This window comes from Alligator mississippiensis, chromosome 16, assembly GCF_030867095.1.
Source record: "Alligator mississippiensis isolate rAllMis1 chromosome 16, rAllMis1, whole genome shotgun sequence".
Taxonomy (NCBI): domain Eukaryota; kingdom Metazoa; phylum Chordata; order Crocodylia; family Alligatoridae; genus Alligator; species Alligator mississippiensis.
Window position 1 is genome coordinate 25,757,016 of NC_081839.1, and position 71,195 is coordinate 25,828,210.

Consider the following 71,195-nt stretch of genomic DNA (forward strand, 5'->3'; position numbering starts at 1 on the left):
CCAGGGGGTAGGGCTATGATCCAGAATGAACTGGATGGACTGGAAACATGACCTGCAATCAACCAAAAGCAATTCAAGAAGGACAAGTGCAAAGTCTGGCACTTGGGATGGAATAATTGCATGCACAAATAGACCGAGGAATGACAGGCTAGGCTGCAGTACTGCTGAGAAGGACCTTGGGGGTACAGTAGACCATAAACTGAATGCAACCCAACAGTGTGTTCTTATTGCAAAAATGTCCAACAGTATATTGAACTGTATTAACAGAAGTGTCACTTGCAGATCAAAGGGAGTGAATCTTCCACTCCATTCAGCACTGGTGAGGCCTCACCCTGAGTCCCATGTCCAGTTTTGGGCCCCGCACTTCAAGAAGAATGTGGACGGATTAGACAGAGTCCAGTGGAGATCAGTGGAAATGATCAGATGCTTGGAAAGCATGAAAGGCTGGAAAGAACTATGGTTATTTACTCTGGATAAGAGAAAACTGAGAGGGGATGTAATAGCAGTCTTCAAATACCTGAAAGGGTAGAGGGTGGAGATGGGCTTTTTTCTCTGTAGCCGTAGGGGATGGAACTCGGAGCAATGGCCTCAAGGTGCAGAAAAGTAAATTTAAATTGGAGATTAGGAAAAACTTTCTAACTATGAGGGTGGCCAAGCATTGGAACAAGCCATCTAGAGAAGCTGTGGAAGCTCCATCCCTGGAAATTTTCAAGAGCAGCTTGGATAGACAATTGGTTGGAATGATTTAGTCAGGGATGATCCTGCCTTGAGAAGGGGGATGGACTAGATGACCTTGTGAGATCTCTTCCAGCCCTACTTTTCTATGATCTATGAACTCTTTAACACACAAGTTCACATGTAGGTATATGTGCAAATACATGCAGGTACATATTTGCACACATAAGCAAGAGTCACAGAGACTCTCACAAGTACACACTATAAACATGTACTATTTCAGGTTGGCTCCAAGTAAGCAAAAACAAGTTCTCTTTTCTGTGCCCACAGACAGTCTCTAGCAGAAATCCACATGCTGTCACATACATACTTGCACACCTACCTGCTTGTGAGAACATGTACACACAAGCAGGTGTGCACACTTGCACAGAAACGATTGTGCTCGCCTATTGCCACCGCCCCAGTTCAACACGGTACATAAGCACATACATCACTTTAAATACATAAGTAATGTTATTAAACTCAACGAGATTACCATGTGATGTTGCTGAATTAAAACCAGCATGCTCATTATTACAGCTCCTTATTTATTCGTATTGCTCCCAAAAGCCCCAGTCACAATCAAGGCCCCTTTGTGCGAGGTGCTGTACAAACATGTAGTGAGAGACGGCTCCTCTCCCCCAAAAGTGTACCACTGAACACAAGTCAGGAAGCAACAAGTCTGTGCGGCTGATGATAAGGAGGAGGTGGGGAGCGATGTTCCAGTCATGCTGAGCCTTGCTGGAATTACAAGACTACAGAAGCCCAAGGACTCTATTCTCTTTGCTTTGGAACGGGCCCAGCAAGTGCATGTGCTCAAGGATTTCATCTGGGGAGGTCACCGAAGGCAGGCACGTCCGCTGCAATTGCAAAGCAAGAAATCCCCTTCCTTACACTGCTCTGCAGATCTGGGGTATATCCATCTCCACCCAAGCCCAAAAGTGTGACTTGGGCAGCTTGCCCCTGCCGCACAGTAAGAGGGGGTGAGAGGCCTTCCTTACGCAGGCTATGGGGGCAACCTGGACCTCGAGTCCGAGCGTCTGAGAACAGACAGCGCCAGGTGTCCCTGAGAGACGCGCTTTTGGAGAGCTTGGCACCCCTGCTGCACCCGAAGCACTGAAAACCCGGCCGCTTGTGAGGCTGAACCCGGCGAGATCTCAGTCCGGTGGGCGTCGGGGGTGTCTTGGGCACATCTTGCCTCCTCTGCTCGCTGCTCGGGGCAGGGCTCGGGGCAGCCCACCCGCGGGCGATGCAGGCGGCTCCCAGGAAACATCCACCCGGGGTGCTCCGGGCATGCGTGCAAACCACCCCGGAGCTGCCAAAAGCCGGGCGAGGCGCAATGAAGCCCGGCGAGCGGCGGGGGGTCGGCGCAGCTCCCCCGGCCCCGCGGCCCCGGGATGCGGAGCGCTGCGAGTGGCTGGAGGCGGCTCCAATCGGCGCCCGCAGCGCCTCCCCCGCCAGCCCGCGGGTATAAAGCGGCGGCGGGGCCGGTGCGCGGGACGCGGCAGGTAGCGGCGGGCGGCGGCGGCGTCTGGTGGGTGCGGAGCCCCGCTGCCGCCCGGCCCCCGCACCCGGCACCATGCTCCTGCTGCTGCTGCTCCTGCCCCTGAGCGCCGCGGGGCCCGGGCCGGCGCCGGAGAGCGCGGTGGTGCGGCCGCGCCGGCTGCTGCCGCCGGGCCCGGGCGCCGTCGTCTTCCAGCTGGGCGCCTTCGGCGAGGACCTGCGCCTGCACCTGCGGCCCGACGCGCGCTTCTTGGCGCCCGGCCTGGCGCTGCCCGGCGCCGCCGACCTGCGCCGCTGCTTCTACTCGGGGCTGGTGAACGCGGAGCCCGCGTCCTTCGCGGCGCTCAGCCTGTGCGGGGGCCTGCGCGGCGCCTTCGGGCTGCGCGGCGCCCACTACACGGTGCGCCCGCTGCGCGCAGCCCCCGCCTCGCCCGCGCCCGCCGGCGCCCCGCACCTGCTGCAGCGCCGCCGCCCGCCCGCGCCGTCCCAGCGCTGCGCCGTGCCCGAGCCCGCGCCCGCGCCCGCGGAGGAGGAGGAGGAGGAGGCGGCGGGAGCGCTGCGGGCGCTCCGCGGGCGCGGCCGGGCGCGGCGCTTCGTGTCGCTGCCGCGCTTCGTGGAGACGCTGGTGGTGGCGGACGAGTCCATGGCCGACTTCCACGGCGCGGACCTGCAGCACTACGTGCTGACCCTCATGGCGGTGGCGGCGCGGCTCTACCGCCACCCCAGCCTGCGCAACCCGGTCAGCCTGGCCGTCGTCAAGTTCCTGAGCCTGGGCCGCGACGACAAGGGCCCCAAGGTGACGGGCAACGCGGCGCTCACGCTGCGCAACTTCTGCGCCTGGCAGAAGCGCTGGAACAAGGGCAGCGACAAGCACCCCGAGTACTGGGACACCGCCATCCTCTTCACCAAGCAGGTGGGCCGGGCCGGGCCGGGCGCGGGCGGGGGGGGCGCGGCCGGCAGGGGGCGCCCGGAGGCCGCGGTGCGCTGCGGGGGCACCCGGGCCTCGAGGGGGGACGCGGGGCGGCCGCAGCAGAGCCAGGCGCCTGCCCCGCTGCAGCTGAGTGGAGAGGCTGCTTTGCTTCCCTCGGCTCCTGGGCGCTGCTGCCCAGCGGGGACCCTCTGCCCGTTCCTGCTTCCCCACGCTCGCTGGCACAAGGATGCCCGCCGTTGGCAGGGTGAAGCAATGCTGCTGACGGGCATTGAGGCCTCTCTCTGTCCGCAGAAGAGCGCAGCAGCCGGGCTGGTTCCCTTGGCAGCCCTGCTGATAGCCCCCTGGGCTGGACGGAGCTGGTAGTCAGCACCACTAGGCTGGATCCGGTCCAAGCTTGTTCCTCCCCGGATGGTGCCAGTTGTGTTGATAGCTCCTTAGCATGACTAAGATTTGAGACCAGCAGCTCATTGCTGATGGGCCCCTAAACCACCAGCAGGTGGGAATTAGGCAAATGGACAGCAGCCCTGAAACTTCTTTGAGTCTCGAACCTCTCACTCGGCCAGTTGTGGGTTGCAGTCTGACTCTGCTCCCCAGCAGCGGTCGCATCTGTCCCAGGGAAGGGATTGCATGCATCGGGGGCCCATCCTTGGCTTTTAAGAAGCACAGAACGCCTCGCCCAGCTCCAGTAAAGCAGCCTGTGCTTTGCCATCATTGCTGACTGCTGATACAGATGATGGATCTCTCTCCGCTGTACAGCAGTGATGAATGCAGTTGACAGTCCCAAGGCCAACTTGCCTCCTATTATTGGCTGCCTGAGTGGTGCCAGAAGGAAGCAGCCAGGCTGTGCTCTTGGCTCCCCACCTGCCATGGTTTGGGATTGCACAGGGCATAAATCCCGGCAGAATGCAGTCCAGTGAGCCAAACCGCATTGAAATCAAGGGGAGTTTTGTCACTGGAACGGGCTGTAGCTCAAACTGACACAGTGCACCCATGGACTTGCAGTGGTTTGCTGATGTGTGGCTGGCTGGATTAGTAAAATCACTAATGCAAGTCGGCAGGCTAGAGGAGGCTGAAGTCTTCTGCCTGTGCATCGTGCCGCAGGTAGAAGTCCCACAATGCTTTACCAGTGACAGTGACACTTCTTTAACTCCTTTCCATCCCACTTCCCCATCAGTTCTCTGAGGATTATACCCTGGAAGGGACCAACGGCTGCCTTCTGGAAGTGGTGGGGGGCATATTGGTAACTTGTTCCCTTGTTAAGTGTTCTAGGAGGGAAAAGACGTGGATCAAAGCAAGACTTAACAATCAACAGAAGTGTTGCGGCCCAGGCCTGTGATAACTGGTGACGCCTCTTGTGTAATGTTATAGGGACTGCCCAATGCATGATCACTTCAACTGTGGAAACTCAAATTCATTTTTCTCACCAGCCATTCCAGACTCGGCGTGTGTCCTGTAGCTAGCCATAAATCCCATTCAATGGGAACAGAGACAGTTTGATCCGAAGCCCACTGGAGTCCATGGTAATCTTTCCATTGGACCTGTCTGTTTTAAGACTGTCGCAAATAAGTATGTTGATGCTGCCACTTCAGGAGCCAGCTTCATCCCTGATGTAAACATCACCAATGTCACTGGAGTTGCACCAGGCATGAATTTGGCTCTGACAGTTTGAGCCCCGAGCTGTCTTAAAACACAAATGATGGCTGGCTACATTCTCATGCATTACTAAACCATCCGTTCCTGACTTCCCAGTGGAAGCCCAGTGTGAGGGCATGTGATCAGCACAGACATCTGCCTTGAACTCCTCCATCTCCGGTCTCCTGATACCCTGAAGTTCATCTCCCTGCCAGTATGTGGTTACATAACCTCTTAGCTTTTATTTCATCTACAGTCCCATTGATAGACAGTTTCCAGTTGTAGTCAACAAGCTGCTGATGAATGGGGTTGTCCTTTCTCAGTCTGGCATCAGGAGCTCCCACAGTCTTGCTCCCCATGATGTAAATTGAACTGGATTATGGATGTCCTTGGCAAGCTCATTCCATGCATCTAACCAGCTGGGGTCTGCCAGCGAGAGCAGATGAGACATCTTCGCTGGTGCTGCGTGAGGGGTGCTTGGACTATGCATCATGTCACCTCTACCTCCTAGGACAGGTGTTGAACATGGAGTGGTTCTAATATGTTGGTTGCAGTTCCCACCATCTTGGGCCCGATGCTCTGCAAGTTTGTCCAGATTATTGTCTGCCCAGGACAATTGTGGAAGTCATTGATCTTTGAAAACCGGGTATTGTTCCCTCTGTTCAGTAAACCGGGTGTCAGGAGAGCATATGGAGTTCCATAACTTGTGGATTCAGGTGTGGAGAACTTAGACGTCATGGTTGCTTCCAGTGCTTAGATGTGCAGTCATTAATGGAAAACTCAACTGGCTTTGAAGAAGGCTGACCCCGTTCAGTTCTGAGTGCTTGTGGAGAGGGGACATGGTGTCCTTCGGAGCTTGAAACAACACAACAATGAACCTGCAGCATGGCTCAAGAAAACAAGCTGGGAAGACAGAGTGGGCATCTTGGGAATCTGTTGGGGAGGTGGCCAAGCTTGGCGTAAGTGGGGAAATGGCACAGTGGTTGCCCAATCCTGTTGGGCTGGTGAGGGAAGGTTGGAGTGTCATATGCGAGCATGGAGCCTGCAGGAGACGGGACCACAGTCCCAGTGCTTGGCTTGTACAGCTCAAGCCTTTGCTACTCAGAAGTAGATGGTGGCATTGTGTTACAATCCTGGCTGCAAGCAGTGCTCTGAGTCTGCCAGGATCAGCCATGACAGCTGTTGTTGCAGGTGTTGGAGAACAGCCTACATGTGGAAGGGGGCGGGGGGCATGAAGGACTTGTCAGGGGAGAAGCAATTCCCTTTTACAGAGGATGATGACCCTCCAGTATAGAGCCTTCTACTTCAGAGAGGAGCAAAGGGAGGAGAGGGGGCCCTATGCTGATCTCCACTTGCTCAGGAGCTGCAGGATTCAAACAGAGGAGCATGTCTGCAGAGCAGGGCACCACCTGGGGGCACTGTGCAGATCAGTGGCCTCCTTTGCAACCTTTAGAGATGTTTGAGAAGGGGCCATGGGCAACTTTCTGGTTTTGGTAGTAGTTGCTCCTGCTTTGTGTTTGCCTTGCAAAACTTAGAAAGGCCAGAAGATGTTTTAGATGTGGGAGGAGGCCTGGGCTGTCTTTCTTGGCTTTACCTTTGACCAAGTTACTGTGGACCATTTTGCTTCTCTGTGTGCTTCATTTTCCTTATCTCTAAAATTCTAAAATGCTGAGGGTTGCAAAGGTGACATCCCAAGTTCCTTGGAGGACAGAAGCTGCAGTTGGTCCAAGTACTATTTCCTAGTAAAGGGCCAGCATGTAGAGCCCATGCAGGGGGCACTGGAGCAACACACAGGGCCACCAGTACTAGGGTCATGCTCAGAATATCCACAGTGAAATAAAACAAGGACCTTTGCTGTAAAGCAGTGGTTTCCAACCTGTGGTCTGTGGACTCCTGCAGGTCCACAGTCTGTCTCAGGGTTCCATGAAAGATGACTATAATCAACAGAAAGTATCTGAATACCCACACTTAAAATTCAAAGGGGTCTGCATCTCCATCTAAAATTTTTTAGGTGTCTGCAAATGGAAAAAAGACTGAAAACCACTGCTGTGGAGCAAAGCTTCATTGGGAACATTATGGAAATCCCACTGGAGGCGGCAGCACTAAGCTGGGTTGTTTTCACCTTCTCCCCTTTCCCATCCTCACCAGATCTCGAGGGATATTAAATGAGTGACACTTTCACTGGCAGTCTGTTTTCCTGGTGTCCAGTCTGCTGGGAAAGCTGGCTCTGTAATCCAGCCTCGGATATCTTTATCCCCTCTAATGAGTTCTGATAGGATTGTGTTATTGCACCCAGTGCAGGAATCTCTGGGTAAAATTCTCTGGCCTGTATTATACAGGGGGTCAAACTAGATGATCAAAATGGTCCTATTTAGCCTTGAAGTCCAGGAATGTCTGGGAAACTCATGTGCCGGTCAAGAAGGGCAGGTCTTCAGAGAGAAGAAGAATTTCTTTGCTACATCCATTGATCCAGCTTCAGGGTCATCCTGCTCCCTCCTTCAAACATCTGCACCATCTGTCCATGGCACTGGTCGGTTCCCAGTACTTTTAGCCACAATCCAGGAACGGTCTGTCCTTATACTGCTAGTATAGAGCCTTCCTGAGCTTCACAGCACACCTCCCCACGTGTGTGCATTGGGGCTGATCCTCACGGGACTTGTACTTAAGTGACTTCTGGCGCAGAGTTGGTGTGACATGTTGGCAGCCCAGCATTCTCCAGTTGTGCACCAGCGGCATTATCCTGCACATGCTCTGCCCAGATGTTGGTGACACGGAGATCAGCATAGTGGAGAGGGAGGCCCTTTGCATTTCATTCTCTCTCTCTTTTTCATCATCCACCTCATTCCTCTACTCCCCATCTTTGCTTTATCTCATCTCCTGATTTTTTTTTTTTTTTTCCCCCCCCACCTTTGTTTCTCTCTGTAGTTCCACACTCCCCTCCCTTGCTCTGTACTGAGAGGATGCCATTCCACTGTTAATCCAGGAGTCCAGATGCTTTCATTCCCCTTGCGTCCCATCTCTTGGCCTTTCTTGCACCACTGACTCATCTCTGCAGGGTCTCTCGCTTTGTGTTCCTTTGCTGACCTTTTGAGCCAGGTTTTGGAGCTGGCTGGATGGCCAGCGTTGCTGGATGAGGGCTTCTCTGGTATGAAGATGTTCTTGTTAGTGGCATGGAGCTGCAGCTTGGCATTTCAAGAGGGATGGTCACCGGGATGCTGCCATTGGGATTTGAACCCAGTCCTGGTGGGGGGAAGGGAGGGCCCACGAAGAGCTGCTTGTTAATGTATCCCTGCAGTGAGCAGTCAAGGTTCACAGCCGTAAGTGGGTCAGTGTGTCAGTGCAGGTGTTGGGCACTGAGCCAAATGTTCTCTCAGCCAGCAAGGAAACAGACTCTTAAAAAAGCAATGAGCAAAGAGAAGTATATGACCAGGCCCTTCACTGTCTGTCCTAGCTGTACCAACCCTTCCTGTTTAACCATGGCCTTTGCTCTCAATAGCTTTGTTGGAAAATACTGAGTCTCACCTGCACTGCTATGCTGCTTCCCAAGAGGGAGCAGGACCACTGAGCTAGGAACCCACGCTAAGCTGAAAGTGTGGAAGCCTCAGACCCCTTTAGCTCATACGAGATCATTGCACAGCGCTGGCTCCTTCATAGCAAGGGCCCATCTGCAGCACCAGGGACTGCCTGCATTTATAATGCTCTGCTTCTGCAGGCAGCCTCTCTCTGTGGTTTGCAAAGCACTTTGGGAAAGGAAAGTCTGTCATTGCCCCCATCAGATAGTCAGGGAGACTGTGTTGAGAAGTGACTTGACAAGAATTGAACAGCAGGGCCGCATCTCCAGGTTCCTGCCCAGTGCTTCAGTCTTAATGGGGTCATCTCTTTCCCTAAGAGGCTTCTCTGGCCTCTGTTGCCATAGAATGAGTCGTCTCCGGCCTTCAATGCATCTCTCTCTTCACAGCACGCCTGTGAGGCAGGGGAAGGGCAGGGCAGTGATTCCTGTTGCCTATGGATGGATAGAGAGGCTAAGGGACGTGGCTAAGGCCACACAGTCAATCTCTGGTGGAGCAGGGAACTGAACTGTGGGCCCCTAGGACATGATTATGGGCGTCTTCCACCCAGCTGGAACTATGCCTCAGCACTGGCATTCGAGGAACCCAGTTTGGTTCTCACTTACTCCAACCTGATGCCAGGCTACTTCCACTTCTCCCTGGGAGGCTACTCCTGATTTACACTGAGGCGAGTGAGTGTGGAAGCAAGTGGAGTAATTTCTGTGTTCACTTGGGCAAGATCAAAAGAAAACCCAGGAATGGAAAACTAAAGTCATCAAACTGGAGAAAGAAAGAGATCAGATGCTTCTGGATTCTTCCTCTGCAAAGCCTGAAAAACCTCTTGGCAATTGTTACTTGAATCCTCACGGGTCTCATTTCTAGCTCTGACACTGATGCAAGCAGGACATGTCCCATATCTGGATCCCAGGGGAAAGTGCAGATAATGTATACCCAAGGTTGTGAAGTCTGATTGTAAGGTAAAAGGGGCTCTGAGCATTCACTGCTGTGGAGGGGCTGAGCACTGCTATACATACTTGTAGCTGTGGGTTTAGGATGGCCATTTGGCAGGAAGGTGAGTCATGCTGCTGATCTTTCCTAGCTAGGGGGGCAAAGGCCACTCCCAGGAAGCTAGTGGAGCTTGGGAGGAGTATGTGCCCGACTCCCTTTGACGCTAATGGTCAAGCCTTACTGACGCGGAGATGCTGACCATATGCATGGTAGTGAGAATGATGGCCGTGATTCCAGATGGCGGAGAGCCTTAATGCCAGTGAACCTGCGCGCTGCCAACTCATCACAGCACTCCACCCAGGGTGACTGATGGAGTGGTTAAGCCGGTTCCCCTGAAATCCTCAATTTGAAGATGAGGCGAGGCACCGTGCTGATGGATTGCTGCACTCCCTTTCAGCCGAAGAGAGATTCTCCTCCAAATGCATGAGCTACAGCCCTTAGCTGCTAAAGGGAAAGAAAGGTCCAGGATCCTCCTGCAGGGGAAGCTATAAAGATGCCAGCATGCTCCTCATTCAATTGAGACTTTAAGCTTAAAAGATCAAAGAAGTGCTTTACCCGGCTTTGCCAGCTCTATTTAAGGATCAGGACCTTCAGGCAGGCTGCTTTAGCTTCCCACTCAGTTCTGTCAATGCCCTCAATATTGATCTGCAGCCTCTCCTCTTATTCCTGCCCTGGGCTCCCAATGCAGCTCTGCCAGTTTACCTCTGAGGACTGAATTCAGGGCCTCTTCTCACCTCCTGTTGTGTCCAATCATGTAACAGTTTTGTGATGCTGATAAACTCTCACTTTGGACAAAGATGACTCCATCAAATCCAGAATTGTGCCTCTACATGTCCATCTGAGAGAGGCCACTAAAAACCCAGTGCCAAGCATGCTGTGGGTTTTCAGCCATATGGTAGTCATTGCTGCTCACAGGAGACTTTTTTTCTTGGCTCCTGACTCCATTTATTTTAGTCTCTTTGAAACCTTTCAAATCATTCACTCCATTAGACGGTGCCAAATTATCCGCTCCATTGACTAGCTTTCCCTGAGAGGGGGAGGAATGTGCTGGTTGTACAGATGCTCTTTTCCTAAAGAACCATCTCCTCCTTTGTCTGGACAGAGATGTGAAAGATCTCAAGGGGCTTTATGGATTAACCAGTGCCCTCTGGACCTAGGTGGATAAGTATCATCCCCATTGAAAAGAAGAGGAAAATTAAGCCGAGAGAGAGTTTGTGACTTTTTTTTTATTTGAGGTTGACGAGTACCAAGGAGTCCCATTTCCAAGTCTCTTGCTCTTATCTGAAGGTGACCCTCCATCCCATGAAAGTCACTGACCTTGGCAAGATGTTCTTGATGGGCCACCTGGCTGGGTGTCATCCAAGCTATTCTCTGTTCTTTCTCACCCTATCCCATGGCTTCTGTTTAGATCTGGATGACACATTCCCTAGTGCTTTCTAAATGCAACCTGCGTTGTCCTGTCCCTTGCTTCTTTTCTGTGCAAGTGCTAACTCTTTCCCCATGGATGGAATGATGTTTACAAAGTATCTCATGAGTTTTACATATCTCCTATCAAAGCCAGCAGGGCCATGGCCAGAACCTTCTGAAATGGTCATTATTTACTGCTGGATGAACCTCAGTTCATTTTGGATAAGCCCCAATGGTTTGGATGCTTAGAGGAACTTCTTAGTTTAGAGACCAGGGTGGACATTTTGGCAGACGAGCTTTTCTTGTGAGATATTTAGCATCTTAGACTCTTGCCCTGGGTAGAGATACACTATAAATAAAAGATTCATGCTGTAATAGGACCTTTTGGATGTTAAGTATTGTAGCTTGTTTTTGTCCATTTTGCAAGCTGCAGTGATACCCTGACCCTGCTCAGTCTGGGAGTGCATTTTTTTTTTTTTTTTTTTTTTCTTCCTTTGATTCCAGGAACTTCTTTGCTCTGATCAGAGAAGATGATTAAAAGAGTGAGAAAACAATACTTAAATCTTCACAAACAAATAAATTGTTTGTGTAAAGTCCAGGGGGAAGGGGGGGGAGGATACTATTTATCCTCCTGGACTTTCCCATGTGGGTGAACTTCAGAGGTGAGGGCTGCTCAGTAAGGAGCTAGTTGTGCACTGCCTTGGAACCTGAGAAGCTATCAAATGTGACCCAGTGTCAGACCTGGGGCTGTATCGCCATTTTTAGGTTACCCAAATGGTTTCCTTAAGTCCTCTAGTCTGGGGAGAGAGACAAGCATGGAAGAAAAGGAAGTGGGACAGCAAGGAGCAAGGGCTCTTTTCAGACGGGTAGCAGTGATCTGCTCTCTACGGCAACTTCTGTCTGACTTTATTTGTGTTAACATAAATACACCTGTCTCTCAATAGTGTGTGGGCACCTTGCCATTGGTTAGGCAAGGCACATGCACACAGAGAGGGAGAGTTCTTGCCCCAGAAAACATTACACTTTACGCAGACAAGGGGAACATCATAATCTACATTTACATATAGCTAGTAAGACTGCGTCCAGATGAGTATGGCTGTGCAGTATGTGGTGCCGCAGGCACATCTGCAATGCCACAAACCGCACATTCAGCTGTTCTCCGAGCCACAAGGGTGCAGCACAAGAGGTGTTTTTTTTTGACCCCTGGATGTCTAGGGGTCAAAAAACCCATTCAAAAAAAAAAAAGTAGAGTGGCACACATGGGGGCAGCACATGCCAATCAAAAAAGGAGCCTGGCCGGCCACAGCCACACTCCAGCTGCTGGCCAGGCTCCAAGCAGCAGGATTGCCACTGTTGCAGCCCCAGGAGGCCCCCAGGCAAGGCTGCTGGAGTCAGCCCAATGCTGGCCCAGCCTCCCCTACCCCACCCAGGTTATCCTGCTGCGTATAAGAGGGTATGTAGCACAGGTGTTCCTGGGTGACAACTAGCAGCGGCCCAAGGTGTCCTGCTGCTAGTTGTCCCCGGGGAACCAAATGTCCACGCTTATGTGGATGTGGTCTAAGGGCCCAATCCAGCTCCCCCTGACTTTGGTAAAACTTCCATAGACTTTAATTATGCAGGATCAGACCTTTAATGACATCATGCCAAACTCTCCAGTACAGGCATGTGTCTTTATTGTCTTTATTGTAATGTCTCAGATGGGGAAACTGAGGCACTCTTTTAAGACGCCTCAAGTTGGACACCAGAAATTACCAGCTGCTTCATGGCAGTCTCCCCATCCTCTTTCAGGCGCTGGGAGGTGAAAGACTAAACTATTCAAACTCAGTTACCAGAATTTGCATTTAGAGGCCGAGATACCCAGCTTTCAGTAGAGGCATTGAGCACCTGCTGCTCCTACTGTCTTCAGTGGGGGTTTTGGATGCTAAGCACTTCTGAAAGGAGAACCCAGGAGTCCTGACTCTCCAACCACTGCTTGGAATCCTGTTCTTGCTCCATTGGGTAAATTTTCTGTCCCTTGCAACTGAGCATCCTCCGTGGCCTCTGCTGTGCGGGACACTACAACATCCCTGCACATATCCTGGTTCAAAGGTAGTCCAGGCCTGGGAAGGTTTGCCCTGAAACTGTTATTAATTCTGTTGAGGGAGTAAAATGTATGCCAGCTTCTCTTGACCAGCAGCACCATCTCAGTCCTGGCTCCTTACAGCTGCGCTCTTAAGACATAGGTGTGGCAAAAGTACTGCTTGGGTTTCTTGCTCCAGCAGCTGACACGATGGTCCTCCTCAGTGGGGTCTGTTTGCTCACTTAGGACAAGAGGTAAAGGAAAGTCAGAAACATGAGACCTAAAACTACAAGCCTGGGAAAGTTGAGGAGTGAGTTACAACCAGAAGCAATTGGTTACCTTCAGGGCTTCCAGTTGGGAGATAAAACTTCCCTCTCTGGTGCAAACTGCAAGTCTTCAGACTGTCATGCACACACCATTTCCAAGGCTAGAGCTTTCCCTGGCTGCTGAGAAAGCCAAGGATATTTTGGCAGCACCTCATCAGGATGGGAAAGGCATCCTCTGTGGCAGGCTTTTCTGGGCTTGAAAGGGAAGCCACCTTATTTCACTCCTTGGTGCTGCAGATACTCTCCCTTGCCCAATTCTGCAGTCATTTCCCCAGTTCTATCTTGGGTGGATCTCCCAACTCTATCTCACAGAAGAGTGATAATCAGGGATCCAGCTCCAGTCTCTGGATTACCAGGCTATTGCCTTTACCACTAAACCTGTACCTGAGCCAGCAGAAACCAGTTACAGCTTTCATCTCCAGTGCAGTGCCCCCTGCCACTCCCACAACCACTGTCTTGGGAAGGTCTTACTTTGGTGTAGCCCAGAGAAACAGTGCAGTCTGCTGAGTAGCACGTAAGTCTGGGGCCAGGATACCTACCTTCTGTTTCCAATGCCATCACTTCCCCAGGGGCTACTAACACCAACTTTTGTAAAGCGCATTGAACAAGCAGCAGTGCAAAGCATTATGACTGCAGTTCAACCCACTGCTTAAAGAGGCAGTGCTTCCCGGTAGTCTTCCTACAGTGCCGCCTTCTCCTTCAGAGCATGAATCACTTCATTCACAGGCTGCTGTGTGCTATCTGTGCCTGGGGAGCTCAGATAAACCACAATGGCCTGCAGTAGCTGAGAGCTGCAAGGACCTTGTTGAGAGTAGGTGAAGTTAAGCAAATGTTAATAGAAATTAGAGCCTGGTTTATATCTGCAAGTGAGGAAGGTTGGTTTTGTGGTTCAACTGTTAAGTTCAAATGCTTGGCTCTGGGACAGACTGTCTGGGTGACCCTGGACAAGTGACTTCATGCCTCTGGTCAAGATTATTAGGGTCACTGAACCTCTTAGCTGGCAGGTAGCCTATAAAACATACCTGAAAGGGGCCTGGTTTTCAGAGGCAGTGGTTGATGCTCTTTGAAAAGCAGCGCACTTTTAAAAAGCCCCAAGTTGGGCACCAGAAATTACCGGCTGCTTCATGGCAGTCTCTCCATTCTCTCTCTCTCTCTCAGATGTTGTCTCCCTTGACTATTTAGACAAGGTTCTTCTGCAGGAACCATGCCTGGTTCTGTGCAGCCCCTAGCACAATGGGGTATAGAATATTTGGATGATATTTTGCCTATTTGGTTACAGTAAGCCCACAGCACTAGAGAATATCCTGATAGGGATTCTGTTTTCAGAACCTGGAAATAATAATTGGATGCTATAACGTGAGGTTTCTTATGCCTCTTTCTAGGCACATTGGAAATACATTAAGAGGCCCGCCCTCAGTTGCTCAGTGTTTTTGGTCCAGTCCAGACAGTCAGGGGCAACTTGGAAGCCAGAAAAAGGGGAATGCAATAATTTTGAGCCATTTGAAGGTCAAAGTCAGTGTCAGCGATTGGTGAAGGTTAGATCAGTTCAAACTTTTGTCTGCTCCCAGTGCTGGTACCGGCTTGAATCCAAAGCATGTTGAAGTGATAGGAGCCTTTCAGTTGACTTCAGCTGACTTTGGATCTGACCCATAAACCTCTCAAAGCCAGCCAGAGGTGAAAACTGACCAGTTTCTTGAGCCTCATCCCAGTGCAGCAAATCTTTCCATTGACTTCAGACTTGAAATCAGACTTTTTGTCTTTCTGAACCGAAAGGAGCTGGACTAAATCCTTTGGTGTTCAGGCTGTGCTCCTCCTGGCTGGACAGGGGAAGCAGGAGTGACTGTCACTGAAAATGCGGGCAGATGCTATATATAAGGTGTCCTTGGTGCCAGGGGTAACTCCAAACATGTCACTTCAGTACATGGCACAGTTCAAGGTTGTGTGTATTTTAGGTCAGGCTCCTGCTGGAGAGGCTTCCTGGATCCTGCATTGTATAAACAGAGATGTGAAATTCCCTCCTGGTTCTTCCTTTTTGGGGATTCTTTCATGCAAAAACAAATTCTTTCTTGCCTGTGTGAGGCAAGGCATCTCTGAGTCGTTTCTTGAGGGCTCAGTCCTTCCTCTGGGGGATGGTTCAGGACCTGCAGATTCAGTGCTCATGCTGCACCACTAATGCATAGTTTTGTCCTCTGCCCATGTCCCCTGCAGGATTTATGCGGTGCCACCACCTGCGACACACTGGGCATGGCTGATGTTGGCACTATGTGCGACCCCAAGCGCAGCTGCTCCGTTATTGAGGACGACGGGCTCCCTTCTGCCTTCACCACGGCGCATGAGCTGGGTAAGGGGCTGGGGGGAGCAGGAGGCTGGGAATGCCAGTCCCTGTTTGTGCTACTCCAGGGCATCTTATTCATGCGCTGTGCAGCTGAGGTCCCTCTACTCTCCATGTGCTCTGCCATTCAGCTGTGGTTGGATCTTGATCTCAAAGTATTTTTACATAGAGGGATAACTTGAGCGTTCAGTACTCCTCATGCCTCAGTGTCATGTAGAACATCTGTGGCCAAGCCAGGAATTGAACCCAGGAGTCCTTACCCCCTGCTTGGCGCCCTAGTCACTGCACTGAACTGCTCCTCTGCTGATGCCAGAGCTGCATGTACCTTTTGTGAAGCCATGTGGTTCATTGAGGCTTTTCCTCGTGTTGTACCCTTGGGGCATGACTCCACCACGGCAGTAGAGAGCTCTGTGATGTGACCCAAGAAATAAGCCCCAAGCTTGAGTATCAGGTGAGGGGAATGCTCCTGAATGTGCTGGAAACCAGGGTTAGTGTGGACTTTCCTTGGGGTGTCCTCACTTTCTCAATTGCAGGGTGAATGTGTGGGGCACAGGAGGAGGTGGGTAGCGCTTAATCCACCGGTGATATATGGAGCCTTGGACTACAGCGGTGTGGAGGACCAGGGTTGTGCTCATGTGATGTGCATAGGTATCTAGTGTCTTGGGCAACCATTCATTCCCTGTGCCTTGTGCCTGCTTGCCAACACCTGCCAGACCATTCTCAGGTTTAATAGAGAGAGCCTCGGTCGAGCCTTCTGTGGCTTGGGAACTGCCACCCTAACCAAGTCCGCAGCAGAGCTGTAGAGCCCAGGACTGTCTGACACCTGGGGAGGAAAAAAACATGCCTCCTGAACCTGCTAATGTTTATTGCTCCACCATTAGGAGGGCAGGGAAAGGGAGGGAAGCCTGCAATGTTTAAAATAGCCCTGAATTGCAACCCCAGGAAGTTTAGACAATAGCCAAGCATCCAGAACAGCTTACTGGGGAAACTCCACCTCGGGGTGAGACAGTAAGACTCACCAGCTTTCTTCCCGGCACTCCTGGGAGGTTGGAGGCAAACCATTGGAAAAAAGCTGCTGGGAAGTGAGAGTGGCTGGTGTGGGCGGCTGAGCCATCCCAGCTATATTGTGTCCTTGATGCCGCTTTGGTTTATTTTCCAGGATTGAGGAGACCTGAAATAACACGCTGGGGCTGGGATCCGTTAGGCACACCCTCAGATCCGGATTCACATGTACTCCCTCAGGGGCTGAGCTGTGAAATCTGCTTTTCTGTTGCAATTTCCTTGCTTTCTCTTTCTCCGGTTCAATTTTGCTTTCTCTCATTCTTTCAAAATAAGCCAACGTCCATACACGAAGCAGATGGTGTGAGTTTTGGCTAGAAAAAGTGCTGGCTTGGGGACCTCACTGGCAGGGTTACTTACATGTATTATGACTTGTCTGTCTTATGGGCAATCTGATTGAAACACAAGGAGTGGAGCTGGCAAAGCTGTCCAAAGTGGGGGCGGGGGGAGGCCTGCGTTGCCGGTATTTCAGAGCTGTAGGCCCACAGACAATAAGCGTTTCTTCTGGGTTGCAGAGAATGGCCAAGAGCTGGGGTGAAGTGACTCATTAGCATTTAGGAGGGGCACACAGAGTCCATGGGGAGAGACCTCACAGCTGAGGCAATGCTGGATTTGCTTTGCAATGTAGGAGTGGTAGCTTGTGAAAGCCAACGAGGGCTCCATGACACTGGCTTGAGCAGAGGTAGCAGGGCTCAGCCATGCCCAGGGCCTCCTTCCAGCTCACCAGGGTCTCAAGGGACCAGCCAGAGTGCTCGGATGAATTGCACCCCACCCTGCCCGAGGGATGCCCTCGTGCCCTGGTCCCCCCCACCCCAGAGCTGTTTGTTGGAGGAGAGAAGGTGCTTAGTGAAGGACAGATCTCTGTGGAGATGTTAGCTTCTCTTGGGCTTCAAGGGGGAGATGCTTCCCAATTTAGCCAGTGAGCTGTGGGATAAAGGGGAGTGGGATTTTCAGTTTCCAGGATGCAGGTATTGTTTCTTCCACAGCGATCCCAAGACGGGTGCTGAGACACTGGCTCTGCTTGCTCATGCCCACTGACCGTGTCCGTGAGAGCCGTGTGCTGGGTAGTCACTTCTTGGCTTGTGCCAAGCAGCTTTTTCTCATGTCCTTGTGCATGGTGCTGGGTGAACCCAGTGTTATGCTAATGGGCCAGCACCCAGCATGCCGCACACTGAGAGCAGGGTGAGCAGGCGATGTGTATCTTGGTGGCCATCTCGGGATTGCTGTGGAAAACAGAGCACACCTTTAAGGCCAGAGGGCGTTGTTACAGTGATGCCAGTCCCCTAAGATGACGCTTGGCTTCACGGTTTCATTAGGGGCAGGTCATGTCAGACCAACCTGATTGCATTTTACGATCAGGTCACAAAAGCATTGGATGCAGATGTCGCTGTGGATGTAGTCTTTCTGGACTTCAGCAAGGCCTTTAACACTGTCGACCACCCCATCCTCATTAAAAAAACTAGGTGACTGTGGCATCGATGCCTACACGGTCAGATGGATTGCGAATTGGCTGAAGAGTCGTACTCAGAGGGTGGTGGTGGATGGGTCATATTCGACCTGGGGGGAAGGGGGCAGCAGAGTCCCCCAGGGCTCGGTCCTTGGGCCCGTGATGTTCAATTTCTTTATCAGCGATTTGGACGATGGGGTGAAAAGTAACTTGTTCAAATTTGCTGATGATACCAAAATTTGGGGTGAGGTGGGCACGCTAGTAGGGAGGGAAAGACTGCAGAAAGACCTGGATAGGTCGCAGGGGTGGGCTAACAAAAACAGGATGCGTTTCAATACGGACAAGTGCAGGGTGCTGCACTTGGGCAGCAGTAACCAGCAGCACACTTATAAGATGGGAAACTCCCTTCTTGAGAGCGCGGAGAAAGAAAGGGATCTTGGGGTCATCGTTGACTCCAAGATGAATGTGGGACGACAATGCAAGGTCACGGTCGGCAGGGCTAACCGGACCCTATCGTGCATCCACAGGTGCATCTCAAGTAGGGTCGAGGAGGTTATGCTCCCCCTCTACGCGACACTGGTCAGGCCACAGCTGGAGTACTGTGTCCGGTTCTGGGCACCCCACTTCAAGAGGGATGTGGACAACATTGAGAGGGTCCAGAGGAGGGCCGCCCGCGTGATCCGGGGACAGCAGGGCAGACCCTACAATGAGAGGCTACGGGACCTGAACCTGTTCTGCCTTCACAAGAGAAGGCTGAGGGGGGACCTGGTGACTGTCTATAAACTCACTAGGGGGGACCAGAAGGGTTTGGGGGAGACCTTGTTTCCCCTAGCGCCCCCCAGGATAACAAGGAATAACGGACACAAGTTGTTGGAGAGTAGGTTTAGATCAGACATCCGTAAGAACTACTTCACAGTCAGGGCAGCTAGGATCTGGGACCAACTTCCAAGGAAGGTGGTGCTGGCTCCTACCCTGGGGGGCTTTAAGAAGCGGCTTGATGCCTACCTGGATGGGGTCATTTGAGCCCAGTTTCCCTCCTGCCCAGGCAGGGGGTCAGACTTGAAGATCTACAAGATCCCCTCCAACCCTACTTCTGTGATTCTATGATCCTAACGCAAGGCCTGGAGCCATGCCCTGTAATGGTCCCCAGTACTGGCTGAACTCTGTTTCTGTGGAAGCAGCTGGTAAGTCTGTCTGGCTTCTGTGGGAGCCAGAGGTGTAACAAGGCAGGCGGGTGCCCAGGGCAGCAACATGCATGGGGGCAGCTGCCTCAGCTGCTACCAGGCAGCCGGCATGATTGTGCAGGCATGGTGGTAGCTGTTATTTTTCTACCCTGCTTCTCAAGTCGGCACCTCGGCAGAAGGGCCACAGAGTATGTGGGTGCTGCCTTTGCTGTGTGGCTGGTTGTCAGCCCCAGGCAGCAAAGGCTTTGCCCAGCTGCGAATGAGGCCTGACCTTCCTGCACAGGTTGCACTGTGCAAAAGGGTAGATGGTGCCTCTGAGAGGTGGGCATGGGCTGCAGTAACCCCCTCACACTTTGGTAGTGAATAGTGATGTAGCCTGCTGGACAGATGAGTAGATCTGACTCTGGAATTCTGGGTTCTATTCTTGGCTCTGCCACTAGGCAAATTTAGGCAAATAATTCTGCCTCTCCCTGCCTCAGTTTCCTCTTCTGTAAAATGGGCCAATGATACTGCACTCTGTTGTGAAGTATGTTGAGATCTACTGCTGGCTAGCTCTGTATAAGGGCTGTCCATTATTTTTAAAGTTGCCTCTTCCTTTTATTCTTCCAGGTCATGTGTTCAACATGCCCCATGACAACGTGAAGGTCTGTGAGGAGACCTTTGGCAGGCTGAAAACCAACCACATGATGTCTCCCACCCTCATACAGATTGACCGTGCCAACCCCTGGTCAGCCTGCAGCGCTGCCATCATCACTGACTTCCTAGACAGTGGGCATGGTGAGCTGGGGCTGGGACCATAGGTAGGTGGGAGGGATGGAGAGGAGAGGGAGGGGGATGTGTAGTTGCTGATGCTGGCTCAGGTCAGGCATCATTGGAGGCCAGTCCCAGCAGGTGATGTGAGGCACCCTGGGGTATTGTCAAAACTGTGAAGTCCGCTGCTGGGGAACATAGTTTCATTTGAGGAAGTGTGGGTTGGATAGAAGTGGATAGAAAGCTGACTGCATTGTCAAGCTCAAAGGGTAGTAATCAATAGCTTAACGTCTAGGTGGCAGCCAGTATCAAGTGGAGTACCCCAGGGGCTGTTTCTGTTGCTAGTTTTGTTCAATATCTTCATTTAACAATCTGGAAGATGGGATGGAGTATACCTTCCAAAAGTTTGCAGATGACACCAAGCTGGGGGGGGAGGGGGGTGGCGTAGTAGAACTAGAGAGTAGGGCTAGGACTTACAGAGACCTTGAAAAATTGGAGGATTGGACCAAAGGAAATCTCATGAGGTTCGAGAAGGGCAAGTGCAAAGTCCTGCACTTAGGATGGAACAATCCCATGCACCAGGACAGGTTGGGGCTGACTGCCTGGGCAGCAGCTCTGTAGAAAAGGACCTGGGGGTGACGGCGGACAAGAAGCTGAATATGAGCCAGCAGCATGCCCTTGTTGTCAAGAAGGGTAACGGCATCCTGGGCTGCATTGGTAGGTGTGTTGCCAGGAAATCAAGGGAAGTGATTCTTCCCCTCTATTAAGTACTAGTGAGGCCATATCTGGAGTCCTGTGTCCAGTTTTGGGCCCCGCACTACAGAAAGGATGCCGACAAATTGGAGGGAGTCCAGTAGAAGTCAATGAAAATGTTTCAGGGGCTGAGGGACATGACTCCTGAGGCGAGGCTGAGGGAACTGAGCTTATTTAATTTGGAGAAGAGAAGACTGAGAGGAGATTGAATAGCAGCCTTCAACTCTGAAGGGGGGTCCGAAGAAGATGGAGCTGAACTGTTCTCAGCGATGGCAGACGACAGAACAAGGAGCAATGGTCACAAGTTGCAGCAAGGGAGGTTTACATTGGCTATTAGGAAAAAACTTTCTCACTGGGAGGGTGGTGAAGCACTGGAACAGGTTGCCTAGAGAGGTGGGGAAACCTCCATCCTTGGAGGTTTTTAGGGCCCAACTTGACAAAGCTGTGGCTGGGATGATCTAGCTGGGGATGGTCCTGCTTTGAGCAAGGGGTTGGACCAGATGACTTCCTGAGGTCCCTTCTAACCCTAACTTCCTATGATTCTTTGAGATAGATAGATAGATTTTTTTTTTAGATGCCATTCCAGGTAGGCACAGAAACCTGCTGCAGGCCCCTGTTCCGAGTCCCTGCCTGATGTGAGGGACGGTAGGATGCTGGGTAGAGGGCTCTCCTGTGAGGAGTGCTGTCAGTTGTGCTTTGTGGGTGCCTGGCTGAGGAAAGGCAGAGACTGAATGCTCTGAGATGAGTCCCAGCCTTGCCTTGCCTCTGTGCATCCTCACTGAGGGGCATTTGGAGGAGAGCGTGGGTGCGGAGATCAGTCATTGGGGCCAGTAGCGGCCCCTGAAATGGGATCAATGCTTGTTATTGAGTGAGTTCCTCTTTCCTCTGCGCTGTGCTGCTGAAGTTCCTGCCTTCTCCCAGCTCGGAGTGACCATTTCTGTTTATCCTTCATTGACACCACCCGTAGCAAATGCCCTGGCCTTGCAACTTGGCCACTCTGGATATGAAGGGCGAGAGCAGGTAGAGCCGTGATCCTCCCATGAGGGTGTGGATGTGGGGAGGAAGGCGGGGCTGAGGTCAGAGGGGGCATCTGTAATCCTTACACCAGATGTCTGCGGGCTTGAAGCCATCGGAGAGCTGAGTTGGGACAGCCCTTGGCTCCACAGACTTGAGCAGTTCTCCCTTTCTAAACAGTTTACTTTTAGGCAGCAGCAAATCTCTTAAACTCTGGAGCCATACAGGGCTTGAAGGCTGCCAGAAGTTATCACTTTCAAGGGACCACATAGGACCGGAGACTAGATCAACTTGGACCTTGTCTAGCTCCACAATGCTGGTTTGTTTGTGGTGGTGTTGTTTTTTTTTTGGTAACTCTTTACTTGCCTTGGACCTGATTTAAAGCAGACCTTTAAGGCCTCACTGCTTGTACTGTTGGAGCCTCCTGTCCCAAAATGCCCTGGTTGGTATCATGGTGTTACTTGGCAGTTCCCGTTGTACTGGAGCTGTTTGCACAGTGAACACTTGTCCCAGTGGGAGGTGGCTGGTAGTTATGAAAACTACAGATAAAGTTGATTAGACAAAAAAAAAAATCTCATGGCTCCTGCTCAGATATGAATAAATCAGTCAATCCAGCCACAGCTTTGCTTGCCAGCTTCTTGCAGCATTGAGGTCCATGGGTTCTGCAGTGTGAATGTGGCTCTCTATTTACCAGCTGTGACTTTGTTTTTCTCCTACAAGAAGATGGGTGCGATGGTCATTCTGATTGTATCTCACTGAGCATTTCTCTTCTTTCACTGCCCCACAGGGGATTGCTTGCTGGACCAACCCACCAAGCCCATCCCTTTGCCAGAGGACCTCCCTGGGGCCAGCTACACCCTCAACCAGCAGTGTGAGCTGGCCTTTGGCATCGGCTCCAAGCCCTGCCCCTACATGCAGTATTGCACCAAGCTGTGGTGCACGGGAAAAGCTCGGGGACAGATCGTCTGTCAGACACGCCACTTCCCCTGGGCTGACGGCACCAGCTGTGGAGAGGGAAGGTTCTGCATGAAGGGAGCCTGCGTCGAGAGGCATAACATCAGTAAGTACAGGGTGAGTACCGGCCTGCTCTGTGCTGGGGGGTGTCAGTGGGGAGGCCAAGCCAAGTCACATGAAGGCTGCAGCTTGGGCTGAAGAGTGCAATATGGAGCTTGTAGACCTATGTGCACTGAACCCAGATGCAAGCTGGCTTCCCAGAGCTCACTGCAGATGTGGTGGAAAAGAACCTACCAGATAGTGAGGCTGGGTATGGCACCTACCCTCTTTGTTTGCAGTAGCTTGCTCAGCCCCAGGGAGATGTTTTCCAATTGCACCATGCGGCACCAGGCCCAAGAGTGCTGATTTTCATCATCCTGTAACCCATGGAAAGTGATGGTTTCCCTAGAAAGCTCTGCTATGCAGCAGTTATCCTCCACATTAGATAACTACAGTCTCCCTGCAAGGGGCACCCTGGTCTTGGAGGGATCACTTGTAGGCTCAGTTGCCTCATTGCCCAGGCTGAGATGCCTGGTGATATGGTGTTTGTGGTTTGACCTTAAAGAGGCACAAACTCTTCAGGCCACCAAGTTGCTCGCCACTTCCAAACATTCTCAAGAGCCAGTGATAGAGAACAGAAGGGCCCTACTTTGCATTAGTAACCCCTGAGGTCATTTGTGTCCCTGGCTGTTGCTGTATGAAAAGCAACTGGGGTGGAGAAGGAAGGGACTTAAATGACAAGCTTTTGCCAAGGGTGTCAGATCCTAGTTGCTGCTTGTGTGCTGCAGGGATGGGACTTCTACTGACTGCACTTTTGTTTGAGAACAGGGCTTACTCTTAATGCCATTTTGCTGCTGTTGCTGGTGCCCAGTAGGTGTTTCTTCTGAATGACTTTTGTTGGGTGCGACAGCCAGAAAGGGTAGACTATTTCCCCCAGGGAAAGACCCTCTGGTCAATCTTGGGTATGTCATGGATCTCTCCTGCTGAGTCTGGTCCACTCTGCTGAGAGCCCAGATATGGCACAACGTGCTGGTTTTGATATTGCTACAGGGTAAAGGGGCTTTCCTCTTAACATCCCATTTCCTGGCAGGTGGATGGCAACTGGGGGAAGTGGGCACCCTACGGCCAGTGCTCGCGGACCTGTGGCGGAGGAGTCCAGCTGGCCAAGCGCGAATGCAACAATCCAGTGCCTGCCAATGGAGGGAAGTACTGTGAGGGCATCCGTGTCAAGTACCGGTCCTGCAACCTAGATCCATGCTCCGATTCAGGTGAGGCTTCCCCCAGGGAAGGGGCCAGCTGGGAGGGGAAGAACCTGTTCTGGAACTGGTTGATATTAGGATTGTTGGTGAATTGAAAGGGCCTTTAAATAGCACAGGTAAAGAAAACAAGCAGCAACCTGCTCCTGGAACAGCATCTTGGCAGTGGATTCTCCATTGCATCCATGGTGCGGTGCAGTGCAGCTCGGGGAGATGGAGGGGCACAATTCAAGCGCTCAAATAATGAAGTGATAACTGAACCTCTGGAATCTGCACACATGTCCTGAAGGAGGAGCTGGGGTGTTCATGCTTCTGCCTCTGTTTTAGCCAGAAGGGAAGAAAGGGCTCCAAATATTTCAGCCATCCAATTGGTTTAGGGAGGATCTAAAGAGGAAAGTAGGTAGTAGCTTGAAGGCAGGAAGTGTCACATCCCAGTTTTGCTTATTCATACTGACCGTTGTTGCTGTCATTCAATCCCAGCTTCTGTCTCGCTATCAGCATCTTTAATCTCAATCTTCCCAGTTCTTCTGGGATGGAAATTGCATAGAAATCCTCAGTCTTATGGCACTTCTGTCCTGGCCTGTGAAAACTGGTTGATGGGGCTAGAGCAGGAAAATGACTGTATCTGCAAACAGGTGGCTTGAATTGTTAGATATGGAGTTAACTGGCATATTACTTTATCTGCATCAGTCCACCCACCTGAACTAGTGGTGTGCTCATCCCTATATCACCCTCCAGTCTAACTCCCCCTGGTCTATCAGGGAGTGGTTACATCACTGAGGAATAAAGCTCAGACTGAGAGTCTCTGGTTATTCTTTTCCCTGTGCACAGCAGAGCTGAGTGCAGGATGTCAATAAGATGGAAAATGTCCCCGTTGTCCGTCCATCCCCTCCCCCCCCCCCCCCCCCCCAAAAAAAAAAAATGATCAGCACTTTAAATTCTTGGAATATTTCAAACACTTTAAACTGATGGAAAGAAACCATGGTTTTCCAGCAAAAAAGAAATCATCACCATTTTACACAACCAGCTACCTAATGCCACCTCCACAGCTGCTACCTCTTGCAAGGTTTACAGACATTTTCGTTAGACAGAGGTCCTGTTTCCTTTGCTCTGCAGCCTGTGTGTGCTCATTTACCCCTGGGCATTAGTACAGCATCTTGCACCACGCACTTAGTTGACGTAAATCAGACTCACTTAGTTAAAGCAGAAAGAGATTAGAGCAGGGGCGGGCAAAATGTGGCCCGCCAGGCCATTGAATCTAGGCCTGTACGAGTCAACAGCGATCCAATCCAGCCGCTTCGGATGGCCACTTTGGATGGCCGCGATCCGATTCTGAACTCAGGACGGGGTTTCTGCCTTGATCCAGCTGAAGTGGCTCCGAAGCTGCCTCGGAGATCTGGCCATAGGGTATAATGGGGGAATCAATGAAATATCTATAACTTTGTTGTTTTTTGTCTGATTTGGATAAAATTTGCAGGATTGGTAGCCTCTGCTGAGAGCATGAAACCTGCCAAGTTTCAAGGAGATCGGTTTGGGGGGAACTGCACCTCAAGCTTCGGAGAAGCAAAACTGGTGCCATGGGTGACACTGCGTGTGTTAAGGCGCAGCGGGGTGACAGCTGCAGAGGTGGTGGCCCCTGCTGTGATGCCTGCCAGCTGTGGAGGACATCAGTGCAGGGGGGTCCTGGGGCCCTGCACCCTTAGCTGCTGACAGGCAAAACTGGTGCCAAGACTGTGTCTGTCCTGGGGCAGTTGATAGTCTGCATTGATTCTTTCCTCTCCTTAGCCTGGTTTTGTAGGTGCTAATTGATGGCAATTAACTGGCTACATTAGCTAGGTCCTGTGTATTGAGCTGGTCCCTGAGTGAATCATGACTGATTGATTGGTAGCTGGTAACACAGCAGCTGAGCAGCCAGGCCTGCAGCAGCATCTCCCCTCCCAGCCCCAAGACCGACAGTCAGCCCCACAGCACCCTTGGCACCAATTTTGTCCGCCAGCAGCTAGGGGTGCAGGGCCCCAGAACCCCCCTACACCAATCTCCTCCACAGCTGGCAGGCATCATGGCTGCAGCAGGGGCCATCATCCCTGCACCTGTCACCCCGCTGTGCCTTAACACATGCAGTGGCACCTATGGCACCAGTTTTACTTATCCCCAGCTTGAGGGGCAGTTCCCCTCAAACCCCTGGGTTCGTGGCCTCAGCAAGAGCTCCCAGCCCTGCAGTCTTGGCCCTGTAATGGCTAGACGTGACAGGAGTTTTCCTTTCAAGAATTTGGGGTACAGTTCCCCCAAACCCCTGCACCAATCTTCCTGAAACTTGGCAGGTTTCATCCTCTCTGCAGAGTCTACCACCCCTGAAAATTTCATCCAAATAAGACAAAAAACACAAAGTTATAGATATTGTTTCCCCATTATACCCTATGGCCGGATCTCCGAGGCGGCTCCAAAGCACTTCAGGAAGCTGAATGAGGCAGCGCTTCGACCCGGACGTGCTACTTCGGACCCCGAAGTGTCCGAAGCTTCTCCGGATCCGAAGCTCTGTCCGAAGCCTCCACAGCCTTAATTCTGTCCGGTCCGCAGGGCTCCAAAAAAATTTAGAAAATTAATATTTATCTGTCCCTGGCTGCCTGTCATGCAGCCCTCAATGGCTTGCCAAAACTCAATAAGTGGCCCTCTGCCCGAAATAATTGCCTGCCCCTGGATTAGAGAGCTGTCACCAGCAGAAAACTCAGCTCTGCCAACCGGATACAAGAGGTCACGCTCTGCCAAGGTGTGACTGTACAGCGCTCAAACCTGGAGCCCATGTCTTTCCTGCACAGGCAACAATGACGGTTTGAACTCTCCACCCCTTCCTTCCCATCTCCCCCCGTCTGCAAAAGTAGAAGCCCTGTCCCAAAAAGGGAGAAGTGCCAGACACGCCACCAAATTTGCCATGGGCTTTGCTCTTGACTTTCCTTGGAGGAAGGTCATATACTGTGGTGGGTACTAGCAGTGCCTGAACACCTCCTTACTGTGCATAAGCATCCTTTCCCTAGCAGGTGGAGGGCAGCATGGGGAAGTGGACGTTATGGCCACATCCAGACATGCAAGCACATGCAGTCTGTGGTGCTGAAAACCTCTTTGTGGTGCCACAAGCTGCACACCCAGAATGTTAAAATGTGCTTTGCACTAGGGGAAAATTTTGCTACCAGGAAATCCTGGTACAAAAAAACAAAACAGAACAAAAAAAACCCCAACAAAACCCACCATGGAGAGAAAACAGCATGGTGCATGCACAAAAGAAGAGCATGTGCTAGCAGACTGGGAGACTTAGTTCTCCAGGAAGATGCTCTGGCTGCCAGCCAAAGCATCTTCACTCCTCCTTTAGTTGTCACCCAGCTCCTCCAGCATGCTGGGAGCAGCGAGGAAAGGGCAGTTTCTCTGAAGTGGGGCAGTTTGCCCCACACCAAGGTGCACATGCAGGGGCATGCACTGTGGTAAAAAAGTAGAGGCACAAATTTGTGCCACTATTTTTGCTGCCGTAAGTGCACATCCCTGCATGTGGGGACGCACCCTGTGTGGCTAGTGTTCGCATATGTGGCAGGGAAGGTGAATGAGAGGCCTGGCTGAGTGTGGTCTCCTCCTGGAATTGTACAGCAAGGGCCTGGCTCTCAAGTGAGAGAAACTCTGAGGCCTGATGTGTGCAGCTTACATGCAGGTCCATATGGAAAGGCATGTTCAGTGAGCACTTCCTCCACCTCCCCGTGCCAGCTAGCTCAGCTGTCTCTGCACATGCCTCTTATGGTGTGCTGGGGGGAATTGTCTAATTTGCTACAGCTGGTCCCAACCTGGCTTTGTGGATGGGATCCCAAACACAATCTCCACACTGAAGGTATGCAGCTGTGTTGTTTCCTTTGCTTAAGGAGACTAGTTAACTCTTTCTCTGCCCACTCCTGGCCAGGCCCTCTGCACTTCTTCTAATACTCTTCTCCATTGGGTGATTGGCAATAGGTGCCTTCTAATTCCTTTCTCTGACATGTACTGTCCCGTGAATCCCAGATGTTTTCAGCAAATGCTGATGTTATCATTGCAGCTGATGCTGTCTTGGCTATGAATGTAGCTTGTGTTTCTCCCATTAGCAGTGCTGTACCATCATTATCCTTCCCCTGGAAACCAATCTCCCCTGTAGCACGAATATTTTGCTAGTGTCCAGAATATCCAAAGAATCTGACTTGTTCTCTGAGTCTGCTAAAAGTGGAAAGACAAGTCATATTTCATGAATTGCTGCTCAAAAGATTTCATTTATGTCGGCAACCTCAGACAGGTAGAGAGGCAACCCCCTGCAATTCTGAATAATCTAGCTGGGTCAGGTCATTTGTACATTCAAGGTCAGATTTTTCATCCCATTTACAGTCATGTACATCAGGAGTGACTCTTCTGAAGTCAGTGGAACAGAACTGAAAAAAAATCAGAGCAAGGGATAGGACACTCTGCCCCTGCCCCTCCATGCTCAGATCCCAGGCCTGGGCCCTGCCAGGCAGATGTATTCCAGCTGAGGATGCCCTTCCTGGTGGCATTTCCACATGTGCTTTATTTCCTTCCAGTGCCAGGAAAGAGTTTCCGAGAGGAACAGTGCGAGGCCTTCAATGGCTACAGCCACAGCACCAACCGGCTCACTGCCTCCGTCTCGTGGGTCCCTAAGTACTCGGGAGTTTCGCCTCGAGACAAATGCAAGCTCATATGCAGGGCTAACGGCACAGGTTACTTCTATGTGTTGGCTCCTAAGGTGAGGAGGGGGAGAGCAACTGTATGAGCCATTGGGCTTGAGGGAAGGGAAACAGGAGGCTGCTGTAAATGACTGTGTAAGGAGACTGATAGTTAACTCTGTTAATGAGTAAGGAGAACACGAGTATTACTTTACAGGAAGGCTTTATACTTAGATGGAGTAATTGGGTAATTGGCCTTTGGGATGTTCTCCCTTGGAGGCCACAGGCACCGCTCTGTGCTACTGGGATTCAAGAACGAACAGACAGTTAATCTGGGGAAATGGCGCTACTGCGAGGCACTGAGGGGCTGCAAGCCGGAGTCTATGCTGGAGCTGTGCTGAATCTGGTGGAACTGCCAATTTAGACCAGCTTTGGCTCTGGCCCAGGTTTGCAAAGCATGTGAGATGGCACACCTAGGGCACCAGAGCAAGAGCAAAAGGCAAGGAGGCAGCTTTTCATGGGAGCTCAAGCTCACATGCACCGGACTGGGCTGTCTGTCTGAACTGGGATGGGGAATGCAGGGACACCACCAAAGGGTCAATTGGCTCTCTAAATCTGTTCATTTGCAGTGTTCAAGTGTCAGGATTGCTGATTAGGTAGGGAGAGAAGTTGTTCATAGATGTAGTATAAAAGTCATGATTCTGGGTTGTGCCTGGGAGCAGGTGCCAATACAGCCCCAACATGGGGTGGGGACACAGGTGGCTTTATGCCTATTAATGCCTTCTCCATACCAGGTTGATCTAGAGGCAGACATAACTAGGAGCAGCTCTGGGATGGGTGTACCCTAGCACCCAAAGGTTCCTCCTTGGAGGCTGGTGGTACATGCACAGGTGGGATGTGGGGCACTCTTATGTACCTGGGAACCAAATGCCTTGACTGCTAAGACCTCCTCTCCCCCTTGGTGACCTGCAGGTAGTAGATGGGACCCCGTGTGCACCCGACTCCACCTCTGTCTGCGTCCAGGGCAAATGCATCAAAGCGGGATGTGACGGGAAGCTGGGCTCCAAGAAGAAGTTTGACAAATGCAGCGTGTGTGGAGGAGACAACAAGAGCTGCAAGAAGGTTTCAGGGTTGTTCACAAAGCCCATGTGAGTGTCTGATAGTCCTGCTTCCCCAACCCCCAGGCTTGTCTTTTAACATACATTTCAGAAAATGTAGGCCTCATGAAAGGGAGGGACCATTTGCCTCTTGTGCATAAGCAACCGTTAGTGCTAGTGATGGGTGCTGGGTCTCTAGATCCAAGGTCTAGTCTAGCTGACTTAAATCTAGTCTTTTGTGGTGAGGGTGAGACCTGTCTGCACTGCAGAATCTTGTCAGCTTTGAACCTCAAACGAAGATGCTGGATAACTCGGACTGATGTGGGAGTAGTCACCCTATCGCTTGCAGGTCCCTGCACCATACTCAGACCCTGCGGGGAGAAGCTGGAAGGTTTTACTGTAGCTTTCTAATGGAGCTGTGGGGAGCAGCTCAGTCTGCATTTGGTCTGGAGCTTCATCCCCTTGATGAACAAATAACTTCCCAGCAGTACCGGTGTGGTGCTAACACCCTCTTCCTTTGTCTTGCAGGCACGGCTACAACTTTGTGGTGGTCATCCCAGCAGGAGCCTCCAGCATTGATATCAGGCAGCGAGGCTACAAGGGACTGATTAATGATGATAACTACCTAGCTCTGAAGAACGGGCAAGGCAAGTATCTGCTCAATGGGCACTTCATTGTCTCGGCTGTGGAGAGGGACCTGATGGTGAAGGGCAGTGTGCTACGGTACAGCGGGACAGGCACGGCAGTGGAAAGCCTTCAGTCCTTTAAGCCTATCCAGGAGCCTCTGACTGTGGAGGTGCTGTCAGTTGGGAAAATGACTCCCCCCCGGGTGCGTTATTCCTTCTACCTGCCCAAGGAGAGAAAAGATGACAAGTCCTCATACAAGAGTGATGGGAAGAGCCTGCCTGACCTCACCAACAGTGTCCTAAGCCTATCCAACCGCCTGGACATGGGCAGGCCGAGTTACAAACGCCCATCCTACAAGTGGGCAGCTGGAGGCTGGGAGGCCTGTTCCGTCACCTGTGGCAATGGGCTGCAGAAGCGTGCTGTGGACTGCCGTGACTCCTACGGCCACCTGGCCTCTGAGTGTGATGCCACCCAGCGGCCTGTTGACGTCAGGATATGCGGAGACCCCTGCCCCACGTGGGAGGCAGGTCCTTGGTCCCCTTGCTCCAAAACCTGTGGCAGAGGCTTCAAGAGGCGCATGTTGAAGTGCACAGCCCAGGCAGGGCAGCTGTTGCCTCGGGATCGCTGCAATCTCAGGAAGAAACCTCAGGAGCTAGACTTCTGTACCCTGAGGCCCTGCTGACCAGGCTGGTGGCACTTCCAAAGGAGGCATGGTGTCTCTCTAGCTGGAGATACGTGGCTGAAGGTTGAACAGCAGCTGGGGGAAGGGAGAGGGGAAGCCATCTGAGGCGAGGGGTCTGCTACATAGCACATACCAACAGACAAAGGATTTGTATGTGGGGAGAGAGCACGCGTGAGCGAGAGGGGCTCAGCGTGGTTTTGTGGAACAGGTCGCTCGGAGATGGAGTAGGATAAACATCTACCTCGAAGCTGGCAGACTACCCAGACTCCACCACCATCCACCAGATGCTGTAGGCACGAGGAGAAAGGATGAAAGGCAGGGCAAGTCTCCAGGGATGCTGCCTGGGACTGAACTAAGGACAACAGAGGGTGCTCTTATATTGCCATGGCCCAACCTCCCTCTGCTCTTCCAAGGGTCGCCCCTACCCCTCAACTCCCAGAGCACTAGTACTAGACAGGACCAAGTGGAATTACCATTGCAATGCTGACAAATGATAGCGCTTAATGACCAGTGCAGTGAAGCACTGGGGTGTCTCCTGAATCGATGCCTTCAGGGCTTGCTAGCAGTGACGGCAGCCTGGACATGCTGCTGCCCTCCAGACACTTGCAGTGATGTTTTCATGCAGGGCTGCAAGTCCTTTTTTATTTTCATGTTTATGGATCGAACAATGTAGATTTTTATGGTGCTTAACTCCTTATTCTTACTCTCCTTCCTCTCAGTTGGTGCGAACCATGTGTAGCTGAGGCAGTTTTGTCATTTCCATTGACTCCTTTTCTAAGACTATGACTTTCTATGGTGCTTCAGGAAGGGTGCGTTGGGGGTGAATGAATCTTCAATATAAAACAGGCATGAATTAAAAAAAAACAACAAACCAAAAACCTCTTCTGGCCCCATGCTCATTTACACTCTGGTCTTGTAAATGGGCATGAATTGAATTGGCAAGGTCCTGTTCTGCTGCAAGGGCAGCTCAAATGGATCTCTGTGTAGATGAGAATCAGGCCTTGGTTCCAGGAGGCAGTGCTCAGTCGTACTGTTGTGCCCCTCCATAGCACTTCCTCACCTGAGAATTGGCAGCACTGCCAATGGCACATAACTACTAGGACTGGCAGATGCTGAGTCAGTTTTCACAGTGGTGCTCCATGCCATGTGGTGCCCAGGACTAGCCCCCACCCTCTTCCGCTAGAAATGTTTTTTTTTCAGGGTTTAAAAAAAAAAATTAAAAAAATATATATCTATACACACCTAGAGATGTTATGAGCAGAAATGTAACAGAAATGGCTGTGACTTGTCTCCATCCACCTTTGGGTTGCTTTAGTGTAACGGGGTAACCAGGCTCTTGGTGTTTACTGGGGCGATGAGGAGAGAGGGACCAAGGAAGGCTGCTTGTCTAGAAGAGGGGGCTGCAGAGTGGTCTCCCTCATGGGCAAGTCTTCTCCCCTGCCTGGCTGCGGTTCTGTCTGTAGATGGTCCTAGTGGCTTTAATGAGACTCCTCGCAGGTGCTATGTCAGCCAAATACTTTGCTGCATTGGGGCCTTCGTGCCTTAGTGTCCTACCGTTAAACAAGCACAGGGATGAGGGATGCTTCCTCCTCCTTGCAAAGCACTTTGCAGACCTCTGGTGAAAGGTCCCAGAGAAGCATGCTGTTTGATTGCAACTCAGGCATTGAAATGAAGACCAAAGGCCAGGTTTTTAGGATCATTTGGGCACCTCGGGATGCAGAAGGGTGCCTGCTGGCAATTTCCCAAACACCTCTCTGCCTCTTCAGGTCCCTGGATGTCTTGGAAAGTCTGGCCCCAAGTGCCTTCCACCTTCTTCTAAAGGTGACTGCTGCTTATGGAGCTCCCAGGCTGTGCACAACATTAGTAATCTGTACCCAGTTGTTGCTTGGTGGCTCACTGCCTGGCCTCTAAACCAACACCGCATGGCCCCATCATCACCTTTCTTGCTCCAGTGCCTCTTTTTCATTCAGCCCATTGACTACATTTTCATATAACATGATTCTGGAATGAACTTTCCATTAAGAGGCCAGATTTCAAGCTTGGCCACCTTAAAACAGTGCCTACATCTTACTTTTGCCTAAAGCCTGTTTTGCCTGTCAAAATGCTCCTCTGAGCATCTGCGTACAGTATGGTAGGCCTGTGCAAAGTGGCTAGTATTTGCTTCGGATTTGGCTGATTCGGTGGACAGCGATTCAATTCGGCCGAACCTGATTTGGAGATTTGGCTGCCGCTGTCCTGGGGCTTTTCTCAGGGCTTTCTTCTTAAAGGGCCAGAGCTGGCCTTGGAAGGGCTGGGGGAGCAAAGGGGGGGGCATCAGGGGGCTTGTTCAGAGCCCCCCATGCAGTGTGGGGCAGTGGGGATCGCCCCCCCACCCAGCAGCACCTGGTGAGCACTGGGACTTTCTTTTTAAAAACACAGGAACCTGGGGCAGGCAGGGGCAGCCATGGGGGGGCTGGTGGAGTGGGCAGGGTCGGGGGGCTGGCAGGGGTCCCCCCATGGTCCCCTCCCCTGCCCCAGTACTTACTAGCTTAGAGTCAGCTGCAGCTCCCTGCTGCAGCCACCGGGGACTACCTGAATCATCAAAGCTCTCCAGATCTCTTCCAAAGATCCGGACCTTTTAATTGGTTCGCTGATTCAATTCGGATTTGGAGATTCGGCCACCAAATTGGACCGAATCTCCTCCAGATCGAATCACCACCCAAAGCTTCGCACAGCCCTAGTATTTGGACATTCTAGCAGAGTTTTGCCAGCGGGGCATTCTCCAGTCCCCACAAACCCTACGCTATCCAGATGGTTCCAGCTGCCGTGGGAAGCTGGGCCAAGCCACATGATCTTACAGCCACATTATGAGCTGCCAGCCACATAATTGCAGCCTCTCCACATTTTGTGGGAGAAGATTCATGCCATGATTTTGTTCCATTGTGGTAAGCTGGCATTTTGACATGCCCCTCACTGAGAGAGGCCCCAGCTTTAAAACCCCAGGTTTCCAAAGTGAAGTACAATCCCACAACAATTGGAAATCCAGTGTAACTCATAGAATCATAGAAAATGAGAGCTGGAAGGGACCACAGGAGGTCGTTTTAGAGCTCAAAGCAGGATCATCCCTAACTAGATCATCTCACCCAAGGGTTTGTCTAGTTGGGTTTTAAACCTTTAAGCATGGAGAGTCCACAACCTCTCTGGGTAACCTGTTCCAGTGCTTTACTACCCTCCTAGCAATAAGCTTTTCCTATTATCTAACCTAAACTTCTCTTGTTGCAACCTGAGCCCATTGGTCCTTGTTCTGTCATCTGCCACCACTGAGAACAGTCCAGCTCCATCCTCTTTGGAGCCACCTTTCAGGTAGTTGAAGGCTGCTATTCAGTCTTCCCCTCTCAGTCTTCTCTTCTCCAGACTAAACAAGCCCAGTTCCCTCAGCCTCTTCTCAAAAGTCATGTCCCCCAGCTCCTGAACCATTTTTGTTGCCTTCCGCTGGACTCTCTCCAATTTGTCCATATCCTTTATTAAGTGGGGGGCCCAAAACTGGATGCAGTACTCTAGATATGGCCTCACCAGTGCTGAATAGAGGGGAAGAATCGCTTCCCTTTATCTGCTGGCAATGCTCCTACTAATGCAGCCCAGGATGTCGTTAGTCTTCTTTGCAACAAGGGCACAGTTGGTTTATCTTCAGCTTATTGCCCATGGTAATCCCCAGGTCCTTTTTTGCAGATCTGCTGCTTAGCCAGTTGGTTCCCAGCCTGTCCTAGTGCATGGGATTGTTCCGACCCACGTGCAGGACTTTGCATGTGTTCTTATTGAACCTCATGAGATTTCTTTTGCTCTAATCCTTCAATTTGTTCAGGTCTCTCTGAATCCTAGCTCTACCTTCCAGCATATCTACTATTCCCCTCTAACTTGGTGTCATCTGCAAACATGCTGAGGGTGCACTCTATGCCATCTTTCAGGTCATTGATGGATTCTGATCATTCCTGTTATATTCATTGGGCATTAACAGTGTTCTTCCCATAAAGCTAGATTTCAGGACAGGGATCTAGGAATTAGAGTACTGGGATTTCACATAGTTACTAAATGGCTGATTAAAAACCCCAGGGTATTGTAGGCTGGAGCCTCAGCTGATGTGAACTGGCATAGTTCTGACTTAATTATTCTGACTTTAATGGTGCTCTTCTGATTTACGCCAGCTGAATAGTGGACTCTTCAAGTGCCACTCACTGCTGTAGGTCCATGGTCCTGCACAGAGGCTGTGCAAAATGGACAGGGGACTCCAACTGTAACCCAGTGTTTTAGTCCCTCTTGTTCTATCGGTCTTACTTTAATGTGCCTTTTTTTAATGGGTCCATATAATTTCTTTTCCCAAGCATTTATTTCACTTTTCTTTCCATTGTTTATTGACAGTGACCTCAATGAGAGCATTGGCTTTCAACAGCCCCATAATTTCTCTACTGAAATATGTCATTAGTGGTATCTGTGCAGGGGAGAATGAATCTGAGGAGCAGTTACTAGTTCCAGATGGGGACAAGGATCTCTCCAGGCGAATGATAATGTTTAAGTTGAGGGAGGATCAGGAGAGAGGAAAGAAAATCCCAGAGGGCAGCCGGACACTGGATGGCCAAATAGTACTATAACAGACTGGAATAGGCACTAGACAGGACAGTGCCTGCATGTAATACATGAAGTTGACTCCTTCCCTGAGTCTTCTCCCCATCTACAAAGAGGGGTATAAGGTGCCAAGAAGGGCAGATAACTTAACTAGGTTTAAGATGGTGTTGGAGATTTGTTTACAAATGGGATTAGAGGTCATGGTTGCCTGTAGTAGCAGGAGGCTGGACCATCAAGTCCCTTCCAGTCCTACATACAGTCCATTTTTTTGCTGTTTTCTCTGTGTAGTACATCTTACATGGTGCTTTCATTTGAGTGTACTGTTCTGAGGGGCTGCCCTTTGTGTCTTTCCAATGAAAAGATGGTTCCCAAAGCCACCGAGCATGGTCATTGCTATTGTTCACTGGGGGACGGGCAGGGGTTTGTTTTTTGTTTTCTGTGGTTCTTTTGCAAAATGTATAGCAGAAGGACGGAAATGCCTATTGTACTGGCTGCTTTGTGTATACCATGTATACTGTACATTGGTCTCTGCTGTTTGTGCATCGATAGCAAACCTGAAATAAAATTGTATTTAAAGTTCTGCCTGTGTGTACTCACATGCATGCACACGCACAAACACACATTTTTTGTCTAATTGGTGACTTCAAAGTGTGGATTTTTAATTGATACAGGCTAGATGCTGATTCCCTGCCTTAGTGCTGAATGGGACCTTCTTCCACAAAGCTGTCGTCTTGATGCTTGTTAACAGGTCAAGATAAACAGGAAGTTTACGTGGAAAAGGCTTTCGGTGAACAGCTGACTGTGAAACAACTTGCCTGGCCCAGGCCATTTGCTTAAACACATTACAGATGTCTTGCCTAATGAACACAACTCCTGCTCTGTTACTCCAGCCTTTCTGGTCACTGCAGTTACTGTCATTACATTGTTTTACTGTACAGCCTGTAGGAGCTCTACCATGGAGCAAGACCCCCTGTGTGCAGGCACTGTATAATATAGTGCAAAAAGACTCTTCCTACTGTCTAAATCCCAGACGGGAGACAAAAGATATGGGACACTACAAGAAAACAATGAGACCTATTGGTCAGCCTGTGGGACACTGCTGTCATAGGCTGACTGGAGTCAGAGATCACATCTCAATGGCAAATGAGAGCCAGTGGGTAGGATGGGGAAAGACTTGAAAGTCTTAACTTGAAACAACTTAAGTTTGCAATAGAAGAGGGGGAGCCAGTGGAGGGATGCAGGGAGAGAGGACATGATGTTCAAACCAGTCTGGGCAAGTGATGCTTAGAGCATCCTTCTGGATGGGGATGAGTGGGCAACATTGCAGTTATCACAGCCAGAGAGAAGGAGGAACCATTAAGTGAGACATGAGATGGGTTTAAGAACATCTCGCCCAAATCAAGGTCTTAAATACTTGACCTAAAGCTAAAGGAGAGCCTAAATGAGTATGACGAGGCACGACTCATTCATTACTGTCTTTAGTTGGATGCATGACTCTTAAGTCAGCCTTCCTTGAAACTCGGGTAGTTACCTACTTATTTGCATAGGTGTAATGGTTTCCTGCTGTGGTAAGTAAACTTGGTTCACCAAAGCATTTGAACTTCGAAGTAGTAGAGGAAGATGCAGGGTTGCTCCTACTCCTTACAGCAAGGTGTGAGGAGACGAGCATTAGAACGGCCCACAGACCACTTGGGCTCCTTAACACCTATGTGTAGCTTTTCTGTACCAGTTAAGTCTCCCATAAGTATTGGCAAAAGAGGTTTGAAGTAGCCTTGCTCAAGAAGAGTCTAAGGTAAGCCTCAGAGGTTGTATATACTCTAGAGCTCATGTGGGTGAAGAAAGGGTATGAATTTAAAGTACAACAGCTATTCCTCCCCACAAGCTGTATGTGCGGGCGCACATTTCTGAACAGGGATTTGCCATCAGTTAGCTTAGTGGATTCACCTAAACCCTTAGCTATTTCTGAATACTTATTCCCAATTGACTCCATGCATAGACAAACCCTAAACGTTGACGGTTTACACATTGCCTCTTCTCCATGAAAGCAATTCCAGATATATAGTGCTGCCAGTGACAGCAAAATTTGGCCCATTTACATTGTTGCTAGGTGCTTGGACAACATCATGTACTCATTCCCTTGCTTGCAGAAAGATTCCCAGCACACCCTTCATGAGTCAGTTCCCACTCCTTAAGTCATATCAGTGCCAATGGTGAGATAAAGCACCAATTCCTTCCTTTTATTGGGACGTGTCTGTGCAGCGAGGACTGATGTCACCTCCAGTTCTCAACAGGGACAGACTGTCCTTTATGTTATTCCTTTCCCCCAAACAAGTAAAGAACTTGACATCTTGATTGTCATGTAATCATTTGGCAAATTTCAAGGCCATCCTCAGTCTCTTTTGGGTGAGCTTACTTTGCACAAGGCAAGAAAGCCATTTTTCATTACCAGCAAAAACAAAACGACAAGTGCCCTTTTAAGTTAAGCACAGAGATTGATAGCTTAGTCCTCCTTCCATAAAATGTTCAATTTCTGTGCAAGAACATTACGCATTGCAAATAATCCAGCTACAAAAAGCTTTATTAAGAACAGACAGCCAAATCCAACGTGCAGAGCCCCGTTGACTCCAATGCAACAACGCTTGTCTACATGAGCCGAGGATGGAGGCTGGACTGTTTACATGGGCTGAGTGTCTCCTGCTGCTTAGCGGGTGAGCGGAAAAGTTTATTTGCAGAGTTGGAGGCATTGATCCTATCCCATAATGGCTGTTTGATTCTTATGATACCAACAACAAAAAATGTATGCATGTGTAACCATTTAGTCTGATAGACACTGGTGGAGTAGAGTGAGCACGTCTCACTGTACCATCTTTGAAAAATCAGAGGAGAGCATAACTACAGTCCCACGTTACTTGTAGAATTGGTAAAAGGTGGAGGTGCCACACAATTCTCATGGATCCCCTATGGATGAGCTTTGTGCTGATAATCTACACAAGCATGACTTTTACTTGCATCCCATGGCTCTTCCTTTCAGAACCTATGCAAGGTGAGTTGAGTTCACATCTTGTCATTAGTCATTGTTAATGGCTAGTGCTCAGCAGCACTCTTCTCAAATGCCTTTGAAAAACATCTAGCGGGATGTCAAAACACCATCTTCACGTGACAGAACAAGAGAGTCAACAATGACTCTTTGAAATACCAGGTCATAGGAAAATGATTATGAGCTGATATTTGGTCAGCTCAACGTTTCTTTGCTCAGTGCCTGTGCAGATGTATTGCCGAAGGAAAGCCATGCAATTGCTTAACGCGTCCAAGACATATGCTAACAAATGGGGCAGCATGGGTGACATGCAGTGGTCATATCAAATATCAGAACTGCAGGAATAGGGCATTAACACTGAACAAACAATGTTTAAAAAACCAGAGTGTATAATTAGAGGCAGAGGAAAGAGCAGTTCTTTCCCATAGGCAAAAACCTCAACCAAGTGCTTTATCTCACCCCCAACATACGGGGCTGGGGCTGAAATGCTATAGGGTAGTGAGCTGAAGAGCAGATTCTCAGTACGGGGCCCAGCGGAATTAGGTGATGACTGATACTAGCTGAGGATGTGGTCTTGCAAACTGAAATCACTGAGGGTTCAGGGGTCCTGTCCCCTGCATGATTGGGTCTTTTAGCTCCAAAACTTGATTCTCATGTCCCTGATCCCACTGAAAAACCTCCACCTGTCCACACAATCGGACAGTTACTTCCAGTCTTCTCTGGAGCACATCACACTCGTGTCAAGGTGGACTTCAGTAAAATCAGACTGTGCCTAGGTCAGTCAGATCCCAGATTTCTAATGCCGTGAGCTGTTTTCTTTCCTATCTGGCGTGCTGCTTTAGCATTTAGTGTTTTTTTGTCGGCACTAGAAGATTTTTTAAACTCCTTGGCAGAAAGGGAGAGAGCCTTCTTCTAGATTAATAAAGGTGTCATTCACTGGAATACAAGACTAAAGCAAGTTGTCTGGGTTGGCACACCAGCCTTAATATTAACCAGCCACATAAATGGAAGCTTAATGTCTTGGATTACTTGGAGGGAACTGTCACAAATCCACTGGATGCTGGTCAGGGTGCTTGCACTGCCGATGGCACTGGGACACAGCAAGTGGATGAATGAAGCCAAGTTGCTGTGGCTTCTGGTGGCAGGAAGAGATCAGCTGTTTCTCTACCACGGAGCCTTGGCCATTGCTGTACTGGCACAGCTATGTTGGCATTGCCCCTTAGTGGTAAGATGGTGTGTGCCAGTATTTCTGCTAGTGTAACCACACCACTTTGCTGAGTAATGTAAGCAAGCCAACAAAAACTCTCTTCTGTAAGCAGCATTGATCCACACCATGTGTTTTTTCTGTACAGCTACACTGAGCAGGGGTTGGGATCCGTTTGCACCTCCAGCTGACATAGCTGTAGCAGCAGGACTGGGAATGTAAGTAGTGCTAATCCCTCCGCAGCAGCCACAGGGAGGCAGTGGCATTGCAGGGAAGCCAATTGTTTGTGCTCCCCCTGCCATTCATTCACTGCCAGTCAAAGTGAGGACCAAGCATGGCCAACCTACGGTCTTCCGACTTCGAGGGGAAATGGTGAATATTTGGCCCATTTGAACAGCAAGAACCATAGGAGGCAATGTATTTGTTCAGCATCCACAACTCAGCTGTGCATGATTCTGCACTTGGTTGGCATCTGTGGCATGCCCGGTGCTGTGTGCACTGGGGGTCCCTGTAAAGCTGTGAGAGTAATGAGAGGGTTGCATGGAAAAGAGCTGCTCTGGGAAGACTTTGCTATATTTGACATGGGCTGGGTGCAGGGGCAACAGCAAGGACATTTCCTTTGACTCAGCAGTTTCCATGCTTCAATGACCAGCTGCCAGGTGTTAATCATTGCCCTGCCAGCATTGTGTCTTCTGACCTCCCCTGTGCTCAGGCCAAGAGTTTTATTTTGATGCAGGGCAGAGGAACATGAGCTCTAACCGAGGAGGGAAAGGACACGTGCAATCTCTCCAATGCAGTGGGCACAGGCTGGTGCCATGTTGGATGGGAAAGCTTCAGTGACCCCCCAGGGGACAGCGGGAAGTGGTGTATTTAGCCCTTCTTTCCGGGTCAGTCTCGAGCAGTGCGAAGGTCCTATGCTTTTGGAGGCACTGCCTTTCCCAGGAGGCAGAAATGGGAAGTCTAGATCATTTGTGACTATTTAAAAGCCTGTGGCAGCCCCAAGAAAGATGATTTTGGGGTTAAAACGCTGATGTGGGACTCCTTCTACTACTTGTGTAGCGCAATGAACAGCCCCATGCACCCTCATAAGAAAGGCTGGATGAAGTGACTGCTACCTCACTATGTATCAAGGTTTACTAATCTCTCTGGCTAAAAGGTACTGTGCAAATATAATTTCCTTATCAACTAACAACAGTGGAACCTCTTGTTCCCATTGTTCCTCACCAAGGTCGGTGTGACCTTGTGGCTTTGTTCCACTGCTCCGACTGGGAACTGGCTATTGCACACACAGAAGCATTTCCGTGCTGGCCCAGCTCTAAGTGAACATTTCTGGGTTTAAATTCCCACTTAGGATACAGTTGTTCTCGTGAGCTGCCAGTAGCACGGCCCAGCTGTGCCAACAGCAGGGTGCTGCTGGGCGGCTCTCAAACACTTGGCATGGATGAATAGCTCTTGCAAACCTCATTGGACCATGTTTACTTTCAAAGGGCGGTTGTTTCACAAAGGACCCGTTCACCTCACTAAAGACCCCAGGCAGGAATTATTAGTGGCAATGAAAAACAAAAAGCCAACTCTTGCTCTAAGTGCATGAAGTTCTTTGGGGATGAGCCGAAAGCAGGACGTCCCTGACTCCAAGTGGGTCAGAGCGTGGAGACAACCCACGGCAGTCCATTTACAACTTGAGCCTCAGCTCCCTTAACACCCCTGTCCGTTGGCAGGAGCTCCATAGTCAGCACTAGCATTCAAGAAGTAGAGGCAGGAAGTCCAGGGCAGGGGATCCAAGAAACCCACCTAGACAGGTGTAAGGACCAATATGAAGGTGTAGACATCCCTAGTACCAGGCAGCTGCAGGTACTGGGGTGCAGCTGCATGTAGTCCTGGCTTTAGGAGTAGTGCTAGTTCCAGGCAAATGGATACTTTCCTCTGCTTGAGATTGGCTCTGAATTAGTCTTTAACTCTGGAGTTAATTAATAGGTTATATATATTATATATATATAAAAGGTCAATGTCAAATCATAAACCTGAAGAACATGAACTATGGAAATGAAACCTGTTGACCTACCCAAAACAGATTTTTTCTTTCAGGCTTCAACTTTTTGTCCCAATTTGTGAAAAGAAAACATTTTTAATTCCCCCAAGTTCTCCAGGAACGGGGATGTGGTTTTCTTTCCAGTGTGGAGACAGGTTTTTACTTTGTTGTTTAAATCGCTGGCTGGCTACTTTAATTAGATTTTGTTGTAAGGCGGGGGGGGGGGCTTTTACGCTGCTGGATAACCATAACTGGCAGGGCACCCAGAAGTGGAAACAGGTGTCTTTATTCATATGTAAATCTAGCAACACAAAGAAAAACCTTTGTTCCTAAAACATAATGATAGATCACCCCTCCAAATTAAGAACACATCTACATGGTTAGAGTCAATGGAGCAGTAGGCCAGAGCCCAGACAGCCTCACTGCATATTTTACTCCATCACCAGTGTTTCCAGCTACATCATAACCATTGAACACATCTCTTCTCACAACCCCCCTGTGAGGTAGGGATGTGCCGTTATCCCTATTTTATAGAAGGGATATCGGGGCACAGAAGAATAAAGGGAATTAACAAGGTCATTTAGGCAGAGCATTGAACACTGACCTCCCACTTTCAGGTTAGTCCTCTACCATGAAAGGAATCCTTCCCTTCCCAGTATCCAACATGTTACTCAAGAACAGCACCTTAGTTATCCTCTATGGGTGGGATTTTCAGTCATCCACACCTTCTAGACATACACATGTACATTCAGGAATCTCAATGAACTCTGGATCCCAGCACGGGGGGATCAGATCTCTCTCCACTTAAACTAGTTGTTTTATGGGAAGAGAATGGGGTAGGAATGCAGAACTGGTGATCTGAGCCCAAGTGGTATTTGGCTTGGGTTGGTAGTAACAGAAAAGTGTCTTCATCAGAGGTATGTTCAACAGCCGGTAAGAAGTGAGCACCCAGCATGCAGGTGCCGCCAGCGCCTACGTATCGCCAGTCACTAATTACCACCCTCCACGCCCTGGTCTTCCCAGCAAGGAGTGAACAGGCCACAAAACCCTATTTCTGTCTGTGGGGCAGCGTGAGGCCCCGTGCCTGTCATTATGTGAACTTTCTAGTCTGTGGGGCTGGCATTTTGAAGTGTCCTGTGAGCGCCAACTTCCTTAATCCATGCTGGGTTTTGAGGGGAGTGGGATGGGTATGTTGCTCTCTGCCAAAATCAACAGATTTTGTGCTCCAAGTGTATCCCTGGTGTAACCCTAAGTCAAGGGGGGAAGATGGCTGGGTTGGTTTCACACTAAATGCCTTTTAAAATTACGTCCTACGCCTGGGACCAAGAGGAATTTTGCTTGTTTTCCTTTGTGCTGAACTGAAACATAAGAAGCTGGCAAAAAAAAAGCAAAAAAATAAAAAAGCAAGGTACCTTAAATGTGTTGTCGGGAGGAAAAACCTTGCTGAACAATGCTAAGAATCCTGCCTGGTGTTTCTTTTCTGTCAGAGACTTTAGCTCTGACTGAGATATGGCTTCGGCTCGGCTTGTCGAGGCTGGGTTCCTTGTACTTTTTTTGCCAAAAGACAAAAGTAAAAACAGACGTAGATTAAACTAATGGGCCTAATTTGTAACACATGTGGTGTGCAACACCACTCCCAAGAGGAAAGCAGCTGTGAAGGATGGCTCGTTGCTCTGCATGAGCTGTGTCTAGCATCAGGTAACAGAAACAGCAGAATGTAGCCAGGGATGACACCAAAAGCCAACAAATGGTTGGTTTGCAATGTGATACCAGGGATCCTGGTTTTCTCTGATAAAAAAAAAAAAATCCCCACTTTTCAGATTAAAAAAGTAACTCCAAATCCACATATTTCTGTGATTAAAATGAAACACTACTATATATATATATATCTATTTATTGGACTTTTCATTCCATCCAGGAAGAGCACACACCAACTGCTAAAACTTCCTTAGCCTGATGAAGGGTTTTTGAACCCGAAAGCTTGCTTAATAACTTTTCTCCAACTATTTGGGTTGGTCTAATAAAAGATATCAAATTCACCCAAGGAACCTTGTCTATCTATTTATTAGTGGCATTTCATTTTAATCATGGAAAAATGTGCATTTTGGGTTACTTAATCCAAAAATTGGGGATTTTTTTTTTTTAATCAGAGAAAACCAGGATCCCTGCTGATAACTTATTTTCCTTTCCAATGACTGATTCGCTGTAGGCTCGCACCACTGTAATCGCCTTATCTGCCTATCGCATGTTGCCCATCAGTTGGCCTCAGAATTAGTTTCCTGGCTTGTCTGCTGGATTATTATAAAGCAGGGGCGGGCAATTATTTTGGGCAGAGGGCCACTTACTGAGTTTTGGCGAGCCATTGAGGGCCGCATGACAGGCAGCCAGGGGCAGATAAATATTAATTTTCTAAATTTTTTAGGAGCCCCGCGGGCCGGATAGAATGGCCTGGTGGGCCGCATCCGGCCCCTGGGCCACATTTTGCCCACCCCTGTTATAAAGTCTTTGTATACCTATATATTTGAATTGCAACCCTGATTTGAGAGAAAACAGCTGAAGTTAATTCTCTGGTTCTGCAGAAGAGCAAGGAGCAAACTGGTGATACCTTTCTCCTTAATAAGGGAGATGTGCCTTTCAGGGAGATGGGGAATGATTGCTCTAACCCACGGGAGGATCTGTGTGTGGGGCAGCTGGTGTAAAAGGAGTGGCTGCAGGGCATCTGAGTAGATGGAAGTCAATATAGGGTACTAGGTATATGCGGGTTCAGCCTTGCAACAAGTATGAGGAGCCCTATGAGGCCATTCTGAAAGTCCTGCACAGGGTACAGTAGGATGGACTGGAAAGGGAGGTTGGCAGACAGACCTCGATGCAATAGATCCTACTTGTGGTAGCTGAGTGCCAGTGGTGTGCAATACGGGAACCAGTAGTTCCTGCAGCAGCAGTTCCAGTGTAACAGCCCAGGGCAAGATCTGGGGGGAAGGATGCATGTGCACTCATGTGTGGAAACTCAGCAAAGCAACATCCTGCGATTTGACTGAGAGGCGATTAATGGCATTTTGATTGCAATGGCACAAGGATTAGTCTGATGGCTAGAGCATAATGTTAACATGGGGGCAGGAAGCTCCAACAGACAGGAAATACCTCACCCTTACACACTGCTTTCACCCCCAGCTGAACAGAGGGAGATATCTGAGGCACAGAGAGGTGGTTTGACTTCCGTATGGCCATAGGGACAGCAGGTCAGTGGTAAACCAGAAGACCAAATCAATCCCCATCCAATGTCCTACTGATAGCACTGACACATCCTTGAGAGAAGCTATTTCCTTTTTCACATCCTCATGAGAAACTATTTAGCAAACTTCATCAGAGTCTGACAGGCTGCACTGTGAGCATCTCTGCTACGGCCTCAAACTTGCAACCTCTGGGCTGTCAACCAAGCACCTTAGTGCCCACCCCATCCCATGCTAAAAGAGTGCAGTACAGATTGCAATTGCCATGAAAGTAGCCTTTAGTCAGAAGTGGCCAAATCTTAAACTTCTGATCTAGTCGAAGGGAGTTGTGCCATCACGCAGTTAGCCAAACTGAAGACAGAAGAGACATGGGGAAAATTGTTCCCCATGCTGCAGGGGTTAATTGTCCCTTTCCTCCCATGGAAACATCTTCAGTGTATCCCAGCAAGGTTCATCCACTGACAAATTACCTGCCCTGAACCCTTTTTTTCAGGAGAGCTGGAATCAAATGACAAAACCAAGGTCTGAATCTGAACTCCACTCACTCCAAGTTAAGGGCAGGTTAGGTCTGGGAGTGTATCTCAGATCCCTCAGAGAGCACATTTTTGTGGTAAGGGGAGCCAGATAGTTTCTTTTACCCGATTATGACCTTTGCCAGCTGCTGCTGTCTTCTTGCCCCAGGGCTGATTTCATGGGACAGCATGTATTTCCTGGGCATGTGTATAGCAAGCAAAACATTCACAATTCAGCAAAGTCTTTCCTCACTCTACACCAGTCTTGACTATGTCATCCATTACTTGGTCCAAGCAATCTCCAGATGTATATTAAGAAAGGAAGGCTTGAGTGCCACATTTTGCATATCTTGGAGATGGATATCAATAACCTTTACAGGAAATATCATAGAAGTGGAGTAGGGCACTCTGGTCCGTAACAGATTAATCCAGACTGAGCTTCCTACATAATCAACCAGACTCCCCTAGCCAAGAAGCTGACATGCTCCCACAAGTATTTTTTTTAGAGCCACCCAATTATACAACATGATCATTGCCAAATTTGTCCAGCCAATTCTAATCTGGTGACTGTGCCTAGGAGATTCATGGCAAGCCTGCTTTCATTTTTTTGTGATTTGGTGGAATGGGGAATATAAGGCGAATTGGTGGAATATTTTGTAGTAGCCTTGTATGGGCTGGAGATAAATGCTGAGATCTCCATCAATCATATACTATTAAGACATAATCCTTAAAGAACTGGTGGCAAAAGAAAGCAGAGTGGTCTCCTTTTCTGAGATCCATGTCAGCAGCTCTGATGAAAGATCAAAAATGAACTGAGTAAATCAGGCAGCTGTTAAAGATTATAGTCCTTAATTAGTTAAATCCTTTGGAAATTGCAGCCTTGGGGTGAGTACTTTCCAAAGGAACCCTGAGAAGACACTCCTCTTCCATTTAGTGTAATTAACATCAAGCCCAGTCAGGCGAGCATGCAAGGCTGGGGGACTCAGGGATGGGAAGTCATTTTGCTCGATTCTTTATTTTTGAACCATTTTTATTCTTGTAAATAAACGTGGAGCTGATGAAAGGTGCTGGGTTGGCAGCCCGGGAAATGTGAGCCCCCAAGGCAAAACAATTGTACCTTACAACAGCACATACAGTCACTGATTATGGGTAATTATAGACAATTGTGAAAGCTGCAGCCCTAGCAACAGCTGCTCTTTGCTGTGCCTTGAAACGTGGCTCTTGGTAGGGTTTTGCAGAGTTTAGAAGGGAGCATTTTCCACACTCGTGGGGACCACAACAAAAAGTCCCAGGTTGCACCATTTCAAAGGAGGGATCCTTTAGCTAGAACATCAGATCAAGATGCATGTGGCCTTGGTCCTCCTAGCCTTGCCACAGATATAATGTATGACCTTGGGCAAAACGCTTGATCCCTCTGTGCCCCAGTTTCTTCTGCTGAAAAAGGGAGATTGCACTTCTCTACCATGAGGGTATGCTGCAAGGATGAAATCAATTCGTGCTTGTACCCTACTCAAAAACCAGGTGCGAGAATTGTCAGGAAGAATGTGGGCAGGGATCCCCACTAACTACTTCAATGTGCAACTTCCTGCCCCAGGGTAGGTAGCTAGGGGTCTCCTGAGCTCTGGTTCAGCTCTCCAACCTTTGCTTTGTATGTACACATGTAATTCTTTGCACATGCAATGAGCCACCGTGTGTGGCCATAACCATGGAGAATAGCTAAGGGCAGTGATGAATACAAAGACTGCTACACCCAGGCTTTTGATACTTGGAGCCAGAATCCAAATGGCATCATCAAATGAGATGGCCAAAGCCTGCCTGCTACCACCACGGAGAGCAAACCTGTCTCTCTGCCTACTGCCACGACTCATCTGGGTGGATTTTTTATTTTCAGCAACCGGAGCGCAGTATTGAAGCTCAAGGGACCTGTTCTTCCTGCATCACCCTTTCCCTTCCTGACCAGTCCTGCTTCCTCAACCTTTCCTCTCAGGATGCACCACCATCTTCAGCACTAGAACAGCGGGCTTTCTAAAATAGATGGTTCTCCTTTACCCTACTGCCCATTTTCCTTGCTTTAGTTAATGCAAAGGGGCCTTAAAAGTGGGTATATATGTGATTTTATGAGGTCAAGAACATTAGTTTGACAAGGGGGAAAGGAGGTAAAAGAGTATTTGGAAATCAGCCTTAAGCCACACTGTGTGTTACTCTTACTGGTAACACTGAGCTCATTTGGAAGCTGGGCTCTTGACCTCAGTCCGTTGTTCTGGGCTCCCATCGGAAGTCTCTGATCTGTGCTATGCAGGAGCTCGCATCAGATGTTCCTAATGATCCTCTCTGATCTTAAAGTCTTTTAATCTATTACTCCACCCACACCAGCTGTAATGCATTGTAAACATTCAGCCGCTGATAAATACTACATCCCTCTTTCACTTGGGAGCCAGATTTTTTAAAGGTATTTAGGTGCCTAATTCCCATGGATTGAAATGAGTTAGATGCCTAAATACCTTTAAAAAAATCTGGTTCTTAAGCAAGTTGTTAACTTTAAGCGTATACCTAAGTCCAGTCTTCAGGAAAGCATTTAAGCAATTGGAGTTGAACTCATGCTTATAGTTAAAGACAGGCTGGAGTACTTTACTGAATCAACTCCTGTGTGCATCTGTACCATAACAAAATATCATCTATATCAAAGTATATAGACTATTCAGTGACTTACTATATCTGTAAGTCACAGAACAGTCTCCTTTTGTTCTTCATATACCGCTTCTATCCTTCACTTAACTATATCTGGTGCCTAATAGTTCTGAAGTCTAAAACTTAGGATCTGAATAGGAGAAACATCTGTTAACAAAATTATATCAGCTTCAGGGCCGACATCACTGTGACAGAGGTTATTAAGACCCTCTATGTTCTCAGTGACATATGCTGTACAGAAATGATCCCATATGGTTTACAAGGGGTCTGAATACATCCAGAAAGGGGAAGGAGGGAAAGGATGAAAAGAGAACAGAAGGGAAGGGGACTCTGAAAATGCAATGGAAAGGAAGAGAGAAAGAAACAGCGTATCTGTGATTCGTGGTACCCTAGCATCAGACCACCTTTGTTTTTAATGTCCTTATCTTCAAAACACTCTTGTGCATGGAGCATAGTGCTCTTTTCCCCATGTTATAAAGGACAGTTCCTCCTAAATATGCAGGAATTAAGTCCAGATCTTCCACAGTATTTAGACACTGATGATTTTAATAGAGGTTAAGTGGCAGCTAAATACCTTTAAAGAGCCGGGCCCAAGTGATATGTCCCAGGTCAGAAGGGGAGCCCCATGACAGTGATATGATCTGTCCAAGGCCAGAAGGGAAGTCCTTGATAGAGAGGGCACTGAGTCTGGGGCTCCCACCTCCCACATCAGCAAGCTGACTACTGGCCTCCTGTTCCTCCAGGCAAGAAGAATGATAGAGCAATGGCAGAACATGATATTAAACATTGCACAAGAGTAAGAGTGAGGGCAAGCAGGCACTGAACCACCGAGGAACCCAAGACCAAGTCCAGCACAGAATGAGTTCAATCCCGAGGTTATGGCAACTTTGTGTTTCTAGCCAAGAAGTTAGCTCTGGAAGCTAGGCTCATCTTCTGGGTATGCTCTTCCTCTGCCTCCTGATGCTAGGACTTGGATACAGTTCAGTCCCTTCTCAGATACCTACATAGCTCTACACTCATGAGCCAGGAAGTGGAATCTCTGCAGCGAAGGGAACATTAGAGCCCATCGCATTATGCAGAAACTCAGAGTAGATGATCAAAAAGGTCACTTCAAGCCTTAAAATCTATGAGTGAGTACACTGGAAAATGCATTCGCCCCAAAATGGTCCATTCACGGGTCCATCCTCTCACAAGCCTTTCAAAAAGAGGCAGTGAAAGCTGCTTCTAAGGCAAGCTTCTGCAGCTGACAAGGGGTTAATCAAAGCCAGGAACAATGAAAGCTGGGGTAATGTTATTGGCTTACCCAGTTGGATCTCTGTCCCTCTGCCTAAATCCATCTCCTGATTCAAGCATTTGGGCTTTTTTTGTTCTTCTGTTTTCCCCTCACTTTTTCCTCCTCACCCTTGTAATTAAAGGGCTAGTGCCCAGCTTCTCAAAGGAAGTTAGGGATGCTTAACTCTGATGTTGATGCCTAACTCCCATCTATGGCGACACGTACTAAATAGGAGTTAGGCTCCCAAATACCTTTAAGGAGCTAGGGCTTTCTTTCCATCATCAGGATGGGAATGCTGCCAGTGGAAAGGTTTGCTTTCTACCGCCTGAAGAAGGGCGAGTGAGCAGAGGGAGTTGTGAATTGTTTGCCACTCAAGTCCAACAGCTTCTGTCTACCCAGGACAGGAATCACTTAGGGCCATGAGAGCACCTTAATCCAGAGCAGATGAAAACCACTCGAACTGAGCTTGCTTCAGAAACAAATCATTCAGGGAGAACAACAGGAAGCAATTAATCAACTACCAGAAGGCCCCTTAGGCAATGCTTTCTGGAGCTGGCTCTCTCTCCGGCTATGGTTATTTCTGTGTTAGGTCCAGACATTTCTCACTGAGGAGACAGCAGTATTGCCAACATTAAGTGCTTACAAAACAAGAGTCAGATGCCAAAAGAACATGAGACCAAATTTTCCAAGGGGATGCCTTGAATTTTTTGTGCCAACCCTGAGAGAGTCTTGGGTTGGGCACCAAGAGCCAGCAAATGGAGGCCTTAGCCTCATTCCTAAATGAGAGAAACTGCTCCAACTTGACTGGCAGGGTAGGATTAAGGCCAGCAGCAGGCACCAGGAATAAACAGAGACCCAAGGGAAACATCACAGATAAGCTTCGAACCCACTGGAACCCCCAGAGCCGGCTCTGAGACAGCCTTGCCTTCATGCGAGACCGGCTAGAGGGAGGAAGAGATGACAGAGAAGTGCAGAGGGAACAATGAGCAGGACCTAACCTCTTTGGGCCTCAGTTTCCCCATCTGCATTGTCAGGATTCCCCTCCCTTGCAAGTATGTCTGAGAGGCTTAACCCACTTTGGTGCAAAAAGCAACATCACATATGGCTGAGGTCTCCGTTCCGCAGGGCTCAGCTTGATGATTATTTTTTATTTCCTTGTAGGTGTGTACCTGTGCCATCTCTACTGAGAGATCACTACCCCATCTTACACATACAGAAACTGAGTCACAGCGAGAGGAGGCAACATGTCCCAGGCCAGTTAGGAAGTGGGTGGTCACACTAGGCACAGAACTTAAGTCTGGATGGTGGCAGTTCCTGTTCCTGGTCTGGAGACACTGGGCCCTGCAAATTCTGGTATGATTTATCTTGGTGCAGTATTAAGGGATGTAACACACTGACTTGGGAGTGTTTACTCCTGCTTTGACTTGGGTAACTGAAAGCAAAGTAGCAATACTGGGCAGACAGGGGTCCTGCAGGACAGCATGCCTAAGTAATGACAACTCAGCATGAGCCAGAGTGGCAGAATTAGGTCCTGAATAGTATAACATCATGGCCTGCCCCAGGCTCAGCTGCTGGTTCTAGGGTGCCTTCCCAGGTTGACTCAGCAGTGATTGTGAGGTTCACCATCCCTGGGTGTTACTGGGCAGAAAAGTCTACAGTTTGCTCAGCTTCTGATGTGGTGCTACCTTTTGGGGAACGCATCCTACAAGCAGTCTCAGTCCACCCGCTGCCTCTTCTCTGTGCAGACTGAGCCAGCAGTTTGATGGGTGCTCTGCTCTGATCATGGCTGCAGGACGCAGCTGGGGTGACTGTGGCCTTTAGTGCTCTCTTGTTTTGCTGAACTTCCCTTAAGAACCTGATGTAAGTGTTTCCTCCTGGAAGAGTGTACGTTCCTGTCCGTGCCCCATCTGTGCTCTCACTCAGCCCAGTCACACATTTTAGGGTTCCCTAGCAAAGTCCCCTTTCCTGGTTAGTACGATCCGAGCTAAACCATCAGCTCAGGATGGGGACAGGTTTGTGGCAGTTCAGAGAAGAGGATGCAGGAAAGGACAACAGGTATTATCTCTCTAGCCCAATAACTTTTGCCTTTGCAGATGTGTCTCATGTCTTGCAGCAATGATCCTGTACAGGCTGACCCCAGCAGGCTCTTCCATGTCCTGCCAAATGATGACAGAATGGAATCTGGAAGGAGGACAGCACTGACCGGAAGATCAGACTCTACACAATGGCCATGTTTCCCATTCAAAAATAGCTGACCTATAAACCCACTTTCCCTTGTCCTTCTTGGCTCTGTGTTTAGATATGGCACTGAATAGAGAAAGGAGCCCACTGTGCATGCTGGATATTGCTCTGGGAGGGAGGGAGAGGTAGGGAGGACTAGGAATCACGTTCTGCTACTGGCAGCTTGCAACCTTTAGCTGGGTAACAAAAGGTAAGCACCTGAACCTAGTGATTTTGGGTGGTCACACGTAAGCTCCTGAACGAGGTCTGGTTTCCAGGGGCTTGGGACTCAGCAGTTCCTAAACCTGAAGTATCTCAAGGATGGCTCTTAAAAGCCAATGCACCCAGCATCATTAATCACTTTGGAGAATCTTGGCTGCCGTGCACCTGACTAGATCAGGCGAGACCTTAAGTGTGTTTCTCTCCCTCCATCGCATCTCAGCCAGGAAAGAGAAGGTTTGTTCTTTGTGTGAGGTTTTTTTTTTTTCAAAGTTTTTAAAAGCCTCTTGAAATACACTTTTAAAATATACTTAATTTACAGGAGAGGAAGCTTGTGAGTGGGAGTGGAGTTAGCAAAGCAAACAAAATAGTTTAAGAGGTTTGAGGTAAAGGGTCAGATACTACGCTTGGATGCTGAGGTGACTGCTGGTAATATAATGTTCTAAGATCAAGCACGATCGATAGATAGATATACAGGCAGGCAGACTAAGGAGGTTCTGAACTGCTGTATCCAGTTATACAGACTAATCATGTTGAAACAGCAGCTGAGCTAGAGTTAGGGAACACATTTGAAGATAATAAGGGAGTAGGATTTAATTAAGGCCAATGGTACAATGGTGATCAGTAATTACAGCCGGGAGAGACAATAAGCATAGGATCAGCTCTGAAACCCCTTGTTACACGTAAGTCTGTCTCCAGTAAAGTATTGGCTGGGCACAGTGTACAGACCCCTCTCTAACAACAGCTGTTCTCAACCATTTTGTCCACTGGCAGCAGAGCTGCAACCGATGGGAAAATGCTCCCATTGCCCCCATAAGAAGTGGGTGAATGTGCGGTGGAGGTGACTTTACAGAGGAGGGAGAAGAACTGTAAGATTTTCACTTGTAAAGTTGGTGTGAAATCCTTCTCATGATCACAGGGCAGTTTGCTCATCTCCCGTAGGACAGCAGGTGAGCTCTGCTAATAGCTCTTAGCTCCACTCATGTCACAGACACATATACTGCCTTTTCTCTTCAGACACCAGTGAAGTTCAGCTGGTATCACTGCCTTCATTGCACAGATGGGGATGAGGCAAAGGAGCCAGGTGATCAGTAGCAGCGCTGGTGCAGAGCACTGTGTGTAACAGAGAGTCCATTTCTGCAGCCAGTTTGATCCAAATTCATAAGTTGTTTCAGGCCTGTGAAAGCTTGCACTGCTTTGGTGTCCTGCCTCTCACCCTGGGGTCTGGTCTGCTAGACCACCATGCCCTTATCTCTGCCTCTCCCGGCAGAGATTTTTCCAGCAGTCTTAACTTGACATTGTTTCCCAAGGCAGAAAGCCAGTCACACAAGGAACCTGTTTCTGCTTCCCTCTTATTCATTTCCCAGCTTCTGTTTTCTGAATGCTCTACCCACATTTCTACTTCACCGGGGTAGGAAGGGTCTGAGAGCTCAAAGTGGGATCAGTCAGGAAAGGGTTAAATATTTCACCAGCCCTTTTTCTTAATTTGACAGTGTCTGCAAAGAAACAAGCAGAGGCAAATCCCACCCTTCCCCTGAGACTCTTTTTCTTGGCTCTGTCCAGGGCATGCACAAATAAGAATTATTTGGACTTGTTATTTCGAGTTTTGCTTGCTAAACGAGCAAGCAAACTAGGAAAGCAATAAACTCAAATAGATAAATAACTGATAAATCAGGAGAGGAAAGGAGATAACAGTAGAGATAACAGCCCTTTGCAGTGCCAACCCTAAGGACTGAAAATGCCGATAAAGCAAACAGTGCGATGGGAGAGACAAACAAAAGGGTTTTGGTGCTTCCTTGATGTATGCCAGAAACGTGCTGCGATGGATCCACAAGGCAGGAGGGATGCACACTGCACACTCATGCATGTTGTCTATGGAACGTGGCTTGGCTCCCATCCGTCCATGGAAACGTACCTAATTCTTCCCAGGCGTGAGTCAAGAATAATGCACTGGGTGCAAGTAAAATCAGGAGCAGCCGAAAGGCTAGAGGGTTTGGTTTGTCCACGCTTGATGTCCTGCTTTGTTACAACTTCTGACTGTGCCGTGTCTGTTGTCTCTGTTTCCTTGAGCTGCCCACCCACAGTCTGTCTCTTGGACTGTCTCTCAATTGAGAATTAAATTTCAAGTTCTTCAGGGCAGAACTGAGTTTCTGCTCAGTTTGTACAGCATCAAGTATAGGCGACTGGTAGGGGAAGACATGGGGGGGCACGTACCCCGCCTGACAGGGGCGTCCCCCGCCACTGCCACCGCTGGCAGCTTCTGCGGGTGCTCGCCAGCCCCATCCCTGCTGCCAACACTGCCGGTGCTCACCAGCCCGTCCCCACTGCTGACACCGCTGCCGGCTTCTGCGGGTGCTCCCCCAGACTCAGGAGGCACCAGTCACCCATGACATCAAACACAGCAGGGACCCACTCTTAGGTTGGGACTCCTACTTGCTATCACAATAGAGGATTTTTCCCTACAACACCGTGTGCGGGTGTGGAACCTGTGGCACAGAGAGGGAGTGACTAGTGTGACATCACATAGGGGCCACAGTTAGCCACCTCAGCTAGCAGTGGAAACATTCACGGGTTCATCCTGCCTCTGTGCAGCCCTTACGCATGAGAGCTACCATGGAAGTCAATGAGCCTGATCATTTAAATGAAAACTCCAGCATCAGGCCCTTTCTCCTCAACAGAAGCAGGGCGTCTTTCGCTCAGAGGCAGCATGATATGGAGCTCTAAACACACACAGAAACCCTCCACTGATCTGGGGCACGGTGGCATCAATGCCCAAAACTTTACCTGTTGCAAGCACCACGTAGGAGCATCTTTTCTCCTCATGACTGGCATGATGGAGATAACCCAGCCAAGGAGCTATTCCCCCCTTCCCACAACTGAAGGAAACCAGCATTGTTTTCTTGAATACACAGCATGAGCGTGTAGCACGTTACAAGCCCTTATTATAAATGTGGCTTCCACAGTTCAGAGTTACATTCGGTTGCTCTGTACTTCTTTCCCATGCACCTTCCACCCTTGTCTGGAGGGCGCTTCTTTCTGGTGCTCATCACGAGTTACCCGTCCATGCAGCCTCCTTTCCTGTCCTACGCTCTGTACTGTGTTCTTCCAGGCCGCCTCTGAAGCATAAGCCAATATATAGCTCTAGTTATTGCTTCAGGGCAGACTTTTCCCCTCTCAAACATCAGAACACAGCCCAGTCAGGTTCTAGTAAGAGTGCCTTTCATGCTACGGCATGACTATCCTCTGCTGACTAGCGGAGAGACAACAGAGGCTTGATCCAAGGCTCATTCAAGTCCATGCAAGTATTTCAGTTGTCCTCTGTGGGCTTCAGATCAGACTGGGAGTGTCTACACGTGCTATTAATGCAAAGCAATAAACTTGGGTGCATATTGCACCCGAGTTTATTGCTCCCAGGCATGCCATTTGAACATGCACCTGGGACTGCAGCACATGGAGTGGGGTCAGAGCAGCCCCAGCTGGCAGGGGGCCTTGGATGGTCAGACTGCCAGCCCAGGGCTACTCCAACCCAGCTCAGTGTGCTGCAGAGTGGATGGCTGGGGCATAAGAATGCTTCATTGTGGGGTAGATGGCAGGCAGCCCCAAAAGGAAGCACCTCATGCCCCAGCCAGCCCCACCAGCATCTACATGTGTGTTGCAGCACAGCAAATAATGCTGCTGTAGAATAGTACTTGTATTTACAAATACTATCCTATGGCAGCGTTTATTAGTTTACTGCGGCCTAATAGGGCTGCACATGTAGACACTGAGACTTTACTGCAGAGCTGATTAGTCAGCTCTGCAGTAAACGTCCTGTGTAGATGCACCCACTATGAGTGAAAGAAGGATAACAGCATGTACATAAGACACCTTTCACTGTAGAATCCAAAATGTCAAAGTCCCAACTCCACAAAGCATGAGAAATCCCACTGCTATTCTGAACCAGGACCTAACACACTAAACAGTAGAAAATGTGTACAAGCATTTCCTCCCTCTTTCAGTCTGCTCCCTTTTCCACTGTTCCTCTCCCATATATCAACTGCACTGGCTTCCCATAAAAATATTGGTATCTTCACCTTATAAATGAATGATAGGTAAAATAACCCTACAGTAACAAAGAAAGTAACCTCCCCAGATGTGTGTCCAACTCTTTCAAGCCTCATAGGGTGCTTGTATGGGGTTTAGTTCTCCCTAAACTGAAATGGTGGGTTTTTAATTGGTGGGTTTTTAATTGTGTTATTTAACAACCCACTATTTCAAGTTAGGGACTTACGTCATATCATGTCACGTCCCCTTGTTAGCTCACCCGCCTGCCCTCCTTTCCTCCCACTGCCATGGGCAGCTCCACCAGAAAAAAAAAAGCAGTGAGGGGCCCAATCCTTTTTCTTCCCCCCAGAGCCTACCTGCTACCTGCCTCTCCTGCAGCGGGGGTGGGGGAAGTGGGGCGAGATGCTGGTGGGCAAGCTGTGGAGGGAAACACCGGGCCCTGCACAGCTCAAGGGCTGTGTGACCCAGCAGCAGCTCATACAGGCAGGCTCCACCGAGACAAAAAAAAGAAAAAAGCAGCAAGGAGCCTGATCTTTTTTTTTTCCGCCTCCCAGAAGCTGCCTGCCTCTCCCGCAGCGGGAGGATGAGCTGCCAGTGGGCCAAATGGTCCTTGAGCTGCAGCTTGCCCCTCCACTGCGGGAGGGGCTCCGGGAGGAAAAAAAAAAAAGATCAAGCTCCTCACCACTTTTTCCCTTTTTTCCCTCAGCGGAGCCTGCCTGCATGAGCTGGCACTGGATTGCACAGCCCCATAACTGCGCAGGGCTTAGTGCTTCCCTCCATGGTGGTGGTGTCCCCAGGCGAGGTACTAGTGAGTGGGTGCCACCTGGGGGGCACAGCTGCTGTGGAAGGAAGGTCCAGGGTCCCCTGCCCACCAGCAGCTTGCCACCTGGCCCGCCAGCAGCTTGTCCTCCGGCCACGGGAGAAGCAGATAGGCTCAAGTGCCCCGTGCACCATTCCTGCCACCTTCCCACCACCTGGGACCGCCCGGGAATGGGTTGGCTTGCCCCTGGTGCAGTGCGGCAAGGCAGCAGGAAGACGGCTGGGACCAGCACCAGTGGGATGTTGCACTGGGTGCTAGAAGCCTGCCAAGCCTGAGCTTCCCTGAGCACATCCGGCCTTTCAGCACCCCATGCACCGTGGCACTTTGTTACGTAGCAATAGCAAACTAAAATACCTCGGATGGGTCTTACCTTGCTACATAACAAGGTCATTTAAAGTGAAGTACGCTGCCAAACATGTACATCATCACAAAAATAAAATGAAATAAGCTGCCAAAGATGTAAACAGCGGTGTCATTAAAGCAGTGCAAAAGCCGCTTTGAAAGGCCAATTTTGTGTACAAGCACCCATAAAGTGATGTTTTTCCATCTTTCCTTTACCTCCCTTAGTTTTTCTTGTGTCTTCTTGTTGCATCATGTATTATTTAAATTGTAACCTGTTTGAGGCAGGGACTGTCTCTTCTCTATTGTCTGCAAATAACTTTGCAGTACAGCAGGTTGAAATTTTTCCACGGAAACCAGGGTCTTTGGCCAAGCAACATTGGCCATGATACATTACATTCAGGGACTCCAGGGCCATTTTTAAACATGCTCCAGGGGTTGGGCAGCACTTTAATTGGAGCAGCTCCAGGATCCACTCTAATTGTCTCATGTATCAGTGTCCCCGTGCTTCAAAATGGCAGTGGGGGTGCTTGAACTAAAGCTTGTTCAACACTGATACACGAGATGCAGGAGGCTGCAGAAGCATGGTAATTGCCATGCTCCAGCAGACTCAATCAAGGAGTCTAATGACAATAATATTACCACTGTCTGAGACTACATTAGCAGATCTAGTCTCCTTTGTGACATGCTTAGCAGCTTGCTTAGAAGAAGTATACGTATAGTCTCTGGCAGTCCAAATGGACAAGACTTGCTAAGCAAATGATGCTATCTGTCTGCCAAGCAAGGGCTTTCCCTGGCAGAATTAATGGGGACTCTGTCCAATCTACCTCTACATGTCTCAAGTAATAGGACTTTCACTACTTTCTTTTTGAGAGACTGTTCCACAAGCAAACAGATCTTACCATTCTTCTTTTCCTGTTTGATACTGAAGAGCACCATGGATGTGTGATGGGGCCACCGCCTGGCCCAGTGTCTGTAGCGTTGACATGCCCTTTAGATCTCTTCTCTTCCCAATAGCACTGATTGCTTCCCTCTTCCATGAGCTCCTGTGGCAATGACAAAAATTGCTCACGTGAAATAGTAATGTTAGGGGACACAACATACTATTTATTACTCGTACTACTACTAAATACCATGGTTATTACAGACTGTACCTCATACACGAAACTGAGAACACACTGAACAGCCCTATGCTTTGGCCAACATGGTGCATGTGCAATTTATAAAAAAAAAACAAACCCTGATCAACACTATCACTGCTTGGTATTAGTGCAGGCTGCCTGGGTCTTGGCTGGATAGGTCCTGCTACACGATGACACAACTAAAATATACTGGGATACAAGAACCATCACAGACCACATTGAGCCACACCACTGAGCAGACAGCACATTTCTGGATAAGATGGTAACCCACCAATATTGTCATCCCACCAGATGACAATGGGCAATGCAGTATATTATCAGAGAAGAGCTAAGAAGGTAGCAGGACATGGTCAAACTTGTGAAGGCAAACCAGATTCTCAAACAGGTGAATGTGGTACTATCTATAAGGAAAATTACAAGAAAACTGGCTGTTAAGACCTTAAAAACACCGAGAACGGAGAAAACTCACCCACTCATTTAAAAGGTTGCCCTCCTATAGACAATGAGGATTTCCCAAAAGGTTCTTTCATGTGAACAAACAGGGGTGGGCAAAATGCGGCCCACGGGCCAGATGCGGTCTGCCAGGCCATTCCATCTGGCCCGCGGGGCTCCTAAAAAATTTAGAGAATTAATATTTATCTGCCCCTGGTTGCCTGTTATGCGGCCCTCGATGGCTTGCCAAACTCAGTAAGTAGTCATTCACCCAAAATAATTGCCCGCCCCTGCATAAAGTCCTTGGTACATGCACCAGCAGATACCAAGAGTCAAGGGAATCCTCCTCCTCCTCATTATTATTATGCCACCTAGCTAGCTTTTATAGTGCTTTTCTTAGATCTTAATGCAATTTAGTAGCTGAAAAAACAAACAAATAAAAGCCCTCATTTAACAACCTAATTAAGCAGGTGCTTAAGGACATACTTAACTCCCACTGACTTCAATAAGACTTAAAATTGAGCCACGCTTGCGGGGTTGAACTAAATCCCATTGAAAGCAGTGGGAATTTTCAGTTGTGACCAGATGCCTTTTCATCAGGCCCAAAGCACTTTCCTGAAAAGAAGTGGACTGAAATAGATACTCAGGTTAAACATGCCCTTGAATGCTTTACTGAATCAGGGCCAAAGGGGAGAAACCAATACGACGTGAACAGCCGGCAAGTGCTTTGTAGACCACAAACAGACCCTCTGCTCTGCAGTCCTTCAGGCCTGCCTTGTTATGGCACGTCATTAAGGGATGTGTCTACATGGATCTGGCCTTACAGGTTATGTACTTTGGGATGGTCACACTGTGGTTGCAGAATCCTGCCTAATGATTATACTTTGAGAAAAGCAATGTCCCAGCATTTGTCCCACACTTGCATCAAGCCTATCCCTCCCACCCCTCTTAACAGGGTTGTTTGCTTTTTCAAATCATGCTTTAACTTCTAAGCAGATCTCTGTGGGCTAAATAATAACATCTGGGGAGTGTGTATAAACCAGTTAGCCCGGAGTGTTTGTATAGTCCCTGCAATCTAGGCTTCCATGTTTACTCACATTGAGCTTGTTTAAAGCTGATTTGACAGGCAAATGAATGTATGCATTTTTGTTAGACTCAGACAAATTTGACATTTCCCCAAGGCCCTGCTCTGTTGTATTTCAGGGCCGAGAACCCACTCCAAAGCCCACTGAAATCAAAGGGAGTCTTTCCATAATGGTTCTGGATCAAGCCTGTTGTGTATACCAGGCTGTACTGGGGAGATTAAACAAAAGGAATAACGAGAAGAAGCCAGATGGGCAGATTAGGGTAATCAGGAATGGTGTTTCAAAGAGAAGATCTGGTGCCAGAGACTTGGCAGGTGAAAGCGGGTGTCACTCTACCGTTACTCTGTTGTTCATTTACAGCAGTGTGGTTTTGGCCCATGGTTTTCAGGACTGAGTTATGAAATCCTGGAGGTGAGAGCAGATTGGCAAGAATGCCTCAACTTATCTGAAGTTCTCAGCATTCAACATCCCTCCAAATCGTGCACTGAGCTCTTTTGAAGTTTTGAATGAACGCTGCAAATTCCTTTTTAACAGAGTTCATTCAGGGGATAGGGAGCGACAGAGGCCTGGAAGAACTGGGAGTGACAGCACAGCTAACCCTAGGCAGAAAGCGGGTGAGACGGTTGCAGAGCTAACCATGGTGGAAGCCCAGGAGTCCCGATTCCTGAGAATTTTGGTTGAACCAATGGATCCCACTGCAGCCAGAGAGAGAAGGAAGTCAGTGTTCTGCTGAACACTTTTGACCTATGGCCAGTTGTGCATGTAGTTTATTTGTCTTTCTGAAAGAGAAATCCATGGCATAAGCTGTTTACTGACCTGTCTGGGCTGGAGGGAAAGGGGTGGCTTGTCACCAGGTTTCTTCTCTGTTTCCCCACCCCCACGTTCCCGAGATGCTCATGCAGCTTCAAAGATGCCTGACCTCAAAGCTTGGATGATTTCTGAAGGCAGCTGGTGAACTGGGCATGACATTAAATGTAGCTGCATAGATGTAAATGGGAAATTCACCCTAAGGTTGCCTTTAACATGGAACTAAGCTGTCAGTCACCTACGACTGGCATGGTAATGCCTCCAGGCCTGTAAGGAATGAGATAAACCATTCCAACCATTCATTACATTGACCCAGACAAGTGAGACTTAAAAGGAAAGCTCAGCTATTAAAACACTGTGCAATGCAGACCCTGAAACAAATTTCAGCACCACTTCTGTGCCAGGTAAATATAGCCCTGGCACGTGGATGGTGTTTCTTGATATGGGCATAGGTTTTTTCCTCTGATCTTTTGGTCTTTGTTCCCAACTCTGAGTTGGGCAAGGCTTTGTGCATCACTTAAGCCCAGCTGTTTTAATAGGTCAATGTTTGTCTAGGACAGTGATTCTCAACTTGGAAATCCTTTCAAGGATGCCATGTTGTGCTGCCACACAATGTTAGCACAGTTAGGCTTACAGGCATGATTCACAAGATAAACCCCGATATTTCAAATAGAAATACATAGCTGTGTTTTTTTCTGCATTCTTGGAAACAGAGAAACTGCACTATTATTTTTCTGTAGTTAAAACATGAATGAAAAGGAGAGCTTTTGGCATTCTCTAAAGTCTATCCAGGGGTGTCTGGACTCTAAACAGGTTGAGAATTACTGGTGTAGATGCTTCTAAAGCTGCTTTGGTATTGCCTGATGAAGTGAGCTTTGGCTCATGAAAGGTTGTGCTATATATAGTTACATATCTAGCCTGGTTAGTTTATAAGGTGCAAGTTTATCCTGACTTCTATCTCGGTACTCATCAGAGGTGTGAGCTGAGAGCCGAGAAAGTTTCATCATTCATGTAAGAAAATTTGTCATACTGCAAGTCACACTGAACCACAGTTTTAACAGAGCACCCATCCAGGAAAGCTGGTGGAACGAGGCCATGAAAGACCAGACTGGGGCAAAGATAGCAACTTGCAGGGGCAAGTAAAACTAGCATCAGTTCTGGGCCATGACAAAGGTCCTGAAGGCATGGCACAAAAGAGCTCATGATACTAACTGGGTTTTGAGGGTCTGTGACATGCTCTTGTAATGTGGGACTTTCCTAGATTGCAGGCGATGACTCCACTGAGTCACACTTCATCACCGGTGCTGAAGTGGACCCAGAGACACCTGGTGACAGTAACGGCGTGGACCTGGAGGACTGTGAGGAGGCTCTGACCCAAGCCCCTTCCCAGAAGCAGTCCTAGGAGGGATGGGAGCATCCTGAAGTATAGGCTGCCATGGGAAAATAGTCCCTGCTGCAGATGTAGAGAGTGTAAGAGCTTGGTAGACAGCTGGTGGATTAAGAGAGGGCAGCAAACAGAAAGGCTAGGACTAGATGCGGGTAGGACTTACCTGGGGGTGAGGTATGCAGCTCTACAATGGACCATGGGGGAATACAGAGGGATTCCAATGCTGGTGGGTCACAGGGCTGCTCCAACCTGCCCCAGGGCTGCACTGGCTCCTTGAAGTCCATCTCTCCCTACACTGGTGCCTCCCCTCCAGCCTGACAAGCCAGCTCAGCTCTTAAACGTTTAATGACTTGTGTTTACGAGAGCTAAAAATATTTACTTGGGAAAAGAAAGGTTTGTTTGCTTCGTTACCGCTTGAGGATTTTACTAGCCTATTTTGGAAAGAGGATCACATAAAAAAAAAAAAAATCCCAATATGGATGTTTCTCCACTCAAAATACAGATGGCTGGGAAGAAAGAAACCTCTGAATTACCCTGGGGACCAAGTGGTGTGATGCAAATCGCAGCAGGGGGTGAGAGCCTTGGAGCCCTTCTGTGCCTTTGATGGCAATGAGAGGTTCTGGTGTTTGTGGAGCTCTACCCACGGCTTTGTTGAGCAAGATAAAATCGTGATCCCCATCCCAGGGAGTAGGAAAATTAGACTTGGCCGGGAGTCTCCTGACAAAACATTTTTTCTTCAGATAACAACTTGCTTAAACTGAACTTCATTGCTAGGACAGGTTTGAAGATCCATGAGGGATGGATCAAAATGATCTAGGTCAGCAGGTCTCTGGGTGGACAGGAGCTCACCTGTGAGGTGGGAGACCCAAGTTCAAGTCCTTCCTTATTTCATTTAAACCAAGGACTAAGATGTGTGTCATCCCACATGATGTGAGTGTACTACATGCTGGGCTTTTGCTATTCTAAGCCAGCTTCACTCTCTGTCTCCCTCTCTTTCCGTATTTTTCAGGAGAAACCCTGAAAGCAACTTGTTTTATCCCAGTGTGGCACAGGAAAAATGCTGAAATCTCAAACATTTCACAGAATCAGAAAACTGTTTCCTGCTCAGGTCTGGTAACGTGCTCATTCACGGCTCCTGCACTGTGCTTTGAGAACCATAGCAATGCTAAATGTTAATCCAACACAGAAGTGCTTAGGACTTTTCTACAGTAGTGGGATTGGCCATTTGCAGCTGAAACACTTGTCTAGTACCCACTGAGATGGAAACCATTCTGTTGTGGGAAAGGGGTCAAATTCCCATTGTTTCTTAGAAGACTCCTATGACTCCCTGGAGAATCACAGAAATTAAGGGCTGGCTCGAAAGAACATCGAGTCCAACCTGCCTGCTCTGGGCAGGAATATTGCTGAGATCCCAGCAAGGTGTCTGTCCAGTCTCCTCTTGAAGACTCCCAAGGTTGGGGACTGCACCCCGTCCTTGGGAAGTCTATTCCAGATTATGGTCTCCCTTACTGTAAAGAGGTTCTTCCTTACATCCAACCTGGAACCATCCTCTATCAGTTTATGGCCATTGCTCCTTGTCCTCCCCTGGGGTGAACAGTTTTTCTCCCAGCTCCTGATATTCAACCTTTACATATAGATGGCCACCAAGTCCCCCTCAATCTTCTCTTCCCCAGGTTAAACAGTCCCACATCTCTTAGTCCTTCCTCATAAGGTTTGTCCTCCAGGCCCTTGATCATTCTTGTGGCTCTTCTCTGGACCCTTTTGAGACTCTCCACATCTTTTTTGAAGTGCGGCGCCCAGAACTGGACACGGTACTCTAGCTGGGGTCTCACCAGTGCTGAATAGAGAGGAAGTATCACTTCCTTAGCCCTGCTCACGACACATCAGCTAATGCATCCCAGTATGCTATTAGCTCTGTTGACTACAGTGTTGTGCTGACAGCTCATGTTCATCTTGTGATCAATCATAATCCTAAGCTCCCTTTCATCCATTGTGCTGATCAGGACATCTCCTCCTAACCTATATTCATGTTGCTGGTTACTTCTCCCCAGATGAAGCACTCCGCATTTATCCTTATTGAACTGCATCCAGCTTGTCCAGATCCACTTGGACCCGCATCCTACCCCCTAGCATGACTGCTTTTCCCCATAACTTAGTATCATCTGCAAACATGGCCAGCGCACTTTTGACATCCTCTTCTAAATTGTTAATAAAGATGTTGAACAGCGCAAGGCCAAAAACTGAAACCTGCAGGACACCGCTGGCCACTTCCTGCCAAGACAGTACAGACCAGTCCACTAACACTCTCTGGGTTCGAGCCCTTACCCAGCTCCCAACCCACCTGACTATGGGCTCTGCCCGCCCACAATCCCCCAGAATGTGCCTCAACTCATTTGACTTTGGTCCTATTTTCAAGTGGTGACAGCAACATGAAAGCCAACAGAACTGCCCATTCCCAGCTCCTGGATGTATGCTCGAGCTTTTGAGAAGGAACTAGGAGGTTTGTAAAGTGTAGGGCAAATGCTTGCAGCTCTGCCAGTACACAAGCGCTAAGCTTGTGCCTGCCTACTCTAGGGATACAACTTGCAGTCTCAGTGCCTGAGGAGCTCCCGTTAAGAGAGGCACATTGTGGGGACAGCCTGGAGAAAGCTTGCATGAATGCTATCCGTATGGTACCTGTTCAATGGACAGGTAGAACAACCCAGTCCCTAGGGTGCCTCCAACGCATCCACTTGCGCACACAGACATACCCACGCACGCGCACATTCAGATCTTTGGCTGGTGTAAAGTGACACAGTTGTACCAACTTCAGGAGGCCAAATCCACAGCTGCTCTGTTTCAGTCTGTGGAGCTGTGATGTTTTAGATCATCTAATGCTCTGGTTTTGAGCATTTTTCTGCCCAGAAAAATCCCCTTCAAGGCCTCTATCTGCTCTTCGACTGACTTTCAGAGGGACAAGCTGGGTGCCAGCGAGACCAGAATTGGGCCCACAGTGTTCGCGGCGGGCTGCGGGGCCAGGCTGCAGCTGCCAGAGCTGAATGGACAGCCTGGATCTTGGCTGGCTGAGTCCTGCTCTGAGCTTTCATGTCAGAAATATGAAGTGCTACTTCCCTTCCCCTTGGGGGCCCTAAGCCAGCACATGGCTGGGGTTATCTGCACAGTCAGCGGAAACTTTGTTTAGTAAATCAAAGTGTTTTCTTCTCATTGACATTCTGCTCAAAGAGGGCTGTGAGCTGATGGGGGCAGGACGGGCAAGGCTGACACTTTGTCAGGATCCTGCTGCTTCCTCCTCTGGAGCCACCAGGATGACTTGTGATGGGCCTGATCCTGAGGCCAGTGAAAACATGGGCTCCTCTGCTTTAAGCTGCGTAAGGGAGGTGAAGCAAATCCCAGAGGAAGGCCGATCCTGCCGAAAGAGTTCAAAGTCCTCCCTCGGGTACCATTTGTTGCCAAAAGGCGGCAGCAGCCACGATCAGGAGGGGGCATGATGGGTCACTTGGGAAAGCTCCTGGTTTGCAATACTTTTGTTCTGGTCCTGGAAGACTGCCCTGGCCACCCCGTCCACCTGCCCCTCTGCCGCATGAGTCTGTAAGGTGTCCTGAAGGAAGCGCGTTTTGGCAGGACTCTGACATTCAAAACCCCTGGCTGGGCTGTCTGACAGCCCGTGTTGCCCTGCAGTGCTCCCCAGTCCCGCCAGGACTCCCTCCCACGTCCACCGAGAGTCAGGTTTGTTTTCCCGTTATGTAATTTTTTCCTGGCAAAACACACCGTTGTCTAGAGCCACTGAGAGGGGTTTCCTTAAAGGCACTGTTTGATCTCCTGCCAAAGAGCTCTGCTAAAGTGTGTCAGTTCTTCTGACCAGCAGCTTCTGGCTGGTTATGCCAGACCCGGACACCCCTGCACAGCACACACAGCTCTCAGCTGTCAGCAATGGCACCTCTCTTTTCTAGCCTGGAGCACCCCCTACCACAGCGCTGCCAATGCACTTCTGGCCCAACCCAAGACCTCTTCCATTCTTAGGCCCCATCAAAACTGTCCCACAACCCAGACATGGAGCATCTTCTGGGGGTGTAGCTCCCCAATGGATCTCCAGTTTGCTCCTCTGCAGCCCTGCTATTCCTGTTCTCAGACACCCCTACTGATGTAGGCCGGTCCCTCCAGCCCCGGGTCCCACGCCACTGAATTTCTGCAGACTCACCAATGTCCTGACCCACCGCTCTTCGCACTGCAGAGATGTATCAAGGAACGCCAAATTGTACTTTGGCTTTTAACGGGGGAAAAAAAAACCATTTACCGGGGTAAAGCTATACCCAGTTCTTTTGAAGTATATTTAAAAGGCATTTCGTTCAAAGTAAAACAAAGGGAGAAAATATCAATCATATTCATAGCCCTCCCCTGAGAAAGGAGTCACTCTACCACCCCGAGGCCACAAGATGCTTATTATATTGCTGACCCCAACAGGACCTCTATGCGACACTGTACTGGCAATACGGTGCACTAACATGTACAATTTGTGCATTGTGTGAGATATTTCCAATGGCATATTGGGTCACCGAGTGCCTGTCCTGAGTCAATGGAGTCTTTACGGTCAGCATTGGCTCCTCGTGAAATCAATGGGATATTGTCTGGAAAGAATGCCAGGCAGTCTGCAGTGGTATGGGACGACCGTATATAGGGCAGCAATGTGAGGAGGACTCGTGTTTTATGGGTGCTTTTAAATGCTATATGTTGCGCATGAATTTGAATGCACCTTCAGTTCAAGAACCCTGGAACAGAAGTACAACCAAAGCACCGTATGACCCTTTTGAAACAATTCAGGGACACGGAGAATAGGGATCACATCATGCAGCGCAGAAATGCAGCCACCTCTGGGCTAGAACACGGCAAGAGGTTTTGATCAAGCAAGAGGCAGTGTCTTCCACCCGGATTGATTGTAGCAGCAAATTCAGATCCATAGTTACAAGAGATAAGTAAAAATCAAACAAGAAATTTAGAAGAGCTATAAGCTAGCCTTGTTTGGGCCACTTCTAACAAAAGGCAGTCAGGAAGAAACATCATTCGTGAATGAAAGCGTGTGGCCTGGAGTGCAGAAATTAATCAGGACCTGACTCAGAAGTCGACAGTTGGCTCCTATCTTTATATCATTAGCTGGACACAAACCCCATATCCAAAGAGCCCCCAAATTATGAGAGCTTTGAAACCTGAGTTTACATCTAGGTCTGACTTTTATAGCTCATGCCTGACTCCTAAAAGCTTCTTGCAGAATCTTTATTGCTAGCGATGAAAGAGGTAAAAAGGGCCCAGCTGTGTTGCCAGCTCCCAAGCTGAAGTTGCAATGCTGGGAGGTTAGAAAAATAAGCCTTCAACTTTTAAACTGAGTGAATTTGATCTGGTATTGCAGAAGGGGGATAAACATGGGTGCCCTTTTCCAGGCACTTTTCAGAGCAGAGCCACAATCTGAACCAGAAGGCGCATTTGCAGCCAGGGTCCTGTGCCGAAATCAATTCTCAGCCTGATGAGACTGATCTGACTTGAGTTATACCTCCCCTTGGCCTTCTCTGAAAACTAGGTTTGATCATAGGAACACCAACACGGCCCTCACTTGCTTGGACTCTAACAAACTGGGCTCTGAGACCTGGCAGCCAATAAATGTCAGTATTCATTCAAACAAAACACCAGGATTTGCTGTGTTGTGTTGTTTGCATTGGTGATGTAGATGCGAACAGACAAGATGTGGGCTCAGCTTGTGGGACAGAGGCCTGGTCAGGTCCAGCAGTGAAACCTGACTTTTAAAGCTTAGATCCAAAATCGCCATCGGGAGTTTTGGCTTGTTTTCATCATTTTCATGATGGCTGATGGCACAGGAGAGACCTGGGTGGGATGACCGCTTTCACTCCCTCGGTGTAAAAGGAAAGAATGAAGGTTTTGCCTGCATTTTTAGTTTTGCATCCTTGAAAACATAATGTGCCAGCTGCAGCACAAAACAATGTGCTTCCACTGAAATCAATGGAGCTGTGTGGATTTGCACCAACAGGGGTCATGCTTACGGGCCACAGTGAGGACACCTGAGATGTGGACAGAGGATGAAGTTGGATGAGACACAAGCAACAAAATTGGCTTGCAAGCCTCTGCTAGCTTCTTTTTGCACAGCTTTTGTTAGCTTCAGCAACAGTTCACCTTGTTAGCTGGTGTATGGCACTGCAGAGAAATGGCCCTTAGCTGGAAACAATCTAGCATGACTGGCCAGAGGGAGAAGCACAGTAATAAGGGGGTGGCAAGTCAGTGCTAAGGTGTATGTGTTGGGATGTAGGAGGAGGGGACTGCAGTTGCTGACCGCGGGGCATGAGGAAAGCAGCGTTTTGGGTGGAAGCAGGTATAGCTGGTCACAGAATCATAGAGAAGTAGGGCTGGAAGGGACCCCCATAAGTCATCTAGTCCTACCCTACCCCCTGCTCAAAGCAAAAACAAATCTGGCCTCATAGTAAAACTGCACAGTTATGACTAAGACTGAGCGGGGCTGAGCATTGTGGGACTTCTGGACTGGAAGAGCAAGGAGCTTCATAGGTCAGGATTGGGGTGCATTGAGCCCAAGATGTGGGAACTGTCTGAAGCTGGAAGTGTAGCATGTGAGGTGGGGCTGCAAGTCAGTATGGATAAAAGACAGAGTTGCTGGAGGTGCCAGGTCTTCAAAGTCATGACCTCTGTTCCCTGCCCCTCAGCTCCCCGCTGAACAGAAACAGCTTCTTGGCTGCAACCAAGCAGCAAGTCACGCAGTGGGCAGGCAGCACTGCCCTCCCTTTTATTGCACAGTTCAGCCTCAGGGTAATCGGAGGGAGCAGCTGCATGCATTGGATCCCCTGGCATTTTGCAAAATGCCTCTGTTACACAGGGTGGGATGGAGCTGGGGCTGGTCCCTTCAGCGCAGAGCTGATTACCTGCATGGGGCAGCTTCACTACAGCTCAAAGTCACAAGTGGCATGGTGGAAACCCTCTGTGCTTGCCTGGACAAAGGTTATTTAGCAGAGGTGGGTCTTCCTGGAAACCATGGATGCAAACAGATCCACAGTCACATGAGCTAGGGACAGAAGTTACACATAAACAGGTTTCAGTGATCAGAAACTGGTTTAAACCCGTAACACAGCAGAAGTTCAGAGCACATAAACCAGTTAATGGCTAAAACTGGTTTAAGATAAACCTGGTTGAATGTAGTATCAGACTTAACTGATTTAGGTCAAACTGGTTTATGAAACTTCTGTCCCAGGCCCCTTCTTGGTTCAAGTTAAATCACAGTCCCCTAACATGCTTTCCAGCCTTGGGCTGGGCTGTTTGCCCCTCTGCTTGCTAGCTGGAGCAGCAAGGGCTGGCTGGCAAGTAGGTAGGAGGGCAAACCTGGCTGGGGATGCAGCCCAGTCTACAGGGGGGTGGGCTGCCCCCTTAGCAAACCCTGGCTGGAGTCTGGGGCTGGGGGGGGGGGGGGTGTGTTAAAACACCCCTTCCTCTGCTCAAACTTACTGCTGGCAGCAATTGTGGACTACAAATCCCAGAGGCACTAGGAAGCAGGAAGAGGAAGTGATGAGCAGCCCTGCAGAGTCCTGTTGCTGTAATTCTGGACTGCAAATCCCAGAGACCTCAGGGGTAGCGGGAAGAGGAAAAGAGAAAGTGAACACATAGTCAGAGTGTGTTCTAACACCCTGGCTTCTGGCTTGAGTCACTGCAGGCATGTGGCTACATTTTCTGTATCAAAGGTAAATGTCTGTTCACTTCTGTTTCAATTTAACCTGTGCAGCTTAGACTAACCTGCAGTGACTGAATAGATTCAGCCTTGGGCTTTTTGACTGTCTATACCTAGCCTTCAAGAGTTACCCTGATGCCAAGAGGCTATTGTTGTGTACAAGGGAAGCCAGCTCCTATTTCAGCCTGACTCGGAGCACAACAAAGCCAATAAAGCCTTCCATGGACTTTAATAGGTCTTGGATTGGGCCTTTTAGATCCTAACACCCAAGAATTTTAGAGAGTCTGAATCCAGATGTGTTCCCATCTCTAGTAATTAGCTGGCATTCTGGGCCCAGCAGATTTCCTACCCTTTGATAGCTATAAACAGGAGCATCCTTGTGCCTGTGGCTGTTGGCTGTAGAAGAGATGGGGGTTAATAGTGGTTAAGCATTCTTGCTTCTCTACCCTAGAAGAGCCTCTGCCAGCACAGCCATGTTAGCATGCTTTTCAAGGGAACAAGAGGCAACACCCAGCTTAGTCTCTGAGGAGCAGCATAAAGAAGCTGATGACCGCGAGAATTATCAGTAGGTGGAAAAAAAATCCCCTTTCTTTTGGGCTCATGAGAAATCAAATGCATTCTCCTATTATCCCTTCAATGATCTATACAAACAAGAGGCAACCACTACAGTGCAGGGCCTCTTCACCACCAAAAGCCACTTCCATTATAACAGCAGTGATGTTTTGCGTCCCCCAAACAGCCTAACATATATCTACTGAAGTGATCCTATCCAGTTTAACATTCTCCTCCCTGAAAGAAATTTCATTTTCTTTATCCACCATGGATAAAGGCCCTGATCCTCTGCCACTGAAGTCAAAGGGAGGCTTGATAAAGGACATGACTGTTCCCTGTAGTGATGCTGTAACCATTGCTTTCATGCTATCCTGCTGCTAAACATTTTTGATAGAGGTATGCACATTTGAACTGGCTTCCCAGAGACTGACCTTTCTATCCCAGTTCATTTCCCTGGTGTGAGAATCCCCTGCGTACTCTCACCCTGAGTGGGGCTCTGGATTTTACTAGCTACTCAGTGACTGGAGCAAGTAAAAGCTGAGGGAAGAGAGGTGATATTTCTGATCTTGGCACAGCTGCTCCTGCTCATTTCATCTTGGGGAGAATGAGCACCATGTCAAACTAAACCTCTGTAGCTTGAAAGAGCCCAGCTGTTTCAAATATTCTAGGACAGCTTTGAATTTCAGGGGTTTACATCCTGAAGTCCCTAAAGAATTCCTGACATGGGACTTCTGTCCCACATGAGAACAACTAACTAGTCCCAAATTGGCTGACCTGCAGGTTCTCACGGTACCAGCTAGCACCCAACTGAGTGGAAGAGGAAGAGCTAGAAAGCCTGGT

The 71,195-nt window shown here is 49.1% G+C and overlaps 1 protein-coding gene across 1 annotated transcript; it reads left to right on the top strand.

Moving 5' to 3' along the window:
* Positions 1 to 1,359: 1,359 nt before the first annotated feature.
* Positions 1,360 to 36,183, top strand: ADAMTS15 (ADAM metallopeptidase with thrombospondin type 1 motif 15). Its single transcript, XM_059719821.1, has 8 exons — positions 1,360 to 3,130; positions 15,337 to 15,469; positions 19,760 to 19,927; positions 22,455 to 22,738; positions 23,751 to 23,928; positions 28,497 to 28,678; positions 29,571 to 29,746; positions 30,224 to 36,183. The coding sequence occupies exons 1-8, from the start codon at positions 2,294 to 2,296 to the stop codon at positions 31,002 to 31,004; spliced, it is 2,739 nt and encodes a 912-aa protein (XP_059575804.1). The 5' UTR covers positions 1,360 to 2,293; the 3' UTR covers positions 31,005 to 36,183.
* The last annotated feature ends 35,012 nt before the right edge of the window (positions 36,184 to 71,195 follow it).

Bases quoted from the DNA above. Each gene is read 5' to 3' on its own strand.
- ADAMTS15 (XM_059719821.1), top strand. From the start codon at position 2,294: ATGCTCCTGCTGCTGCTGCTCCTGCCCCTGAGCGCCGCGGGGCCCGGG. The intron at 3,131-15,336 runs GTGGGCCGGGCC...TGTCCCCTGCAG, and splicing joins CCATCCTCTTCACCAAGCAG to GATTTATGCGGTGCCACCAC. The intron at 28,679-29,570 runs GTGAGGAGGGGG...GGTGACCTGCAG, and splicing joins TCTATGTGTTGGCTCCTAAG to GTAGTAGATGGGACCCCGTG.